At 35.0% G+C, this 72,089-nt stretch overlaps 3 protein-coding genes and 1 pseudogene across 4 annotated transcripts; 3 read left to right on the plus strand and 1 right to left on the minus strand.

The window, feature by feature from the left end:
- The first annotated feature begins 6,672 nt into the window (after positions 1 to 6,672).
- LOC140884787 (probable peroxygenase 4) lies at positions 6,673 to 8,492 on the plus strand. Its single transcript, XM_073291646.1, has 6 exons — positions 6,673 to 6,681; positions 6,811 to 6,906; positions 7,222 to 7,307; positions 7,661 to 7,755; positions 7,876 to 8,001; positions 8,245 to 8,492. The coding sequence occupies exons 2-6, from the start codon at positions 6,813 to 6,815 to the stop codon at positions 8,402 to 8,404; spliced, it is 561 nt and encodes a 186-aa protein (XP_073147747.1). The 5' UTR covers positions 6,673 to 6,681; positions 6,811 to 6,812; the 3' UTR covers positions 8,405 to 8,492.
- A 2,100-nt stretch (positions 8,493 to 10,592) lies between these two features.
- LOC140879237 (protein STABILIZED1-like) lies at positions 10,593 to 18,649 on the minus strand (annotated as a pseudogene).
- A 13,424-nt stretch (positions 18,650 to 32,073) lies between these two features.
- LOC140882657 (uncharacterized) lies at positions 32,074 to 37,013 on the plus strand. 2 transcript variants are annotated; one of them, XM_073288786.1, is made up of 9 exons: positions 32,074 to 32,349; positions 34,245 to 34,347; positions 34,435 to 34,518; positions 34,601 to 34,692; positions 34,784 to 35,097; positions 35,269 to 35,503; positions 35,802 to 36,006; positions 36,348 to 36,500; positions 36,697 to 37,013. In XM_073288786.1, exons 2-8 carry the CDS (start codon positions 34,255 to 34,257, stop codon positions 36,426 to 36,428), a joined length of 1,104 nt encoding a protein of 367 aa, XP_073144887.1. In that variant the 5' UTR covers positions 32,074 to 32,349; positions 34,245 to 34,254; the 3' UTR covers positions 36,429 to 36,500; positions 36,697 to 37,013. The 2 variants fall into 2 exon arrangements, with proteins under 2 accessions (XP_073144887.1, XP_073144888.1); XM_073288787.1 differs by having other exon boundaries at positions 32,074 to 32,342.
- Positions 36,442 to 59,364, plus strand: LOC140879238 (S-adenosylmethionine carrier 1, chloroplastic/mitochondrial-like). The gene is made up of 9 exons (XM_073282915.1): positions 36,442 to 36,478; positions 36,697 to 36,824; positions 42,591 to 42,644; positions 42,792 to 42,887; positions 58,174 to 58,239; positions 58,488 to 58,539; positions 58,655 to 58,710; positions 58,884 to 58,969; positions 59,099 to 59,364. Exons 1-9 carry the CDS (start codon positions 36,442 to 36,444, stop codon positions 59,229 to 59,231), a joined length of 708 nt encoding a protein of 235 aa, XP_073139016.1. The 3' UTR covers positions 59,232 to 59,364.
- The last annotated feature ends 12,725 nt before the right edge of the window (positions 59,365 to 72,089 follow it).

Raw genomic sequence — 72,089 nt, forward strand, 5'->3', positions numbered from 1 at the left:
AACTCCTAGCACAACAATTCTCACAATCAAATTAATATCTGATTAGAGTTACAAAACTAATAAAACTACAGTAATGCTTCTTTCAAGCTTGACATAATATCATAGGATGATTAGTCAAATTAATCTGATATAACAATAAGCGGGTGATAACAGCTCGAAGTAGTCAGTCTGGTTCTTTGCTTGAATGTGAAGATATTGAAAGCTTGTAGAATGGTTCTTTGCTTGAATGTGAAGATATTGAAAGCTTGTAGAACACTTGTATACTTGATGATTCAAAAGATTCTGGAGAGGTGCAATCTGCGTATATCTTCAAGTATTTATAATGGAGAATGTTCAACTTTAGGTGCACATCTGATCCAAAAATAGCCGACAATCAAGCAGAATTTATCACATGACTTTGTTTTCTTTCCAAAAACAGTAATAACGATAGTGGGACAATGTGAATATAGTCGGGTACCAATTATAACATCTCAATCTCCAACAGCTTGTTTTGGGTTTATCTTCAACAACCTATAATGATCTTGAATGATGCTCGGAAGACATAAGTGATCTGGTCTGGATTTATCTGAGCTGGTATAATTACATGAACTGGTCTGGTAATGCGGATCGATCTTAAGAGTATGAACTAGTTCTTTAATATTCATAATGTAACACTCGAAAATTTTAATACGTAAATTCGCATGCATAATTAGGGAAAATAATTATTTAAAATTTATATTTGGGTTAAATGACATTTATGTGTTATTATGTGAATTATATGCATGATTTAAATTTATTTTAGCATTTAACCCGCAATTTTAGAATTTCTAGATTTTTGTGAATTTTATTGATTTGATCGCGTAGACGGGACCGTGGACGGACGGGATACCAATCTTTTTAGCCAAAAATATTTTATGAGTTTTATGAGCCTTAAAATAATATTTTAAGGTACTTTGTCAAGAAAATTTTAGTACTTAATTATATATTTATTTAATTGTCTATTTTTAGCCAAAATAAGTTCCTTAATTGACTTTTATTGATTTTTAAAAATAGCCTAATTAATTATTTCGAGTTTAAGGCTTATTCATCAGATTATAAATATTATGGGAGAGTTTTATTTATATTTTATTGTATATTATTTATTTACTTATTAATTTTAATTATTAACTTAATTATTAACCTAAACTACACCCTAAACTATCCCTAAAACCGATTAGAAAAGTCTTTAGCAGCCTCCTTCATCTTGTCCAAGTCTTCTTCACGCCTCCTTCACAGAAAACTCAACCCTTAGCCGATCCAAACTAGTTTTTTGAAGATTTTGATCCGTTCGTCGTCCCGGAGCCCCGTATACGCATCAATCATCGTCCTAGATTTAAAAAGCATGTTTAAATCTTTCGTTTGGCCACCATATAAGCTATTATTCATGCAGGATGTTTTTATTTCAGAATTTTATCATGGATAATCTGATTTTATACAAGTACGAATTGTGTTGTTGCATGTTCTTGGTGTTCTTGGTCATGACTCACATTTTTAACTAGCATGGTGCGGTCCAAGGCTGATGGCTGATGGTCAAGGGGTGTCATAGGGTCCTTATGGTCGAGTGGCACTACAAGAAAAATGCTCATCAACAACACTCAATAGACAACGTTTTTATGTAAAAACCGTTGTCTTGCACTTTATAACAACAGTTTTAATTAAAACCGTTGTGTTTTACTCTTGTGTTAATAAAAAAGACAACATTTTACTTAAAACCGTTGTCGTTTAAGGGTATAAGACAACAGTTTTAAACGATTGTTGTCTATGAGCGTGTATTTTGGACCTACGACAACGGTTTTACAGGACTGTTGTCTATGAGCATTTTTTATTGACAAAGGACAACGGTTTTATAACACTGTTGTCTTTAAGCTTCTTTTTAATTTATTATGTCATTTTTAATTAATTTTTTTTTTTTAAAAAATAAAACCTAAAATCGCTTTTGCAAGTCACGCCTTTAATTTTCTCACTCCCACACTTAACCTTTTCACTCACCCTCGATCGGCCTCACTCACCATGGTGTGGTTGGTTTGGAGCTGGATAGGTCCAAGTCGAAGCTTTTTTACTCGGGTGCAGCAGATCGGGCAGTTTAGGGTTCTGAGGAAGAAGACTTCGTTCTCCTTCCTCAGGACACCATTTTGGGTGAGATTGGTCTTGTTTGAAATCTTTGGATGTTGGCTAAGAGTGAAAAGTGGTTTCATGGTCTTTGGTGGTCAGAGGAAGCGGCACAAACGAAAGTTTGGCGACTGCTCAGTCTGCGCGCGAGGAGGAAGAAGGAGTCTGGTGCAGAGCCTCGTTCTCACTCCTAGAGCCATAGTTTGGTCTGATTCTTGTCATGTTAGAACCCCCTAGATGTGGGCTAGCCATGGGTGGTGGTTCTTTGGCCATTGGTGGCCGGAGTTGGCCGAACGAACGCCGGAAATGGCCACTGCCCGTTGCCGAGAAGGCTTAGGAAGGGGCTGTTCGTTTCTTTGAGTTATGGGTTAGGTCCGGGTCGGGTCTTGGGGTCTGGGTCGGGTCTGGGGTGTCATGGGTCGGGTTAGGTCGGTCCGAGTTCGGGTTTGGTGGGCCGGGCTCGAGTATTTTTTTAATTTTTAAGTATATTATGTTTTAATTGGTCTTTGGATCAAATTATTTGAAATAAAATTATTTGGGCCTCCAATATTATTTTTAAAGTTAGCCCAATGATTTTTATGGGTTTGTGGGCCCATAGGAATTTTTGGGCCAGTTTGTTATTTTTATGGGTCAGTCCATGAATTTATATGGATTAATTAGTTAATGAGCCTAAATATTTTTATTTAAACCCAATTATATTTAAGTAAATTATTTTAATAAAGATTATAATTTTTAAAATTTATTTACTAATTATGGGCTTTAAGTTAGAACCCCCTAGATGTGGGCTAGACGTGGGTGGTGGTGCTTCGGCCATTGGTGGCCGGAGTTGGCCGGACGAACGCCGGAAATGGCCACTACCCGCTGCCGAGAAGGCTTAGGAAGGGGCTGTTCGTTTCTTTGAGTTATGGGTTAGGTCCGGGTCGGGTCTTGGGGTTTGGGTCGGGTCTGGGGTGTCATGGGTCGGGTTAGGTCGGTCCGGGTTTGGGTTTGGTGGGCCGGGCTCGAGTATTTTTTTAATTTTTAAGTATATTATGTTTTAATTGGTCTTTGGATCAAATTATTTGAAATAAAATTATTTGGGCCTCCAAATAATTTTATTGGGTCTCCAATATTATTTTTAAAGTTAGCCCAATGATTTTTATGGGTTTGTGGGCCCATAGAAATTTTTGGGCCAGTCTGTTATTTTTTATGGGTCAGTCCATGAATTTATATGGATTAATTAGTTAATGAGCCTAAATATTTTTATTTAAGCCCAATTATATTTAATTAAATTATTTTAATAAAGATTATAATTTTTAAAATTTATTTACTAATTATGGGCTTTAAGTTAGTTAATGGGCTTAGTTGAGTGACCAACAGTCTGGACCAAGACCATGAAAAATCCCTAAGTCCGAAATATATATTTAATTATTTTAGTGCATGAAAATATTTTAAGTATAAGTATGTATATTATGAAAATCAATTAAATATATATTTCGAACAAATTTTCAGTGCATGCATTCATGAAATTTTATATGGTTATGATTATGTATGTGTTGAGCAATAAAGTATTTTCTTGATGGAACTTGAAGTAGTGTGACACAGTGGTGGTTATCCACCATATGAATTAAGCGGTAGTTTACTACCATAGGAGGTGATTTATCACCGCCACGTACGTTGGTTCAGGAGACTGATCAGTCGGTACAGTTTAGGTAACACTTACTGATAGAACCATAGACTGCTTCAAAAATATAAGTGCTCAACTATTTTAAGTATGATGAAGAATTAAGTTTGATTATGATATGATTATGATCAGTGATTATGGTATGATTACGAAAGTTTTTCCATTCATGCATGTTCATGTATAAGTATTAGTATGATGGTGTGTAAATTATTTTAACCCTTGTTATTTAAGATTAGACATATTGAGCCCCTAGGCTCACTACGCTTATATGGTGCAGGTGAGTCAGATGATTTCTTTTTAGCTCCTACCGATGGTGAGGGTGTATGAGCTCACGGAACAGTGGCCCCGTGACCGTTGCAGAGTTTAGTGTTATTTTCAGATACAGTTTATTATTTTGTTGAGTTTTAAACAAATTATATTTTTTTTATTTTAGTTATTTCCGCATATGAGGGTTTTGAACCTGTAATACTTATTATCTTTATTTCATGCATGAAACTTTTTTAATTATTAGTTGTTTATTATTATTTGAGATATTATATTTAAAAAAAATATTTTACTTGCATGTTTATACATATGTGTATGGGCATATATGTATAGTAATATTTTCAGTATTGGATTTGAAAAAAAAAAAAAAATTCGCATTTAAATTTAGAAGTTAAGGTCGTTTCACATAACTTAACCCAATAGACTTACTAATCTGATAAGAGATTCCTTATCATTTTTGTCTTGTTAAGATCCATGTTTATTAGATCGATTAGATACAAATCGAATGTGTTTTTATTTTTTGTTCAACGTGTCAAATGATCTGGTTTCTGTCTTATATTTGTCATCACAAAAATTAAGATTATGTCTTACAAGTTGTTTTCCTTTTCGGTGATGTCAAAACCAAGTAATGAAGATATAAGTGTGTACGCATTCATCTGAATAATAAATAATAGTGTCATGAAAACCCGATCTGTTTAATACAGACAAATGGGAAAATAACTGTTCTGATAACATATCAATCAATCTATCTCCTGTATGGTTGATGTGATGTATATCTTTGTCCTCTTCCACTTCTTTCTTGACTTCCCGAAGGTCCTCTTCCAACCTTGTCTTAAATGATAGATCTTCTTTGTGGTGAGGAAGTCCTTCTAGAAATAGACCTTTTTCCCCACTTTTTGGCATCACCAGAGTTCTGGAGGAAATTCATACGGAATGATATATAGCTTGACTTCCTTCTTTTTGCAGGGAATCTTCATGGGAGAATCAGTCCGTGATTACATGGCTCTCATTAGAGTCCTTTGAGCACTGGGGATGGAAGAAAACTCAGTCACAGATTCTCCACCAATACTGCTTTTGATAGATCCCTCAGCAACAGTAGCAGACTGAAAGAACTGGGGCAAAGCCTGCTTGAAGATGTGAGTACCACAACTCAAAAATTTGCGGAGCCTTGATGCTTCCAAAGTGCAGAACATTTCTACCAAACCTTGATCTTGAAGATTGTACGTAATGTGAAAATCAACAAGGACATTCTGGGCGATTGAAGACATTTTTCTATAAAGGCAAGAGGATATTTGAAAAGCAGGAAAGCTCGAAAAGTTTTAGGGTTAGATCAATTCCAAAATGCTTAATCGTTTTATTATAGAGGGTTTTCCGCTTTGTTTTGTAACCAAACTCAATATAATCTCTCATTTCTCGGTTCATTTTTTGAACATTTCAAAAACGAGCAAAATACTTTAAAAGTATGTATGCATCTCCCTCTGCACATGTTTTCGATCCTCTAACTTATTTATAAAATAAATATAATAATATTTAACGTGTTCTAAAAAGCAAGTTTTTTTTATTAAATATATCATAAAATATTAATTGCTCTTCTTTTTTTAAAAAAATATCGTTAACAATGTTTGTTGTTGTTATTATTAGACTTTTTTTTATTCATTTTTGTGGCGTAAATGTTTAAATATTGTAAAATTAATTATGTAGTTTTGGATTACCTTTTATTATAATTCAATATTGAAAATAATTTTATAAATTATGTATTAAAATACAAAATCGAAGAGGAAAAGAAAAGAAAAGAAAAGAAAATTTTGTACATTATGTGATTTGAAAAGGGGCAAGAGAGATCTATAAAACTTATGATTTGAACTTTTGAAGTGAGAGATGGAAAAAATAAAGGAGCAGAAATGAAATTAGAAATCCATTCAAAACTTTAATTTGGATTCAATCAAAGAAAATTATTAACATTTTATTGTTGTATTTTATACTTTAAAGATTGTATTTTAATGACTTTCATAGAATCGTTAAAATTCTATTGAAAATTTGAATAAATATAGACTTTTATAGAATTTCTAAAAACCAATGTTGAATATCGCAAGATTTTTTAAAACTTATCGAAAGGTTTTTTTTCTACCACTAAATTTTCATATATAGTTTATAAATGTCTAAATTGAACATCATTAACTTTTAAATAATAAAACACTCTTTAGAAATTATTATTTCTTCCACTTGAATATTATCCATTACTTTTTTCTCAAAGAAACCATCAAACTCAAACAAAAGAAAAACTATCATTTGAATCCATTAATTAATTCGGAAGAGATTCTAGCAATTAATAAAATTGTAATTGTAAAAAAATAAAGATGGAAAAATTAAAGATTAAAAGGAGCAGATTACGTAACCAGATCAAAATTGCGGATTGCTTTTAATTGTGTAGATAATACATTTAGGAGAAAAATTTGCAATAAACATAAATAAAATTCCTAAAATATCTCCAAAATCACAAAAGGAAATCCCACGATCAATTCCCTTAAATCCGTCACATCCACTCCACCATTTTTATATATAAATCCCAATTCATTTTCCAAGTGTAGTAACTGACAAGAACAAGAAAAAGTAAAACAAAAAAAAAAGTACTACTTGAATTATTATTTATGTTCACATATTATTATTATTGTTATTTCGTGTTTTGTTTTTTTTTTTTAAATAGATTTTAGATTAGATTTAAATTTGCCTAAATTTCTTAAATTGCATGAATGCAGCAATGGCGGATCCCAGTTTGAATGTTCTGCAGAGGCACGTCACTTTCTTTGATCAAAATCATGATGGGATTATTTATCCCGCAGAGACTTTTCAAGGTTAATTAATAATTTTTATTTAGTTTCTTTTTATTTTTAAATAGTTCTTCTTTTAAACTTTGTTTGACATAATCAATATTTGCAAGGATTTCATGAAATTCTTTTAAAATTGGTCGGATTTGTCAGAAACCGGAACGTAAAAGGGTATCTGTAAATGATTTTCTTAATATATTCTGTGCGGTATTTTTTTTTAAAAAAATAACATTAATCAAGCATACAAAATGATATTAGAATTTCTTTAATAATTAACACTTGTTCATTTCTGTAAAAAAAAAAAAAAGTTGTAATAATAAATGAATGTTCTTGTTTTTGCAGGTTTTCGAGCAATTGGAAGCGGGATTTTGTTATCCTATATCGCTGCCATATTCATTAACGTTGGCCTGAGTGGGAAAACAAGACCTGTAATTGTTTTATTCCCTTAATTCAAATTTAGAGCATCTTTTTCCGAAAATTTTAATTTGTTAAGAGTATTGAAAGTTTTAATGTTTCATCATTCTATGCCGTTAAATTTAAATAATGCCATATTTTATCATTTTAAGTACTTTTATACATGTTTATAGTGCCTTTTGGTATGCGATATGTAAAAGATCACGTGTATATGAATGAATTAATTTTGAAATAACACGTCTCTTTAATCTTTGAATTCTTATTTAACTATATTTTACATTAAAATATTTATTCTCTCTAATAACTTTAAAATACTAATAATAGGAGTATATAATTATGAATTTTCAATAATTTCTGGTGAATGCAGGGGAAACCTTTTTCCAAAGATTTTCCAATAGAGATTCAAAATATCAACTTTGCCAAACATACCAGTGATTCCGGTGTCTTTGACAAGGATGGAAGGTATACATAATAACTATATCGATCTTTACTTGTATAATATTAATGAATCTTATTTATATATATATATATATATTTTGTATAAGTAAATCATTATATATAATTTAAATTTAATTTTTGAAGGTTTGTTGAATCCAAGTTTGAGGAGATCTTTGCAAAAAATGCACATACCCGTCCTGATGCCTTAACTTCTGATGAATTGGAAGGATTCCTCAAATCTAATAGGCAGCCAAAGGACTACGGTGGATGGTACGTATCTTCTTCTCCCGATATGGTTCCTATATATATATTAGTAGGTCTTAAGACAGTCTCATAAAATTTACTCGTGCGACCGTTTCGTAAGAGATTTTGTGATATATAAGCATATATAACGTTTTTAATTGCCATAGATCGATTTTATTTTCTTCAAAAAGTAACCATAGCCGAACAATTTCATTAATAACAAATATATTTTGTTTTTTTAGTATTTATTATAACTTACATTAAATGTAGGCTGGCTGGATACGTGGAGTGGAAGATAATGTACATGCTTGGGAAGGACAAAGATGGTTTTCTGCATAAAGACACGGTCAGAGCAGCATGCGATGGGAGTTTGTTCGAGAAGCTGGCTCGGGGGAAAGGGTCCACAAAGGAGGAGAATATTCAAATATAATAATTATCAAAATATTCGACTTGTGATTGATTAATATTATTATCCATATATGCACACGTGTTGTGTGTATAATATAGTATAAAAATTTTAATGTAACTCATGAATATTTTATAATTACTAACGATCGAGTCACACGCGATGCATGTGCAACATAATAAATAAAAATAAATATATATCTATAAATAAAAAATTAAGAAAGATTATATATACATATATACACACGGAAAATCTATGCTGCCAGAATGGTGGGCAGCATAGTGTGAGCGTCTGCCCACGTGGCTGCTTGGTGGCAGCCGCGTCACATTTTTAAAATTTTTTTAAAACACACAATTAAAAACTTATGCAGTGGCCTTATATGTATTTTCCCTCTCCCTGTCTCTGCAACCCCTTTCTTCTCTCCTCTCGCTGCCATAGCCGCCATAGCCGCCGCTGCCGTCGCCCGCTTTCCTATTTCAATACGTAATCTTATTCATATATCCAATCACGTGAATTTGTTTCTCCCTCAAGTTATCGTATTTTCTTTCATCCGTGAATGATAAAAAAATATGCATCAAATCTGGTGAAACAAATCCATGTTTTAGAAACTGACATTCACGAGATTAAAGCACGCCGACCTAAAAGGTGGTAGTGAATATCAAAACTGACAAATCCATGTAAGAACATGATAACTTCATTTGCAACATGAAAAAATCATCCTTAATCTACTTAGATTCTTCCAAAGGAATACAAACATATAAATTCTCAAGTTACTACAACATCTCATAATAAATTCATCATATACCAAATAAAGAACATCTTGTCTAAGTTCACAATTTGGTACACCATCTGCTAAAACTCGAAGTCACCACGTGCTATGACTCTTCTCGAGCTATCGAATCCAACTCTAACTTGCTCGTGCCCAACCTGATGCAATGCACACATACAAACAAAGCAATAACCGGATAACTCCGGTGAGAATAAATCTCAGTATGAACAACATGCATATACATCTTTTAAGCATATAAACTCATTCAAATCTTGAATGTCATATAATCACATGTTAGCATTTTTAAACGCATATTCTAAACCATAGAAATCTATAGGTTAATGCATAAATGCAATGCATGTGCCAAGGAATAGACTATCAAATTTGATATAAATAAATCGTAGTTCTGGGATCCCGGGGAAATAAAATCTTTAACCGACCACCGACTCTCTCAATCGAGGTGGTGTTAAATATCTCAATTCCCTTGACTTTGGTGCAACTATAGTGAGTCATCTAGCTCTGAAAATAAATCTATATTTTGTGCCATGAGTCGTCTGACTCTGGAAGTAAATCTACATTCCATGCCACTCAACTACAGTTCTCCAAACGTCATCTGCACTCTAGGTTTTTCAACCCTCTGTGCTTGTCAGACTGGACTTCAAGATGAATGCAACATAATCTGGATGCATCAAATCATACATAAGCTAAAACAATATCTTGAACACATCAATCATATCATCATATAATCACTCAAAGATACCGACAAATCTGTAAGTATCACATGGAATACGTAAAACATGTTCAATACAGAACATAATATAAATCAAAGAAAACAAGTAAAAATTACATAAATATTCTGGAAATTCAAGAAGATATCTATCTTGAATAATCTATCTCATTTATGTAAATGTAAACAATAACATATTTTAAACATGCATGTATGTGATTTTAGGCAACTCGATAATCAAAAACAATCTCGAGTTATTCTGCCCATCTTATTAATGTCTATTCATACCTGTATTCTGATTAAAATATCTGACACTCTGTCAGTTCTTGATCAACTACAAGCTGTCCAAATCTGTCATCAAATTCTGCTCATTTCAATCTTTGCTAATTGAAGGTGTTCTTGATTCAATCTTAAATACTTCAAGTCATTAGAACTCGAACTCGTCGATTCGACTTCGATAATCTGTACTTCAAATATGAAATAGATTATAACATAACTAAACATCAATTTTCAATCTGAATCGATGTTTCTTTAAAGCTTATTAAGTTCAAATCTTGCTAATACAATTGGAATTCAAACCGACGTCGCAACTATTCGAGTCCGATAAATCTTTCGATTCAAATATCATCATATCTACATTCTCAACGCACTCTCATATTCATTTCATATACTATAAACTTGAAGATCAGCTCTAGACATTTATAATGCATATCAATTCAAAATCTTGAATCGGCGGCGTAACGGTACAATTTCGGTATTTCCAAAAGCTTAAACATCATGTAGACAATCATCTAAATATCATAACATCACCAATTCAGCAAGTCATTCACGTACACAACAGGCCCAAAAATTCAGATTTTCGACAATTCTTTCAGAAATCGAAATCATGTTCAAACGACGATCTTTTCTCGATCCGTCTTAAATATGCTATCGTCGTATATACTAGAACATGTTTATACAATCAAATTTTAATTCTAACAACAACTTAAAATTCAAACATGGTATAACTTCATAAAAATTACGTCAAAACGTAGCACTCGGAGCTGTGATCGCAAATATACGATCAATCGAAAATTCTATCGGGCGGATCAAAAGATATAGAAGCTTAAAAGATAAAAAAATGGACTTGGAACTCTTGTTTCCCCATTCTCTCGTTTGCTTCTGGAATTTTGGGCTGCAACCTGATGCCTTCCATCCCTTTTACACGTTTAAATGGCAATTTGCAAGGCAAATTGCACTTTGGTCCCTGAACTTTGACCTAATTGCAAATCAGTCTCCGGACAAGCGATTTAATTCAATTTCAATCCTAAATAATTTAAGAAAAATAGAATTTAATTATAAACTCTAAATATTCTCAAATTAAATATTCTCGGATTAAAATTAAATCATTTCGGACCTTATCACATTTTAGTCCTTGAACTGCTCAATATTTGCAAATTGGTCCTTGCTCGGATCTCATCCTCAAATTAAATCCTTGATATTTATAATCTTGGAATTTACATCTTAAATTTCATAAATATCAATTCCAATATTTTTAAGCTTTTAATTTAAGTATTCCGGATATTAAAATCTTAAAATCCAAAAATCCTCAAATTAAATAGTTTTGACCCAAAATTGAAATCTCTAATGTCCATAAATTCTTAAATTCATCTTTTCACTCTTATTCGGAATTTAACTCTTAAATCCCGTCATTAAGAACTTAATATTTTTGGGCCTTACAGAAGTAAACCTCCATCACCTACGGGCTCGCCCATCCAGAAGGTAACCCAGTGTTTCCATTTTCTGCTCCTCAGTGCAGTGGAAAGTCTAGAAAGTCGTCTCCATGCGGTCTAACCAGTTCTCCGCATCCTCTGGAGACTCGCCTCCAACCAAGGGCTTAGGACTCATCTGCAGGAATCGACGCACACTGAAACGATCATCATCACGACGACGATGGTGGCGTTCCCGAAGACGCTCCCGGTCGGCATCGCCCCAACGCCCACCAATACTGCCGTGACTACTCTGATCATCACGATCCGCCATCTACAAAAATTACCTAACGGTTATCTTATGCAAAATCTAAATTCCCAAGAATACTATGCATGCTCTGATACCATAAATGTAATGACCCTTACCGAGATCACCTACTAAACAGAACTTAGACATGCAATTAACTTAATTAAACAGTAAACCAAAATAAGCTGCAGAAACCATAAACAAAAATACAATCCCAAGAAAAAGAATCTGTAAATACCCAAATAGTTATACAACCAAATCAAAAGCTGTATCATCCTAATACAACAGAAATAAAAACCTAGACGAAGCTCCAGCTGGCTAACCACTGGCTAACCCCTCTTGGATCCACCCGCCTCGTCCAATCGCAAACCTGCCCCAAGGAATAGGGTATCCAGAAACACAGAGTACGAGACGTGAGCATAAAACGTTCAACACGAGAGTATGAGTATACATGCATGCAAGTGTACCGTCTACTGACTGGAGGTCAAGAATCAGATAACAAAGACAGACCGGGCCCTGGTATGTAGCACGCTGTGCCGTCGCTTCAGGAGGTGGCTCACATACCGAAAAATACCAGTGGATACGCGGGACCCAAATCGATGGAAGTCCATCCACTAACAGGATAGGGTAAACCCTACTAACAGACATCTCAATAGAGATAGCTCAAGATGTAAATGTATGCAGCATAAAATCATGACATATAAATCATGCAGTCACATAATACATGCATACTCAGTCAGGATATCTCGAACAGTACTTTCGTACCTCAAATACTAGGCGTGCTCTACCAGCTTTAGGTCTACGCCTATAATCCGCACTACACTACCAAATGATAATAATATCACTATAGAGCTCTAAAAGCCTTAACTAGGCTATTGCATACTCCTAAATATTTTTAGGAAGCAAAAGCTATACCTTCGTCCATCGTTAGCCCTTTGCTGTCGATTTCCTCAAAACTAGGCCACAGCTCCGCTACGACTCCTGGATCGCTATGTCACTTTCGGATTCCCAATGGGACGCCTAGAATTCCCTAGATCTGAGTTAGAAGGCCAAGGAATCGAGAGAGAAGAGGTGAATGGTGTTCGTTGAAATGAATCTCGGCACCTCTATTTATAGACCACGAACGGAACGTCCGTTCCTCAACGTTGCGTTCATTCTGCCTGACGAATGTTGCGTCCGTTCACCATCGTTGCTTCCGATGGTGCCAATGTCACATCAAGTACGTAAGCAGTGACGCATTTCTGATGGCACGAACATTGCATCCATTCCTAGAACGTTGCTTCCGTTCTGCCTGACCCTCCGGACCATTTCTGATCATTCTGGGTCTAATCTCGGGCTCCGTTAATCCATTAGAAGTATTCTTAATCTTGTTTATCGGTTTAATTAGCAATTACTTACTAAAACTGGGTATGGGCTACTACAGATTAAGGGACACAAAGAGATGTTTCTAGATGTTCGGAGATTTCAAAGACTCTTACACCATCCCTTCTTCTTCCTTGAAAGGATATCACTAGAAGATTTTGAATTTTACAATCAACTTGCAAAACCCCACTCCAAAACTAGGAGTCTAGGACTTATACGCAATCGCCTATTTTAGAACTCCTATTTACAACACAAAATCAGTGCTCGACTGAATAAAATACAAGTATGTTACAACTCGATTTCAAGTGCACAAATTGATCCTCAAGTGATCGGTATAAGAACCGTGAAAGTGTGCTTCGAGTTTCTTGATCAGTTTAGCTTGTAAAACTTTGAATGCTTGTTGTAGATAATGCGATAAAGTTCAGGATTCCAGGGAGGCTTCCTCAACTGATCAAGATGCCTATTTATAAGCTTGGTTACCAACGATAATAATTTTGAATATCATCAAAATATTTTCGAAAATGTATAATTTACATTTTATGTGTGTGAATACATAAAAATTGTCATTAGATTAATAAAAAAATATTTTCACGCTTAAAATACAATATTGACGTTATAAAATGATCAAAGAAATAAGATTAACACACCACAATTTGAATTTAACACAAAAAAATAATAACTTGAATATAACAGAAAAAAATAATATGATTTATATTCATTTGTACTGATTATATTATGAATTGTACGCAGGAAATATAATAGAAAATTTATTTTATATACAAGAAATAGGTTAGAATTACATTAATATTTTTGTAAGGGACGCATGAGCATCTTTAAAAAAAAATGATATTTCAAATAATAAACAATTGGATGTATGATTTGGGTATCATCTATTTGCTAGGATCTGACATCACTACATTAATACGAGGATTAAGCCTACTCTACCACAAAATTAAATTATTTCAAATTTGAGTTTTGCCGGATGTCATACTTATAACCAGAATGTTTTTGCAGGCATCATGCTCCATATTTAATGTTAGGAGAGCATATCTAGAGATTGATGGCAACTCAACTTCTGTCAAAATAAGGTCTATGTTTTCGGGGCTCCCTTTCAACACCTCGATCCTTTTAAGCCATCATAAACAGCAGCGACTGGAACAGAGCAAAGGGAAATATAATCTTAAAAAAAAAAAAACAGAAAAGCCAATTGCAAGACACTTAATGTTGCAGTAAAAACCACATTCTTCGAATAACATGACTCGTAGACTTGCTCGAGCTTAACAAAATATGTTTAACCCAAATAAAGATACTTCCAGCCAAAAATATATAATTTGAAGTTACGATAACGTCAAGTCGTCAACTACATTAGCATGATTCATTGCTATTCATAAAAATCTAAAAAAAGAATTAATGACCAGATAATTAGTGATAAAGCCATAGTAAAAGCTTACCAGCGCAAATTTCAGAAATCAAAAGCACCACTGCAAGTACACCACGTAAACATGATATTTTTCTGTATGACATTAGATGAAACCTGAAAATTCATAAAACATAATTTACTATATTAAGTAATAGAAATATTACGAACTATTAGACAAAAAATATATTTATTAGTTTACGGATAGTCCAACAATTTTTCATTTAGGTATTGTGGTCGTGATGTAAACAAAGTTACTATTTTGAATTACATGGCAATCTTAACACAGCTAGGTACCAAAGTGCCTATTTGTCAAAACATATTAACTAATCTTCTTTAATATTGAATTCGAACTCTCGTTATTTTTATCGTGAACCCCTGAGTTTAACAAATTTGCTATTTTTCATAAATGCGGTAAAATCAAAGAGCTATGGCAAACTTGAGCCAAAGTCCGATTATTCGTTGATCAAATAGTATGATAGGTTGAATAAAAAATGGGATTTCCAGCAAGGGCAAAAAGGGCTACTTGAAGTGCGCCATGAGTTCTGTAAGTGCCTTTTTACTTTAAAAACTATGACTATAACTAAATGCATATGAATATCCAAAATGATGGTGGCTTCATTCCAAAAACTCAGACTTAACAGCCTAATACATTAGCAGGAAATTGAATCTACTAGGAATCTAGTCTACAACCTGTCGACCATGCTCAAGTGTTTGTACCTTAATCCGATCATATCTCTGTCTGCACAACTTTTAGCATCATCTATGGCTACACTGGCATTTTTTAACTCGCAGATTCTTCATTTGACAGAGCCAAATAATTTAGACAAATCACTTTCAAGTTTCTCTGCTCATGAAAGCGAGGAATAAATTTCAGACACGTGTTTGATCAGTCGATAGTGCACAACAATGGGGAGAGCATCGCGCAGCAGAGGCTATCCACTCTCCATCATTCTTGCAATCTATCCTGTAAAAACTATAGTTGAAGGAGCTAGTAATTATCCATAAAATATTATGATACCACTGGAAGATTAGAAATAAACACACAACATTTTTAATTGTGATCAATCAACTATTTTTTGTTTTACTGTTAGTTGAGTGGCACCAAACAAGCATGAAAGTTTCCAAGGAAAATTTATGGTAAGAAAGACAAAAATTCAGGGACTAGATCAGCAACTTATTAGTAAGGAAACAATGTAAACTAGGCGAAACATCTGGAACATTAATTGGTAAACAGTCCATACAACCGGAACGAACTAAACCTTGAACTATCACTCCATGTTTCACATTTAGGACTACACTAGGCATCTGGACAGATTGATTTATTTACCCGTACCAAATAGCCAACGATGAAATCAACGCAACAAAACCATAAAATTGTGACAAAGCGTGCCCAAAACAACATCACTTTTTAATATGGTTCACAATCCATGAATATAATTTAGGACAAAATCTTCTAGTTTGACAACCGTATTAGCAAACTTCATCAAGCTGATCAAAAAAATTACATTTGATTTTTTTTTAAAATTTAAAAGCCCAAATTAAAAGTCTTCTCAGCGCCTAGGCGCCAAGAATGCCTAGGCTGGTCCGACTAGCACTTTTTCAATTTGGTAGGCCGGCGCATTTTTAGAGCACTGTTCATCTCCCACAGCAACCGCGGCCTTCTTCAAGATTGACTCAGTCGGCAGATGAGAGTTCTCCACAGCCTTTGATATGGCTTGCCATTTCTCACCATGCTTCGGTTCTGCAGCGATGCATCTGCTCAATACATCCCTCTGATGCTCTTCTCTACCATGATTTAAGTTCAAATTTATAGTACAACGCCCAGAAATCCCCAACGTGAGGAGCAAGAGTAACTACTCGGTTGAACCAAGCCCTTGCAAGGATGAATTTTCTGTCATGCCAAAACAAGTTTGCCACCGCTGCAAGGACATGGGGATCACCCGAACATCTGTTGTATGCATCCCTGCTCTTGATTCATTCTTCTCTCAGACTCAGGAACCATCTCGACTGAAGCAGCCCAAAGGATGCCGCTAGTCGGGCATTCCTGAAATGCCAAACGATGAGCTACTTTCTCGTGACTGTGTCGAGACTCACTTAGCCCACACTGCAGCAAGCCAGAGTTCAGGAATTTGGGGATTCTTCTTCCTGGCCATGGTCAGAACAGCGCGAGCTAGCCTTCCTCAGACCATTTACTTCTTCATCCAGGTGTGCGAGTGAAAGCCACAAAGGAATATCCTTTGCTTGTTCTAGGTTCCCCCAGGCGTTCCTCCAACTGACCTAGCATCAACCAGAGTTTGAAGAATGAAGGGAAGATCTTTAACCCTTCATCTAGTATTCTCCTTTCCTCATAAGTGTTTCCCAAATCTCTCTCAACGACTGCGGATTTCACCCAGACTCTCTAGGTTCCTCCCCTTTCCCTAGCCTTTGCAAGAAGCATTCTAGCTCTTTCGGGCTCATGGTTCTCAAATTCAAGCTTGAACGCAGCAAGCCATATTTCCTCAGAATTCCCTCGAGCAGCAGGCACATCACCAGCAAGCCACTTTTCTTTGGCACCCATTAACCATAGAACTTCAGCATGTGGTATGTATGTAACTGCCTTTCGCAGTAGAGCATCAAGAGACTCCCTAGTTCCATGGCTCTTTTCAAGCTTTGCTGCTTTAAGCCATATACTCTTCTTGGTCAAAAAGACGATGAGAGCATGTGAGTAGATTGCCCTTGCCGTCTCAATGGAACCTCGCTTCTTGCATTCTTCAGCATCAGCAACCCAAGTCCTCTTTCTATCCTCTTCCTCTACTCCAACCTCAATAGTGTTGTGAATAATAGCCTGACATGTTGCAATGGAACCAGCTCGTTCAGCAGCCTCCGCTTCTTTCATCCATGCTTCTCTGTCAATTTCCAGGCCTTCCCTCTGCAAAGCTCGAATACCCCTTTCAATAATTTTCCCGACCATAGCAGTATTACCATTGGCTTCTTCCAATTTAGCAGCGGTGATCCATATAGCTGGCTCCTTAGAAAGCTTCTCTCTTGCTTTATTCAACACATAGCGAAAAATGAAGGTTATTGACAGGGTCTTGTTTTTATTTTAATAAATAGACCCTGAATAAAAAGACTATATTGTCCCACATTTAAAATATTAGATAGGATAGAATGTTGATATATTTTCTCTCTATTCCCTCTTCTTCTCTCCTCTTCTTTGTGTTTTTTTTTTCTTTTCTTTTCTTCTTTCTCTAATTGATCTGGTCTGGCCGATCTGGTCAGGTACAAATTCGATCTGGTCTGGTTCTTCTTTGATCTGGTCTCGTCCAATTGATCTGGTTGTGTTCGCAGTTGATCTGATTGATCTGGAATTGATCTGATCTTGACCGAGTATGTTAAATTTTGGCTGATTTTGAAGAAATTTTGACTGTTGTGACTGGTGTCGACCGCTTTTAACTGCTTCTAGGCTGATCTTGACTGCCTTGTCGACTGATTTCGACCGAGTATGTTGATTTTGACTGATTTTGAAAAATTCTCGACTGGTGTCGACCATTTTTCACTGCTTCTAGACTGGTCTCGACTGCCTTGTCGACTGATATGGACCGAGTATGTTGATTTTGACTGATTTTGAAAAAGGCTCAACTGGTGTCGACCGCTTTTCACTGCTTTTCGACCGATATCAACTGCCTTATAATTGTATATATATTATTTTGTTAGTAATAATAAATAAAAACACTAGTGGTGTAGTGGTCAAAGCCCGAGGAGGAGAGAGGAGAGGCAGGTTCGAAACTCGGGGAGGAGAGAGGAAAGAGAAAAGGATAGATAATTAATGTGTTTGTTATATTTTTTTTAAAAAAAAATCCAAATTGAGACATTTGACTGAATTGAGAAGTCAAGAGTTCCTTTTAGTGAATTAAAAACAAGACAAGACATATATATTTAATTCTCCCCCTTCTTCGCAATTTCATAAGTCTCCAATCTAGCAAGCGCTAGCCAAAGTTCGACATGCAAGAAGGACATATCAGAAAAACTTTTTGTTAGAAGTGGAAATTTCCTATTTTGTGAGCCATAGGGAAATATTAATATCAAATATTAATATAAGGGTAGTATAGAAATTTTTTATTTTGAAGGACATATCAGAAAAACTTTTTGTTAAAAGAGGGACGTAATTGGGAACGAATAAAGTGTTAGTATATTTTTTAAAAAAGTTAGGAAACTTTAAAGACGTATTCTTTAATTATCCACGTTTATATTGTGTAACATTTTGTGAAAGTGTGTAATAACGATTGGTCAAGAAGCTCTCTCTCGCACGCGCCTGCGTAGGGGTGCATATCTAGGGCTCGATTTGCACTGAAAAATAATTGACTTGTATGCAAGCGTACGAGCACAACTTGGGTGTGTCGAATGTCAAAACGATCTAGGCAAAAATTGCCTACTTGATGTTGACCACATTTTTTCCAATTTGTTTCTAATTTTTTGGCTGCCATGAACAACCAACCAATCTTGACTGACCGTATGGCTGGCTGCCCAAATCTGACCTGCCCGAGTGCCTTTAAAGCCAATGATGCATCAATTCACAACAAAAAATACAACCCTGTGTGAATCTGCAGCTCTTCATTTCGAGCTTCTGACCTGCTGCTCGTTTCGAGCTTCTGTCCTGCTGCTTGTTTCGAGTGTCTGCATCTTATCATCTCGAGCTTCTGATAACGCTCATTTAGTTTTCTGCGCGGTACTAGACATATACATTTTCAATTCGCCGGTGTGTTGCTTTTGGGCTAAGCGACTGCATAGTTTTTTCCGTTGTATCCTGGAAAACAGACTTCTATCGTGATACTCCTAGCACATCCAAGAAGGGACAAATCTATTTTAAGGAAACTTACTTTTTACAGGCCTCGGTTTGATTGCTTTTCTCTTTCCTACTTGCTGCTTCGATTACTACAAACTTAAAACATATCTTCTTCGAGATTCGGTTACGTGAATCAAGTTCAGATATGGACGCTTATTCCACTCACTCGAATGTTCCAAAGGTAACTCCTCCTGTTGCCGCTGCTCCTATTGCTATGGTGACTCTGAGCCATGCTGACACTCCGGAGAAATTTGAAGGCTTGAATTTCAAAAAGTGGCAACAAAAGATGTTGTTCTATCTTACCACCTTTAATCTAGCAAAGTTCCTCTCTTAGGATGCTCCAAAACCTATTGAGGGAGATGTGCAGAATACTAGTGCTATGCCAACCAGTCCGATCCCTTTCTCAAAGTCCTTGTCAACAGGTCCTAAGATAGCTTCTTCTGCATTCGAACTCCGAACTACTCCTCAGGCCGATTGAATTTAACCTCTGAAAGATCTAGGACATCGATCTCTGTACACAAAAACGCGAGTTTAAAACCCGAATCACTCATGTCATGAGGGTCCGTTCTCGTGCCTTTACCAAAAACCTATCTGATATGAATTCTTAATGCATGGAAGACAAATACGACTATATTAAAATCGTACCCTCAATCCAATAAACAAAAGAAATCAAGAAATTTGCCCAATCTTGAAACAAGTAAATGTTTTGGATTATTCACCTCTAGTTTACTTGAAACTAGCAACAAACAATCACGAAGAAAATAACTGATCACAACGGGACCTTCAGAAAACTTGTTTCTGACAACCCATGAGGATAATCAATCGAAAAACGCCACAAAGTTGAAGAATTTTGATAAGTTTGATTTTGAGTAAGCAAAAAGCTTAATAAAAATTCTAAAGAGAATTTTAATTGATCAATATAAAAAATCTGAATTCTATTCCCCATAATAATGAATGTTTTTGTTGTATTTATAATACAACTACAAAATAATAAAAGATATCGCGAAATAATTCAAAATATATTTAAAGATATCAAAGATATGTCCTAAAAGTTTCATAGTATAATTAAAAGACCAAAAATAGGAAAATAATCATAAATAGTCAAAATTCCTGACACACACACAAACACCTTTGGTGCATGTAAAAGTTCGTCCGCTCGATCGGTAAGATTTGACGGATTGATCGAGAAACACTCTGCCCGAAAAATATTTGGCTCCGCTCGATCGATAAGAAATGACAGATCGATCGAGATGTGTTCTACCCACATTTCAAAGTCCTTCACTCTTTTCAATGTCCAACACTTCAATGACGCATTTACTTTCTCCATATTGATCTCCAATTCTTCCAAAACCCTTTTGAGAGTTTAGCATCAACTTTTGAAGTGCATCTTTAAAATTTTTAGCTCGACCTCTCGTAATTGGTCCTCTAGGCATTTCCAATGGATCCTTAGCCACGTGATCAACATGCGAGCCATCCATGATCGCATCATCCTCCCTTTCTTGAAAATGATTTGTCCTCAAATCTTGATCATCATCTACATCAAACAGAGACAAGTCAGAAAACTTAAAAGTTGTACTCACATTGTACTCACCTGACAAGTCTAATTAGTAGGCATTGTCATTGATCCGCTCCAAGACTTGGAAAGGTCCATTGCCTCTAGGTAACAACTTAGAATGTCGCTTCTCCGGAAAACGTTCCTTCCTCAAATGCAACCACACCCAATCATCGGGTTCAAACACGACCTTCTTTTTACCTTTGTTTGCTTGCTTTGTATATTGCAAGTTCTTCTTTTCAATGTTCGCCCTAACCTTCTCATGAAAATTTCTCACAAACTCAGCCTTCTTCTTACCATCGATGTTAACCCTTTCACTCATAGGCAAATACATCAAATCCAATGGAGTTAAAGGATTAAACTCATACACAAATTTAAAAGGCAAAAAAATCGTAGTAGAATGTACACTACGATTATATGCAAACTCAACAAATGGCAAACATTCTTCCCAACTCTTCAAATTCTTTTTTATTATAGTACGCAACAAAGTTCCTAACGTCCTATTAACAACCTCAGTTTGACCATCCGTTTGAGGATGACATGTAGTCGAAAACAGTAGTTTAGTACCAAGTTTGCACCATAATATTTTTCAAAAGTAGCTCAAAAAACGAGTATCTCTATCAGACACAATACTCCTAAGCATTCCATGCAATCTCACAATTCATTAAAGAATAAATCCGCAACATGAGAAGCATCATCAGACCATTTTCGAAAATCTATCAACCACAACATAAATAGAGTCACTCCCCTTCTTAGATCTCTGTAATCCCAAAACAAAATCCATAGAAATTTCTACCCATGGTTCGCTAGGAACAGGAAGTGGAGTATACAATCCATGTGGTTGTGTCTTAGACTTAGCCTTTTTACAAGTCACGCATCTTTCACAAATATTCTCAACATCATGCTTTATATGTGGCCAATAAAAATGTTCAATTTGATGTTCAATTTCCCTCAGAGGTGGCAATACTTGAGGTAGATCCTCTGGAAATAAATTTTCAAATTCCTGCAAGAGAGAAACAACACTGCTCGAAAGATTTTCGGCTATATCACTTGTGTTAAGGAGAATTTCCTTATAGAAAATTAACACAAGTGAAGTATGCACATGTAAAATCTCTCGCAACTCACTCTTTTGGACCATACATATTTTTTTATCGGTCTCTTTCCTCTCAATTTTTTTTCATCTTTTTTTTTTCATTCTTTTTTTCTAAGGCCATCTCACTTTTTTGTTTACTTTTTTTTTCGGCCTTTTCTCTCTTTTTATTTTTCAAATGATTCTCCAATACTTGCTTTGGAGTCATAGGCAATAATACAACAGACTCTTTTTTCATAGTAAAAGAATAACGATTTTTAAAACCATCATGTATCACCTTCCTATCAAATTGTCACGGTCTCCCCAACAAAATATGACAAGCTTGCATAGGAACAACATCATACAATACTTCATCCTCATATTTACCAATGGAAAAAGGTACCACAACTTGCCTAGTCACCCTCACCTCCGAACTATCATTAAACCACTGCAATCTATATGGTTGAGGGTGCTTTAAAATAGGCAACCTCAACTTTTCAACAAACTCACTACTCTCCACATTAGTACAACCCCCCCCCCCCCCCCCCCCCATCAATAATGACACTACACACTTTATTTTTCACAAAGCATCTAATATGAAATAAATTTTCTCTTTGATTTTTTCCTCCTCTTTTTGTTGTACATTCAAAACTCTCATAGTCACCAACAACTCTCCAACCACTGCATCATATCCCTCATCATCGGGATCCCCCAACGCAGATATATCATCATAATTTTTCTCCTCACTTTCCGACTCCAACTCACCACAAGAATTCACAATCATAATTTTTTTTATTAGGACACTAACTAGCAATATGACCAATACATTGACATCTAAAGCATTTGATATCTCTAGAACGATTAATAGGAGTTTCAGATTTACCTTGCACTCTTTGCTTTGGTGTTTCCTGCTTGCTGTCAATTTTTGGTTTATACATCGGCTTGACATTCTCTCGTTTGCCAACATTTGGACGCCAAGCAGTAGAAGAACCTCCAACAGTAGAATTTTAACTCATGCCTCTTCTTTTGATTTGTTGTTCCACTTTTATGGTAATTTGCACCATCTCTTCAAGATCCATGCAATGTCTAAGCTCCACTTGGTCTTGAATCTCCCTATTCAAACCACATAAAAAACGAGTCATAGTTGCTTCACGATCCTCTTCAATATTAGCCCGTATCATAGTAACTTCCAATTATTTGAAATAATCTTCAACACTCTTCGGACCTTGCTTCAAATTCTGTAGCCGTCTAAACATATCACGATAGTAGTAATTCGACACAAATCTCTTCCGCAAAATGTTCTTAATCTCCTCCCATGTCTCAATAGGACGCTCTCGTTTCCTCCTCCTAGAAATAACAAATTGATCCCACCAAATAAGAGCATAATCCACAAACTCAACAACCGCCAATTTTATTTTTTTCGAGTCACTGTAGTTGTGGCAATAAAAAACCGGCTCTACTCTCATCTCCCACTCCAAATAGGCTTCCGGGTCAGATTTTCCATGGAACGAAGGAATCTTCAACTTAATACCACTAACATTCCCATCTTCTCTACCCCCTTCAATGTATCTTCCTCTCACCACTCCCATTTTATTTCTTTCACCCTCATGCTCCCTCCTATTTCCACCCCAATTTTCACCCAAACCCTCTTCATCCTCACCACCATCATCCTCTTCTTCAAATATTTTATTTTTACTCTTACTACCCCCACTAACTTCAATCTTATCCAACTTATCATGTATTGGCCCCAAAGACGCTATCATCATCTTGGTCAATTCATCCATTTGACCTTGAGAAATATTTTGGCTAGAAGAACTCATTGTACCTGCAAGAAAATGTTAGTAATAAAATTTCTCACCCAAAATCTCACAAGTCACTCCAAAAGAATTCACTCAACCCTCTTTTCTTTTCACTCAAATTTATGTATATTTTTTGCTTTGTGTAGGAGTGATTCAAACTCTCAAGTTCACAACTTATAGACACTTGAAGATTGACTCTCAAAGATTGAGAAAACAAGAAGAAGAAATTTATGGACTTTGAATTTATGACTTGCACCCAAGGATGAACAAGAGCAAAATAATTGACCACAAGTTATCTTGCTTTTTCTATATATTTCTTTTGAAGCTTTTTGGCCTTTTTATAATTTTTTTTGACCGAAATTTTCACTTTTTTTTTAAAAAAATTTCGAGATAACTTGTAGCACAAGATACGAAAACTTGGGCGAAAAGATTGATACAAAAACGACTTAGAAATTTGAAATCGCGGCATTTTGTTGCATATGTGTCAGTATATGGATAACTCTATCTGGTCAAGTAAACTAAGAGTTAGTCTGAATATTCTCTGAATGAACTTACAATTTACGTATCGGAAAGATAAACCGAACTGATGTGATATATCAACTGAATGAGCGAGCAGTTTACGTACAAATAGACGAGCAGTTTACTTTCGAACAGTTTCTCATGTCAATGTAGCGATTTGATGACATCCATTTATATCAAAGGTTGCAAACATCGAAATTTAAATTTTTCAACATAAGAAATATAAAATATATTTTTATCAAATTATTTTAGTTATACTATATTATACTCAAAATCTTATTTCACTCAAATATAATTTCATATGCGCATTTTTTTTAGTTTATTTACATAAATTATATTAATTTTTTGAGTAAATTTCAATGATTATACTAACGCATATTGCATACCCATAATTGATCGATATTAAGATGAAATTATTGTTAAAAAAATAAAAATCACAACTCACACACCTCCCTCCACCCCTGAAATTTAGTGACAAATACCTAATTCTTTGAAAAAATTAGCCATGTAAAGCGAATGCATAATCCTTTTCGTTAGTTTTTAATTTTTTGTTTTAAATTGTGTTGAAACCAAAAATAACTAAAACTTATTGATGGCGTAGAATTTAAATTTTGGCATGCTGTAATATAAAATTCAAATGAATTCTGGACCGAAGTGATAGAAATAAAAATTATGACGATAATTAATAGGTTCAATAATTGTTTCTTGAGCGATCACATTATAACGTTTTTTTAAGTATTGTACACAATTAGTGCAAGTTATAATGTTTGGTAAACTACCAAAAAGTTCGATTTTATAATTAAACTAGTATTTCACCCCGTGCGATGCACGAAGTATTAATATTTTAATAAATAAAAAATTATTATTACTTTTTTAGAATATATATCATAAAAAATTTATATCAAGTTTATAATTAATATACATATAAAATTGATTTACTAACAATCAATATACATTCACAACGATACTCTTTTAAAAATTCAAAAATGTAATATTATATAAATTTTTTTATATATTTAATATGATAAATATTAGTGAGAACTAAACATATAAAAGTAACACAACACTCAAGATAATAACATAAATTGAATAAAATGATACATCATTGTATATATTTTAATGCATTCTATATTTTTCAGGTGGGTCCAGCCAGAATATCTATTATCTTAAGCAAAACCTAATTATCATTTATAGCATTTATGCAAATTTTAACATATATAGGGGCAAAAAAATTTAACTGAAATTAATTAAAAAATAATGATATATAATCAAATTTTGAATCGAAATTGATACATTATTATAAATAACATTTTTTAAATTTTTTACATATATATAACACAAAAAGTCAACCATAATTAAGAATTTGTGATAACTTTCTATCAAATTTTTAATTTTGAAACAAAAAAATTGATACATTACAATATATATAGTATTTATGAAAATTTTCATATATGTACACAACAAAAAATTGAAATTAAATTAAAAAGTATTGATAATATCTTGTTAAATTTAAATTTTGAATAAAAAATTGGTACTGCATCATATATTGCGTTTATGAAAATTTTCAAATATACGTAGACATAAAAAATTTAACTAAAACTAAAAAGTAGCAATAACTTCCGATCAAATTTTATTTTTTAAAATTGAAAAATGTTACATCGTCATATATAATATTTATCGAAATTTACACATATACATGGTTACAAAAAAATTAGAAGAAATTATAAAGTATTTATAGTATCCTTTGAAATTTCAATGTTTAAACCGAAAATTGGTACATTATTATATATTAAATTTACAATTTTTTTTTACATATTTGACCAAAAATTAATTGAAATTATAAAGTAATGATAACAAACATACTAACATCCAATCAAATTTCAAATTTGAACAAAAAAATGGTATATTATCATATATAACATTTATGAAAATTTTCACATATATATATATGAATATAAAATTTAACTGAAATAAAAGAATAGCGATAATATACGATCAAATTTCAAATTTTGAACCGTACATTGGTACATTAAAAATTTTCAAATTTTGAATCAAAAATTTTAACATTTTGAAACATCGGATAAATTTTGAACAAAAAAATCATGATATAAAAAAATTTGAAACCTAAAATATTGAAACAATCAATAAAATTTTAAATTTTGAAATATCCAATCAAATATCAAATTTTGAACCGAAAATTATCATATATATACAATTAATGAGAATTTTCACACACATACAAAATTGACTGAAATTAAATTAATTATATTTCAAATAAGTGTTTTAAATTTTATTGATAATAGTTATTTTATTTAATGAATTATAAAAATTATTAAAGACGGATCAAATTATTTATTATAATTTTGTTATTATTTGTTGTATAGCTGGTAGTTATTATTGATAACATGTATATGCTGATCACGATTCACGCATGCAAATATATTAATATTATTTTGTTTAATATTATTTCAAAACCAATATATTCAAATAAATATATGAGAAATAATTATGAATGTTATTATTTTTTAAAAAAATACATCAATTAAATAATAATAATAATGATAATGATAATAATAATAATAATAATAATAATAATAAAAATAAGAAAACAATCGATAAACCTAAAATAAAAAAATTAATGAAATATTATAATCGATCCATATATTTAAAGTTATTTTATATTTTCAATGTTCTTAATTTCAATCTCAATATGAATTTGGAAAGTTTTGAAATTAATTTTATATTTGGTAGGTGAATATCTCTTACTATTATATTAAAGATGTGAGTCTCATACTAATTTTTTTTGGTAAGTCGGTATAGCCTTTTATAATTTTCAAATAATTCTTTACTATATATTTTACAAAAAAAAAAACAATGGAAAAGTAGATAATATTAATCGGTAAAATCCACATTTCAAAAAATAACTTTCCACATCCATTTTCTTTGTATATGCAGTTATTTTTTCTCTCTTCTATTACTTAGCATTATATTTCTCTTTCTTATGAAAAACAAAAAGAGAAAACCAAAACTAACTCAATTTTTGAAACACTATATCAAATATGTTTAAATTAAGCACAAATGCATTTATCACATTTTTTGTTACACACGTGTGTGCCAATATTGCTAGTAATTAATGAAAAATTTTGCAAATATATAGCATAAAAAATTAGTAAAAATTATCATATTAAACTATAACACACAAATATATATATATATATATATATATATATATATATATATATATCATTTATGAAAACTATATGCAAGCATATATAAATGTTTTAGGTTGTGTCGTAAGTTTTTTATTAATAATTTGACATATATATACACGATATTTAAATTATTTACGATATTTTTGGTAAGATTAATTTGTATATGGACACAATAAATCAATTGAAATTAAAAAACAAACATTGATAAAAGTAGTAAATATTATTATTATTATTATTTGAACCAAAAACATTATCTATAGTTTTAACAAAATTTCATCCATAATTTTCATTTATTGTAAGTATGCTTTGGCGGAAAACTACTATATTTAGTAAAAACTCTACTTTTATATATACTAGTATTTCACTCGTGCGATGCACGGATTATATCTTGTGTATAATAAAATTAAATTGGATTAAATTTATATTTCGAATATAAAATTCAAATATAAACAAATTTAAAAAACTAATTATTTGTATGTACTAAAAGGTATTAATTATCATCATAAGATAAGAAATATATAAAACATTATTTTTAAAAAAATGTTACACTTGCTTTAATATTTCCAAATATTGTATTCTTTCGAACATCTTTAATCAAGGCATCCAAATTCATTTTAAAGATTTTGGAGACAATATCCAGACGGTCTTCAGCTCTCAATCCTTGAGCCTCGATAAATCTCATAATTTCTGGCCATTTTGGATTACACGTAAATGTAATGAACAAATCTGGATATCCAGCCCACTTACATATAGCTTTGGCATCTTGGTAATTCTGAATTATATATCTTGCACTCCCAGTAAAAGAAGAAGGCAAGATAATACGTTTTCTTTGTGTAGATGCATTTGTTTCATCACGCAAAAGCGCATCATGAAGACCTTTGTGCATTTCACATCTCAATTATTTTTTATGCATCCGAACATATGTCAACCTTCCAGATTCAACCATTGTGTATGCATCAACAATAAATTGTTGAAAAAGTTTTCTCGAAGACAAAATACTTGAAAATTCGATGTCCCTATCATGCAGTCGATAGGCAAAAATTCTCTTATACTCAATTTTTTTCTACCTCCAACACTTGACTTGGATTCTGAGAATGGAATATCTTCTTGATAACCATCCTCACCATAGGGAGAAAAGTATAGGATACTGGAGAGATATATGCAGGATTCAACTCATTGATATGTTTTAGTTGACCAATTTGTGTTTCTACTAAAATATCTCTGTCTCCCAAAGCCTCATTAAAATATCCCACGATTAATGCAGCAACCTCGAAAATAGAAGGAAGATTATATCGTTTTCCATCCTTATCTATTCTCCCAATCAGCTGTAATTTAATATCGGATTGTACTTCTACCATCATTCTTTCTTTGATCATCCGAAAAGACTTGACCAAAACATTATTTTCATCTAACATGATCTTCAAATCAGAGACTATCTCCAGATGCAGATTATTTGTGTCGCTGTTTTTTCTGAAAAATATGTTTATTCGATATAAATGAATATTTTCTAATAAATTGACAAATACGATAAATACAAAATAAGACATATTTTAAGGCATATCTGACAGTAGAAATTCGATTAGTAATTTCATTTTCTGTGTCGTGAATATATAACTGTGCAAACTTCGGAGATGCACCTTCACATGGAAGTATGCTTCCAATTAAATGATAATTTTGACCATGAAGTTTAAACACTGAAGAGGAGCCACCTTGATTTAAACTTGAATCTATCTTCCCTCCCTTCGACGTGAAATAAAACATACTAATGTACGATATGATATTCTCAAGAAAATGTTTGCTTTTATCATCCACTTCATTTAAAAAATCATGCAATACTTCATGATGTTTTTTTTAAGGAGGAAGTTGTATTTTTTCTTGCATACAACACATGGAGTATTTAGGATTTTGAGATTTTTTAAAGGAGAAAGTTGTATTTTTTTCTTGCATAACCTTTCTTCATACCAGAATATCGCACCACAAAAATCACATCTGTATATTGGATTTCCTATATCCTAGTAATCTATATAAAAAAGGACGTTGTTAATAAACACATATTCCAAAAAAAAAAAATGGAAAATACGTAACATAAAAAAATTAAATATGTTATAACTGAAAATTAAAAAAAAATTCTTTTATAAATTTGAATAAAACAACATAAACTTGTTTTAAACTAAAACAACATAAAACCAATATAATATAATTTTACCAATGGATGATTTTGAGATATTTTTGTCGAGATTGTCATGACTATGTTGAATGTCCAATATGTTAACTTAATTATTTAAATTGAATCAAATTCAACTGCAAAAAAAAAAAAACGTTATTAATTGATGATTATACTTATATCTTAAATATAATATCTTAAAATTAGGAAAAAAACACGTGTAGTTATTAAAAAATTATATTGATAAACAAACGACAGTTTGTCGCCAGTATTAACAGCAGAAAGAGAAATCATCATCAATCGTTAGATCAATCATATCTGATTTATTTTTAGTTGAGCTGCTAGGCATTTAAGAAAAAGAATCTATATCAACTAAGCTCGATGAAGTAGCTGCACGTATACCGATGTTAAAAGAAAACAAATATAATAATTTGAGTAGACAAATAACAAAAAATAACGCATGAAAAAAATATCATACCATTTGTGATCTCACTTAATGGATATTTTGATGTTGTCAATACCATCTTAATTTATGTTGGCTGAAAACAGTTTTATTATATGTTAATTTTTTATATTGATTATTTGCATCATGTTATGTATGTTACATCTTGATTTATCAATACTTTGAGATGTTGCTTTTAATTATAAACGATTTTAGGTAATTATTTTATAAATGTTCTCTTAGAAGGATTCGATATATGCATATATTGAAAATGATTTAAAGTGATTGTTAGCTTAGAATCTTAGATTAGTTAATATAATCATCTGCACAAGTATAATATTAATTCAACAATGTTTTGTTTATTTGCAAGTTATCAATTTAGAAGGACTACTTATATCTTATCAAGAAAGTTAAGTCTATGGTAGATAATGCATTTTTATTAGAAATTTATTGATAAACATCTAGATATCATTTTAAGTTGATGTTTATCCATCTATATATCAATTTCAGATGCATATAAGCAGAAGGAGTTCGATTGAAAAATGATGCGTAAGGACAAATTTTTCAACTTGTATTTCAAACATTAAATATACGGTATGAATAACTCAAAAATTCAATCCCAAAAAGTAAATTAAAAGTATACTTAATTATCTTTTGCTTGATGATTAGTTTTCCGTCTCTTGTTGCCTATCCGTAGATTTTGTCAGTCGCTCCATAGTAATTTTGATTCTTCAAAATTCAGCAGCCTTTCATATGTTTGAATGTTCTTCGCTATATCATTGTGGGAACCTTATAGCCGATCTTGAATTTTTTTTTTATGATTATGAGATAATTGCTTATGAAAATATGTGAGTTTGAATTTGAGCTTGTGTTTTGAATTTCTCGAAATTGTGATTCGATGGTAAATATTTTCAAGAATAATGTGAGAGGAGTGATTTAACTATATATGCTCTATATTTGAGAATCATGACTTATGGGATTGACTCAATAACGGATAACCTATGTTTTCATTTTTTTTTTAAAAAAAATTATTTTGATTTAAATATATTACAATTTTATTATAAATTTTTAAACTTAAATTTTTTTAATCTAAATTTGGAATATATCCTAGTTGCTGTTATTTGATTGAAATTAAATCTGGCATTTAGTTAGATTTAAGTTACGAATTATTTTGATTGATTTGAAAAATCTTTAAATGATATACTTTATTAAGAAAGGAAATATTGCTTATTTTTTTTATTGATCACAATGTCTTATAATTTTATATTTAATTTCCAAATTTCAGGTTTTTTTTTAATCTTTTGTGAAATAATTGGTCACAGTTTCTTATAATTTTACATGGAATTTTCCAATTTTAATTTTTTTTTAATCTTTTGTGAAATGTGCCTTATTTGTCCGAAAAATAGAAAGTAAAATGTGTATTTGTGTTGAATATATAATAATTAAAATAAGAAATAATTTTGATTGATTTTTAAAATTTTGATTGGTAGTTTTAATGTTTGGTAAACTACCAAAAAGTTCGATTTTATAATTAAATTATGAACAGTTTTGAGTAAAACCTAACGCTGTAATATAGTGGCCTTTAAATTAGGGATTAACAATCGGATCAAGTAGTTTGGGTCTCGTACCAACTAGATCAGAAACCGATCGGGTGCAAAAATCAAGTAGATCGGGTTTTTACTCGGGTTCGGGTAGTAACTGAACCCACTTTATATTTAGTCCCATCGATTTCTACGTGATTGGATATCCGATTATTATTAATATATATATTTTTAAAAAAACTATTTGACAACCAATTGGATAAACCGATAAGCCCATTAGTTTGTAATTTGTATGGGCTATTGAACAATAGAATTGGTGTCGAGAGGCTGAGAGGTGAGGAGGCAGAGCCGCAATCGGCAATCGCCCTTGTTCTTCCATGGGAGAACCTCAAAATTGGAGATCGATTTTCGAGATTGTAGATTTGTAGCAGAGGGCAGACCATCGATTCAAAGCAATCGAGTTTCTTTATCCGCAGCTTCGATCGGCTTGAAGAGTTTGCTGTAGTTAGAGGTTGGAAAGTGGGAACAGTATCACAATTCACAGCCCTAGAAACTTGCTTCTTGCTCTGGTAAGTGGTAAGTGCTCGGCACTCCATGGTTTCGAAAATTAGTGAGACAGTGATTTTGCATAGATATTATATGTTGTGATTTGGGAATCTCATTTACTATCTTGATCGACCTGCTAAATTTATCAAGTTATATTGTTCTTCGATTAGCATCAGCACTTTTATGTATATGTGCTTTATGATTTCAAATATTATTTGTTGTGATTTGGGAATCTCCACTGTCTGGCTTGCCCCGATTGCATTTATTTGATTTCCCAAAGTTTATATACAAAATCTCGATGTTGAATGATTGAGAAATGTTTGTCATCATCATATTTAAGGCATGCAACCGTTTATGTAATGTTTTTTTGCACGTATTCTGATTTCTGATTGTCTAACTCATAAATTAAAAAAGTTTGGTTGCGGACTCGGCGTTGATTTTGAGTTTTGACCAAATGGCGGAGGTTGAAATATACATAATGGCATGTTGGGATGCCAAGATTGGATTTATCAAACTTTTTAATTTATTATATTATATTATATATGCTAATTGCTATGTTTTCTAACGATTAATTATTTTCCTTGCTTAGTTTGTTATTGTGGACATTGGACAAGAATATTTTGATAACCTTTGAATTTCTTTCTTAGTACATTAATTTGTAGTTTGTGTCCATTTTTCTTCATTTTTTTAAAAGCAAGAAACCGAAACCGACCCGACCCAAAACCGACTAGTTGGGTACCCAAGGGTGTCGGTTCGGTTTCGGGTAGTGTTTTACACTACCCGACTAATCGGGTACCCGACCAGAATTACCCGAACCTCGTACTACCCGACCCGTGCCCACCCCTACTCTAAATACATAAAGCTGCATAGGATATCTTGAATCTATACGTTCTCATACCTCTCCTCCTACGTAGAGATGACAATGGGTCGGGTCTAAACCCGGCCTCGCATTGAACCCAGCCCCGGGGCGGTCCCAGCAAACCCGAGACCTGCCCCACCAAAAAATATATATTAATATATAAATATAAAATATATATGTATATATATTAATAATATATAATAATAATTTTAGTTTTATATTAAATAATTAATAATTTATCCATAATTTGACTTTATAATATTTTTGGATTGAAATGATTTTTATATATTATGATATTTTGAATATGAAGATATATTATTAAAATTTTTCTTTTGTTATTATTTACCAATTAAATAAAAATGATAAATTTTAATTTGTGATAATATTTTTTATCCTAAATATTATTAATATAAGTTTGAAAAATAAATTTAATGGTATTTTGTTAATTTTTTAACTTAATTAAAATTTTTATTTAATAAAATTTAAATTATATAAAATTTGGCGGGTCCAACAGGTCTAACCCGGATTGGACCCGCCGGATTCACGGGGCGGGCGGGACCATGGGGAAGCGGGGCCCCTAACCATTCCTATGTAATAACACGTAATTTTGCATTAATGAAGATAAAAGTTAATGTTGATATTTTATCTTGAGCATGATAGATAAAGAAAATAAAATGTACAATCTCATTATTTCTATCAGATGAATTCGTACTGATGTTGAATATGGTTTTATTTTTGGATAATCAAGATTTTAAAATTAAATTTGTTTTCAATCTATATATTGACGCAGTTGTCGTGTACTTGATTTGGGTATTAGAGCCCTAAATATGGAGATTTTAGAATTAACGAATTTTTGAATGGTTTGAGCATGGAAAAGGCTGGGGATATAATTGCTTAAATGTGAATCTTGCATTTTTAGTTTGAAATATGTATTGCTTAACATTATTGGAGCAATTTTCCTTTCTCTTATCTTTTGGTAGCTTCCATCTTCTTTTAAAAATTTGCTACCATCGCTTGCAAATTTTACCTATTGTTATTTACCACGAGTTAATTTTTCCTTTTAAAGGAAAGCAAAGATGGTTGGAGTCACTTTAGGCTTGCCAGGTCCTTGGGCTGATAGTAATTATGAAACGGCTGATCATTACTCTACGAAAATTGGTGGACTTCCTGTATGCAATTTTATTTCATCTGATAGTAATTGGTTTTGGAATATTTTTATTACCTCAAACTTTAGGTTTCTCTTTTTCATGTAACAGGATTGGCCTTTTCCGATAAATACTGTAATACAAGCTTTGCTTCAATGCAGTACATGTGGAAGAAATCTTAGTCTTATTTCGCAGGTCTAATTCTCAGCTTATCTTTATCATCCTCAACAATCATGTGAGAAAATTATTTCACCTCATTTTTTTCACATACTTCCAGGTTTATGCTCCAATTTCTAGTAAAGATTTAAATGTAGAAGAGCGAATAATCTATATTTTTGGTTGTATGGTTCCAAAATGTGACAGCCATCTGTAAGTTCTTTTTTGAACCATTTTATGAATTCTGCACTTAATTTGTCGTTGGGTAAATTTACTACCGTTTCATTCACATTTACTGGTGAAGGTGGCGTGCACTTCGAGTTCAGAAGATTTCTAGCTTAGAGGATTCATTACCTTCTTGTGATGACGTGGACCAAACAACAATATCATCTCTTTCTATTTCAGAAACTAATTGGCATGATGATCTATGGTCACTCCAGCCTAGAGAAGAGCATGGTGATGAAACCGATGATGACATAGATCTGGAGGAGTTGGGCATGGCACTGTCTGAAGCTGCTGCACATGTTGCTTCTGCCAGCAAAAGGCAGAGTAACGATAATGAATCCAGTAGAAAGTCTCTACCCACAGATCAGCAAGCCATTGATTCTAAAATACTAGGTAACATTTGCATTTTAGTGAATTTGTGAGACACTGTAAGTGAAGATACCCAGGTTTAGTTAATGACGTCATCATTTTATTGTTTTAGTTTTTGACGCCGATGTGTATAAAATATGATGATCACAACTTTTTACTGACTAGGAGTTCATGTTTATGTTTATTCAATTGCAGTTATGCCTTGCTTTTATATATACACCCAGGAAGAGAAATTTTTGAGAAAAGTTGTTTCTGAGAATTCGAAGTATCCTTTACCATCCATCAAAGTGTATGAAGATAACTCTGAAGTTCAGTCAAATGATGAAACATATGAAGAAGAGAATTATGAATATGATAGAGCCTTGCATGCTGATAGGACTTACCTTAAGTTTAAGAAACGAGTGGATGAATACCCAGAGCAGTGCTTCAGGTAATGTCTTTTAAACTCATTGTATACCATTCTTTTTCATTTTATGACATGTATATATGATTGTGTCTCTTTCAGCCCTGAAGTTTTTCCTTGTATCTTGAGATAAGATTTTTCTTTGTAATCAAATTATGTAGTTTCTTAAGATCACTCTGTCGTTAAGTTGTTATATGTTGTGTCATCGAATGATTGTTTGAAGTATCTGGTGGTTCTTTCTTTTCACAGTGCTATCTTAGGCTTCGTGGGTGTGATTTTATTTCTATACATATTTATATAAATGCCTTTGTGCACCCGCACCCAGGTATTCATATGGAGGGAAGCACTTGTTGGCTTCTGGAGGGGCTGTCGACCCTGGGCTCTGTAGATTTTGTGGTGAATTAAGACACTATGAAATGCAGCTGATGCCCCCATTGATATACTTCTTACAGGAAGCTACTGATGATCCAGAAATAACTTCATTGGAGAAATTCGATTGGATGACTTTGTTAGTCTTTACATGTTCCAAGGCAAGTGTCCTTTTTTTTTTTATGCCAGAAATATTTCTGAAGCTGTGATATTTGGACACAACATATAAAAAGTGGTAATTTGCATGCCAGAATTAAGCAAGTATTACCTTTATTTTTTGGCTTGAAAATTATGCTACATGAATACACCTTCCTTCTACTCCATTGCACCTTACTGCAAGATTTTGAACATATTTATCTTCAGTCCAATGGATGTATGACCAATTCCTTGTTAAGTAGTCACAAAGAGATTCTGCTCTTTCACAACTTTTAGTCTACTTCTGCTGCTTGGTCACTGACTCACTGTTAAAGTTTATAACACATGCATCTCTTTACTATTTTAGAGCTGCTCGATGTCTTCATACTCGGGTGGCTGTGAGGATTGGACCATAGCCGAAGAGGAAGTTGTTGTTCAATATGAGTAGCATTGTATACATGATGGCTGACCATCTAATGCCAACCAATTGGAAGTCTGGTGTGCGTATCATTTCCTGAAGGTAATTTTTCTTCCAGAAAACTTGAAATTTTAGTACAGAATAATGCTTTGGTCGGTCCCAAGATGTGACAGATATGCATAGAAGACTGATTCTCCCTTCAATCAATGGAAAAATCTTCAATTCTCATTCATGATTCTATAAATGATTGTTGTATTAAGATACATTAAATCGTTCTGTTTGATTGTATTATTTGCAGGATGGCATCTTCTCGAAGCTAAAGTTGCTGCTGGTTCACAAATTGCAGCTGGATTTCGTTCCAATGAAAGATACATTAACCATATGAATACGATTCACAAGGGCTTTGAATCAATTGAATCGACCGTGGTCCGGGAAAAATGATGGTACAAAAATGATGATACTACATGAATCGATTATCGAACTGATTAAGTTTTATGTATTTGCTAATTGTATCATTCCTTTCTCATTGTCTAGTAGAAAAAATAATCAGTGGGTGATACCATTGTGTAGAGATAATTTATAGGGTGATTATTAAAATAATTGGACATGATATGATATGATATGATATGATATATGTATATATATATATATTTATATAGAAATTTTCAGTTGTCCAACCAATGATGCACAACTCATCCCCGACCACTAAAACCGTAGCGGGTTTTAGTTATAAGAATTTTTTTTAAAAAAAACAACTAAAACCCGATAGTGGGTTTTAATGGTCGGGGACGAGTTGGGCAACAATGGTTGGGCAGCTGAAAATTACTCAATATATATATAATGGTTATGAATAAGTAATAGTGTTTTTAATTTGGTTGATTAACAGTGACATAAGAAAAGGGAAGAACGGAGATATTAGGAGTTTTCTATTTTATTATTATTATTTTTTTTTTCATTTAGTAAACAATAGAACCATTTATTGTTCATCTTCACTGGAATTAAGAATTAAAAATCATCCCATATTCAATTATTTAAGAGCCTTTGGGTTTAACAAATTTTTTTATTTTTGCAAGTAAATACTGGATGGATTAAGATTAATTTCGTGCAACCATGGTACTAATGTTTTCAGTAGACGAAATATAATTATTTTTTATTGGGTTATTAGTTTCAAATTTTTAATTGCATTTTCGACGTATGTTTGAATGCGGATTTTTAATGGCTGATGGTATCAAGGTTTACATTTTCATGTAGAGCAAAATCAATATTTACTTTGAAAATGTTCCACGTGGATGATTGTAACGAAAAAAACATAAGTACGAATATAAGTATCATTTTCAACGATAGACGGTATAATGATTCTAATGACATTGCTTTTGGTTTTCCCTTAATAAACCATATAAGGAAAAATGGTTTCTTAGTGTTTCTAATTATATTTTATAGGATTTTGTTGACAATTTGATCCGGTTTTGCAGATGCATCCAATAAGACAAATGAAAAATCTTCAGTTGCAATCGGAAAGGTTTTTTTTGCCTCTGTCAATGTGAGAGAAGAAAAGCCATTCGATTTTTTTCGGACATTAATTATTTGGTATTTGTCAAACAAATTCCTCCATTTTTAATATATCTTTTACCTGAAGTTTTATGCCAATTAGTTTAACTCGTGGACAACAAATATATTGGTGACAACTAATAGCATTTTCTATTGTAACACCTTTGATATTTTGTGTATCCTTCCAGTTTTAATCTGTCAAGATTTTTTTTTATGTAAGGAATCTGTATTTAGAGGCAGTTGATGGCATATTGCATGGGAAATTTCTAAATTCATAGATGTATAATGAAATAGATCATGCATTCTCATGCTTGGGTGCCCATGTGAATCTCCGGGAAGTTCTATGCTGCCCTTGGAGTTGCTACTCCAAGAGCAGATCAACGGTCCAGATTGGTGTCTATGACAGACGTTTAAATTGTAAGTATTCGGTTTAGAAATAATGTGCGAGTTGATTGATAATTTTTTTTTAATGACAGGGCATCTGCTATTTTTCTTGGTGTCTATGAACCTTCTAAGCAAAAACTTCTAAGTAGCCTTCCAGACTTTATAGCCTGATTAGGTTTTGGCTGGTGGTCTATTTGTTGAAAACCTTAAATTATTGCCGATTCCCCTCGGTATGAACGGCGGAAGGAAATGCGTTACAGAATAGACAAGGAGCTAGAGTTTTTGAAATTACCTTGGGTTTTTGAAATTACCTTGGGTTCTTGGGTGCTTTGAACATGCCTTTTTCCCCGTGCATTGGAGTCTCTTTTGGCAAATAACTGAAAGAGTGGGTGCCCAGTGAGCCAACTTGTGGCTATGGGCTTTGATGACTCTTTGTACAAACAATCTTTTGTTTAATGTAATTTACACTTTTATTAATGGCAATGACTTTATCTTTCTTCATATTGTTATATTGTGATATACTATTGTTGTTTTGATAAAGACCTTGAATATACTATAGTGTATGTAAGATGTGGTAGAACATGGGGATGTCTATCATGAAATACATCTTATAGTCACTGTATATTCTAAACTGTTCCTAGTCGATTGAGCCGTCCGAGAATAAGGATAAGGATCGCTCGAGTGTGAGACTAGCATTTGCGATGCGGAGTACCACGTTTCATTGGTAGGGAACATGGAGATGTTCGAAGCATGCAAATGGATATTCATAGGATGAATAATCGAACTACCCTATCCGGACTTTCCAAGTGGTTATCACTTATCGAGTGGATAAAGTCCGCGGTTTTGGTTGTACACCATTAGTCCTTACTACTTGAAACATCATGGAGACTCTATATGCTAGTACTGTGCTTTGACTCGTTTACCGACTCTATGGGGGTCATCAGGTGTCGGGATTGGGTACAGTTACAACACATATAGGAGTCGATGCATTGTTGTCAAGGATTCACCACATACTTGCGAGTGTGGATATCCTATGCGATCTGAGGAGATATTAGTGTGACGAATCTCTGGCCAGAGTACTTGATGTGATTTAAGAAATGGTTTCTTAGTAGCACATGCGATGTCACTAATTTGATCTTCAAGATGTATTGCATAGTTATCGAATCTTGAGCGACTCTCGATATACCAATGGTTGTTGATTCGATCGGGATATATGGATGAAGGGACCGTACTGTACGCGAACCAAAATCTACTGGTTCTTGTAGGCACTATCAGTGATACCTAGGGAATCATGGGGCGATGTTGCTAGGCGCTTTACCATGATTCGTTGGGCAAGTCGGAAATCGTTGTTCCGAGTCACAAGGAGTTGTGAGCCCACGGCTAGCTGTATCCCTGAACCATTGAGGGTCACACAGTGTAATGGAGTTTTTAATCCCCGTTGAGATAGTTAAATTTAAAGAGTTAAATTTAATGAATAAAGAAGTTGGACTTCTTAAATAAGAGTAAGGGAGTAGGATTTCCTAAAATGACATAGGGATGTACATTTTTGGAAACCACTGAATTCGGATTCAGGAAAATTTATCTTGACTTTAAAATGTGCAGAAATGGTTTCTGTGCACATTGGTAAAATCGGTTTATCAATCGGAGTCACGATGAATTTTATATTAATTTCTGAACATGCGGGCTTTGCTTGTCGGGCCTCAACTTATGACTAATGGGCCCTAAGGTGTTAGTGGCCTGCATTATAAATAAGTTATTGCAGTACAGAAATTAGATACAACTGGTCATAATTTTGAGAGCAATTTTTCGAAAACCCTAGCCTCCTCTCTCTCAAATTCGGCCGCCCCCTCCCTTCTCTGCGTGAGAAATTCCGGTCTGTGATTTTGAATTGCAGTCTGGAATAGCGAATCAAATTCGTTTATTCTCTTCGTAGAAAACTTCTGATAGATTTTCTAGTGCAATCTATCAGAGGGATTAAACCTCTATTCGTGGACCTGATTGAAGGAAAGCTTGTTCATCAGTTCCAGGGAGATACAAGAAGCGCAGAGAAATCTGTGTGGTGTCCAATAATCTCGCTTCGAGATTGAAGGTAAAATTTAATAATAGTTATTTAATTACACACACAAATAATTTAATCGTTAAACGGTTGATACCTACACTATGGAATTGTTCCATAATAAAATTTTTAAACTTCCGCTGCACCGGGTATCAATCGTGATTGATCTGAGAGCCGCGTTTTCCAACAATAACAACTTGCAAAATGCAGTTTGTAGTTAAGAGTCACACACATGGTTTCTTATTGTATAATTATCTTGGGATTGGGAAGTGGAGGTGGAGGTCGATGAGAGTCTTGATTTGCGATTGGGTTGAAGATCGTCTTTGAAGGGTTTAGGCATGATTTGGGTGTGTTGTACAAGATAGGTGGGGTGTGATTCTGATGCAGCTAGGAAAATGGATAATTCGAAATAAAAACTTTTAAAACATAGTCACTCTGTACAAAATGAGAAAAATGACTTCTTACTCAGTTCATACTATAACTTAAATGTAATCTTGTAGTAGTCCGGTTCCATTTTACAAGATTAAGTGATTTTAAACATGTTAGAAAATGACATATAATTTTAAAAGTGTCAAAACATGTTTAAGGAGTCCTTATTTGGTGAAAATTAGTGGAAAATCAGATTCGGAACGTCCGAAAATGGTAGGGTAGGTCCCGGGGGTCCAAAAATGAGCTCGGAAGGACAAAAACAGTTCGAAGCATACGAACCAGTTCGGACCCTCCGAACCAGTTCGGGCCGTTCGAACTCAGCAGAGTCCATGTATCAAAAGTGGCTCGAACAAGTGGCAGTTCGGGCCATCCGAACTCCCGCTAGATTGAGGTGTCAAAAATGCACTCTACACGTGGAAATCATGCCCGGTTTGGAGCCTCCGAACCCAGTTCGGACCGTCCGATCCCAGACCTATAAAAAGGGGTCCGAGGCTCTCATTTTGAATGTCAAATTTCCTCTCATCTCCCGGTAATGGCTCTATTTTAAGCGCTTCGGGACTTTTTCTTTAAGAATTGGAGTAAGAAATAGTATTTTTATAGCGGACATTGTCCGCAGTAGCAACCAGGTGGCGGAGCTCTGGCGTGGCGTTCAGGGGTCGTAGCTAGGCTATGCCCAGGCTCTGGGGCATGCGACATTAGCGGGCTGACGATGGACGAAGGTATGACTTTGGTTCCCTATAATAAATAGGGAGTAGGCTATAGTTTAATTAAGGCTTTTAGAGTCTAGTAGGTGATGTATGGCATGCTAGGTAATGCATGGTTATTATGTTGTAGTGCTGCATGGTAGGCTTGGACCTAGATGGGAGCTTCTAGGATCTACCTTAATAAGGTGCAGAAGTATTATTCGAGATATCCAGATTGAGTATGCATGTATTATGTGTTTGCATGGATTATGTATTGCATGTTTTATATGTCTTTATATACAGCATGTCACGACTGTATGTTGCATACATGAGCATATTGAGCCTGTATCCTTGTGATATCCGGTATTAAGATATTTACCTTGTCAGTAGATGGTTGGACACATAGGCTCGTGTCAGGTCACCAATATTAGTTGGACACATGAGCTCGTGTCAGGTCACTGATATTTGGTTGGACACGTGGACTTGTGTTAGGTCACCATCAGGGCATCTAGGTATGTCTGTCACCTCCTGTAGAGATAGCTCAGCGTGGTACATACCAAGACCCAAGTTATTCTTTATCAGATATTCTTGACCTCGTGTCTTGATACCTAGTTCATTTGCATTCATGCGCATATAATAGTGTATACTCATACTCTCGTACTGAGCATGTTAGGCTCACTTCCGGTTATTTTTTGTTGGCTGGATGCCCTATTCCATGAGGCAATTGCACGTAGTTCTCCCGGAGATAGGGAGGTTATGTGGTGACCAAGGCTGGATAGCGGGGTTGACCACTAGGTTTTGCTTACCTGGTATTTGACTTACTTTAATTCCGCAGTTACTCTGATTAAGATTATTTTATTGATTAATTTCATGCTTAAGTTCTGATTAGTAGGTGATCACGACGCGGGTCACTACAAATCTCATGTTGAATAATCATGTTATAATCCACCATTTATCCGATAATATCGTATGTTTAATTACTCAACCAAATAACCAATCAAACGCTTCATTATCCAGCCAACCAAATGCGACACAAAAATTTATAAGTACTGTTTTCTTGTTCCTCCATACGGCTATCTGATTTATAAGTAGACTGCAGGTGCCCTTGGAGGCCTTGCTGCTTCCTTTGTTCGTGTTCCTACGGAGGTAAATATATTTCGCTCTCTTTTCTTTAATTCGTTCCCTTGTTGGGAATGGGACTGTTTGTTTACTAAATGGCTTCCATCTCAACATTTACATTTGGTGTTATTGCTTGTGTCTTTTCTGGACTATTCATTGTTCTTGAAATATTAGGTAGTTAAGCAGAGGATAAAAACTGGGAAATTTGATTCTGCCCCTGAAGCCCTGAGGCTCATTGTCTCCAGAGAAGGCTTTAAAGGTCTTTTTGTGGTATCTATCTTTTCTTACCACATGTCCCTCTCGATTGTGTTACTGTTGACATTATGATTTTTGAATGTTTTCTGTAGAAGGAAATTAATTATTTGTTGTCATCAACCATAAAAATTTGTTGAAAACAATGTCATTGGTCTTTTCAATGTCTACAACAAAGCACTATAAAACAATTGTTGGGATTTAGTGTGAATCTTCAACTCAATCACTACTTTATCTTACACCAGTTAACAACAAGAAACCTCACGAGCATCAACAAGATTCCCAATAAGCGATTCAAGACAGAACAAAGAACTTGATCTTGATGATCAACACAGCAGCAATAAAAAACAATCACAAGAAAAAATGACTCAGAGATTTACGTGGTTCGATATTAAATTGCCTACATCCACGAGAGGCTGCTCTTTCTTTTATATTACCAACAATCCAGATACAAACACACACCAAAATTCATCAGACTACAAATCAAGAAAAATTTACTCCAGATAAACAATAAGAACAAATTTCAGAGTCTCTATCATCCTCACTTGATGCCTTATTCTTCTTCGTTTCAGCTGCACCTTTCTGATTTTCACTCCTGGCGTGTTGAGATTTTTCAGAGATTTGTATCGTGTTTGAATGCTATAATCGATATCTCCAACTTCCACAATTTTACCCTTTTAAAGTCGGTTGAACAGTTGAGCTCCTTCAACGACTGGTAGCTGTGAACTCTACTTACTTCTTGTTTGGATTTGGGCTTCATTTAATTATTGTCCGAGTAATTAATTTCAGCCCAAGTCTGAATTGAAGCCTCATAGAGCAAGTCCAAAAACCAGCTGTAACACGTTGAGGCCCAAAAATAGCAAACATCACTTTACAAATCTCCACCTTGTCTGTTATGTTGGGCGGCCTCCTTTCTCCTCCTTTTTGATCATGCTATCCCTTTGTCAGTTACCCCAATCAAGTCTAGGCATAGCTTGAACTTAGATTGAGGTAATGACTTAATGAATGCATCAGCTGGATTATCTTCAGTTCTTATCTTTACCACCTTCACTTCTCCATTTGCTATTATGTCTCTTACAAAGTGAAGTTTGACATCAATGTGTTTCGACCTTTCATGAAACACTTGGTGCTTATATAAGTGTATGACACTCTGATTATCACAATGGCCTTCAACCATTTCTTGTTTCAAACCAAATTCAGTTATTAACCCTTTCAACCTAAGTGCTTCTTTGATTCCCTCAGTTATTGCCATATATCCTGCCTCTGTAGTTGAGAGGGCAACAACCGGTTGCAGCACTGATTTCCAGCTTATTGCAATTCCATATGCTGTAAAAACCAGTCCAGTGAGTGATTTTCTTGTATCAAGATTTCCAGCATAATCAGAATCAACAAATCCCTCTAAAGGTTTACTGTCATTGTCTTTTTTCTGAAACAACAATCCAATGTTCAATGATGCTTTCAGATATCTTAGTGTCCACTTCAAAGCATCCCAATGAGGCCTCCCCGGATTTTCCATGAATCTTGACACAACACTTATGGCATGCGCTAGATCGGGTCTACTACAAACCATTGCATACAATATGCTTCCAACTCCACTTGCATAAGGTATAGTAGTCATTGATTCCTTTTCATCTAAGTCCTCTGGTGATTGACTTGATGAAAGCCTCAATTACTGACCAAGTGGAGTAGTGACTGATTTAGACTCATGCATATTAAACTTCTGTAGTACTTTGTTTAAGTATGCCTTTTGTTTTAGAGACAAACTCTTGATCTGTCTGTTTCTCTGAATTTCCATACCCAAAATCTTCCTTGCTTCTCCAAGGTTTTTCATATCAAATTCTGTACTGAGTTTACCCTTGAGTTCTTCAATATCAGCTCTATTCTTGCTTGCAATGAGCATGTCATCAACATATAAGAGCAGATAAGTGTAAGTGAGATCTTCTGCTTCTCTAAAATATGCACAACTGTCATAACTGCTCCATTTGAAGTTTATTTTATTCATAAAATCATTAAACTTCAAATACCATTGCCTGAGACTTTGCTTTAACCCATAAAGTGATTTCTGAAGCTTACTGACCTTATTGCTTTCCCCACTGTCCAGGTATCCTTCAGGTGGTTCCATTAAGATAGATTATTCTAATTCACCATGGAGAAAAGATGTCTTCACATCAAGTTGTTTCAATTCCAGATCTAGTTGTGTGACAATAGCCAATATCAATCTTATTGAAGTATGTTTTACAACCGGTGAGAAAATCTCATTGTAATCAATTCCCTCAAGCTGTGAGTAACCTTTTGCTACTACTCTTGCCTTGTATTTAAGCTTGCTGTCAGCAGTGGCATCTTATTTGATTTTGTAAATCCCTTTGCAGCCAAGAATCCTTTTCCTTTTTGGTCTTTCAATCAGTTTCCAAGTATTGTTCTTATGTAGGGATTCAAGTTCCTCTCTCATGGCTATTTTCCACTCCTTCCTATACTTACTGACCATAGCTTCCTTGTATGAGGAAGGTTCATCAAACTCAATCTTTTCTGCAGTGCTTAATGCATAAGAGACCATATTGCTTCAGCAAATCTTATAGGAGGTCTTATTACCTTTTTTGTCTGTCCCTTGCCAATCTGTAAGATTGAGGTTGATCATCACTATGAGATTGATCACTGTCTTTAGTTGATTCCTGAGTTTCAGCTTCTGTTTGATATTATCCACCGAGCTTTCTTTTCCAGGTAACTCCACCTCAACTTGTGATTCTTCATTTTTCTCTTCTTCAATTTTAAGCTCTGATTTCTTGAGATTATAGCCCATCCTTGACTCATCAAAGGTCACATCTCTTGTATTGAAGCACCTTGGGCCAGTAGGCTCAAGATTCCAGACCTTAAATCCCTTCACACCATCTGGATATCCAATAAAAATGCATTTTAAGGCTCTAGGTTCCAGTTTACCTTGATTTATATGTTGGAAAACGCGGATCTCTGATCAATCACGATTGATACCCGGTGCAGCGGAAGTTTAAAATTTTTATCATGGAACAATTCCATGGTGTGGGTATCAACCATTCAACGATTAAATTATTGTGTGTGTAAAATTCAAATAACAATTAATTAAATTTTACCTTCAATCTCGAAGCGAGATTAATGGACACCACACAGATTTCTCTGCGCTTCTTGTATCTCCCAGGAACTGATGAACTCCTTCAATCAGGTCCACGAATGGGGTTTAAATCCCTCTGATAGATTGCACTAGAAAATCTATCAGAAGTTTTTCTGCGAAGAGATTAAACAAATCTGATTCGTTATTCCTGACTGCAATTCAAAATCACAGACCGAAATTTCTCGGGCAGAGAACAGGGAGGGGACGGCCGAAAACTTTTGAGAGAGAGGAGGGTTTCGATTTTCTGTCTCAAAAATTATGAGCTGTTGTGTGTAATTTCTGTACTGCAATAACTTATTTATAATGCAGGCCACTAACACCTTAGGGCCCATTAGTCATAAGTTGAGGCCCGACAAGCAAAGCCCGCACGTTCAGAAATTAATATAAAATTCATCGTGACTCCGATTGATGAACCGATTTCACCAATGTGCACAGAAACCATTTCTGCACATTTTAAAGTCAAAATAAATTTTCCTGAATCCGAATTCAGTGGTTTCCAAAAATGCCCATCCCTATGTCATTTTAGGAAATCCTACTCCCTTACTCTTATTTAAGAAGTCCAACTTCTTTATTCATTAAATTTAACTCTTTAAATTTAACTATCTCAACGGGGATTAAAACTCCATTACACTGTGTGACCCTCAATGGTTCAGGGATACAGCTAGCCGTGGGCTCACAACTCCTTGTGACTCGGAACAACACTTTCCGACTTGCCCAACGAATCATGGTAAAGCGCCTAGCAACATCGCCCCATGATTCCCTAGGTATCACTGATAGTGCCTACAAGAACCAGTAGATTTTGGTTAGCGTACAGTACGGTCCCTTCATCCAAATATCCCGATCGAATCAACAACCATTGGTATATCGAGAGTCGCTCAAGATTCGATAACTATGCAATACATCTTGAAGATCAAATTAGTGACATCGCATGTGCTACTAAGAAACCATTTCTTAAATCACATCAAGTACTCTGGCCAGAGATTCGTCACACTAATATCTCCTCAGATCGCATAGGATATCCACACTCGCAAGTATGTGGTGAATCCTTGACAACAATGCATCGACTCCTATATGTGTTGTAACTGTACCCAATCCCGACACCTGATGACCCCCATAGAGTCGGTAAACGAGTCAAAGCACAGCACTAGCATATAGAGTCTCCATGATGTTTCAAGTCGTAAGGACTAATGGTGTACAACCAAAACCGCGGACTTTATCCACTCGATAAGTGATAACCACTTGGAAAGTCCGGATAGGGTAGTTCGATTATTCATCCTATGAATATCCATTTGCATGCTTCGAACATCTCCATGTTCCCTACCAATGAAACGTGGTACTCCGCATCGCAAATGCTAGTCTCAAACTCGAGCGATCCTTATCCTTATTATCGGACGGCTCAATCGACTAGGAACAGTTTAGAATATACAGTGACTATAAGATGTATTTCATGATAGACATCTCCATGTTCTACCACATCTTACATACACTATAGTATATTCAAGGTCTTTATCAAAACAACAATAGTATATCACAATATAATAATATGAAGTAATATAAAGTCATTGCCATAAAAGTGTAAATAATATTAAACAAAAGATTGTTTATACAAAGAGTCATCAAAGCCCATAGCCACACAGTTGGCTCACTGGGCACCCACTCTTACAATCTCCCACTTGCCCTATTGCCAACTAGTCATACTACGTAGACCCATTGCTTCGCGATGTTTGTCAAACAATGGTCCTGGCAAGGGCTTAGTAAGCGGATCAGCGATATTGTCTGCAGAGGCCACTCGTTCGACAATGATGTCTCCTCTTTCCACAATCTCCCGGATTATGTGGTATTTCCTCAGTACGTGTTTGGATCTTTGATGAGACCTTGGTTCCTTTGCTTGAGCAACGGCACCCGTGTTGTCACAGTACACCGGGACTGGACCAACAAATTCAGGAATAACGCCCAACTCTTGGACGAACTTCCTCATCCAAACGGCCTCTTTAGCAGCAGCTGATGCTGCAATGTATTCAGCCTCAGTGGTGGAATCCGCTGTGGTGTCCTGCTTGGAACTCTTCCAAGAGACAGCACCGCCATTGAGCATGAACACAAATCCAGAGGTTGACTTCGAGTCATCCACGTCACTTTGGAAGCTAGAGTCGGTATAGCCTTCCAGTTTGAGTTCTCGTCCTCCATAAACCATGAACATATTCTTAGTCCTTCGTAAGTACTTAAGAATGTCCTTCACGGCTTTCCAATGCATTTGACCAGGATTAGACTGATATCTGCTCGTGACACTCAGAGCAAATGCTACATCCGGTCTGGTAGATATCATCCCATACATGATACTACCTATAGCTGACGCATATGGTACATGTGTCATATTCTCTATCTCTGTATCAGTCTTGGGACACATAGACTTGGATAGAGAAACTCCATGACACATGGGTAGATGTCCTCTCTTGGACCCATCCATTGAAAACCGTTTCAATATGGTATCGATGTAGGTTGATTGAGTGAGTCCTATCATTCTCTTAGATCTATCTCTATAGATCTGTATCCCAAGAATGTAGGATGCCTCACCCAAATCCTTCATCGAAAATCTACCTGATAACCATATCTTTGTTGACTGCAACATCCCTACATCATTCCCAATGAGTAGGATGTCATCAACATAAAGTACTAAGAATGTCACCGCATCCTTAACTACTTTCTTGTACACGCAAGGTTCCTCCGGGTTCTTGATGAAACCAAAATCTTTAATTGTTTCATCAAATTTCTGGTTCCAACTTCTTGATGCTTGTTTTAGACCATAAATTGATCTCTGAAGCTTGCATACCTTATGCTCGCTTCCCATGGATGTGTACCCCTCAGGCTGCTTCATATAGATTTCTTCCTTAATGTCTCCATTAAGAAAAGCAGTCTTCACATCCATTTGCCATATCTCATAGTCATACCATGCAGCTATGGCAATAAGGATTCTTATGGACTTGAACATAGCAACTGGTGAAAAGGTTTCATCATAGTCAACTCCTTGCCTTTGAGTATAACCTTTCGCCACCAATCGCGCCTTGTAGGTCAATACCTTACCATCAGGCCCAAGCTTTCTTTTGTAGATCCATTTACACCCTATTGGAACAATTCCATCGGGAGGATCTACTAAAGACCAAACTTGGTTTGTATGCATCGAATCCAATTCTGACTGCATAGCTTCAAGCCATAAATTCGAATCCGCATCAGAAATTGCTTCCTTGAAGTTTCTTGGATCACATCCAATGTCGGGTTCATCTTGATCCCCTTCAAGAAGAAGACCATATCGAATAGGAGGTCTAGAAGTCCTCTCGGATCTTCTAGGTTCAGGCGTGTCCAGCAATGGTTCCTGAGGTGTAGGATCGTTATTTTGTATTTCGGGTTCTTCTCGAACCTCTTCGAGTTCCATCATCTCGCCTTTCTTATCCAATAAGAACTCCTTCTCCAAGAAGGTGGCATTCCTAGAAACAAACACCTTTGTTTCAGCAGGATAATAGAAATAATATCCGATTGAATTCTTCGGATACCCTACAAAATAACATAAGCTGGATCGACTATCCAACTTATCTCCCACTGTCCGCTTCACGTAAGCAGGACATCCCCAAATCCTCAAGTACGAATACTTAGGAGCTTTGCCATTCCATAACTCGTATGGTGTTTTGTCCACTGCTTTAGTGTGGACGTTGTTCAACAACAATACCGCCGTTTCAAGCGCATAGCCCCAAAACGAAGGTGGAAGCTCAGTGAAGCTCATCATAGATCGAACCATGTCCAACAAAGTTCGATTACGACGCTCCGATACACCATTAAGCTGTGGTGTCATAGGAGGAGTCCACTGAGAGAGAATCCCATTCTCTTTTAGATAGTCCAAAAACTCGGTACTTAAGTATTCTCCACCTCGATCCGATCGAAGTGCTTTAATACTTTTACCTAGCTTGTTTTCTACTTCAGCCTTGAATTCTTTGAACTTTTCAAATGCTTCAGATTTATATTTCATTAAATATAAATACCCATACCTTGAATAATCATCAGTAAAGGTAATGAAGTAGGTGTGGCCATGTTGAGTCCCTACTCTAAATGGACCACAAACATCTGTATGGATCAAATCCAACAGATTCTGACTACGCTCAGGTTTCCCCTTAAAAGGAGATTTAGTCATTTTTCCTTTTAGGCAGGATTCACAAGTAGGTAGAGAGTTAATATCAGACATATCAAACATGCCCTCTCCCACTAGCTTGTTCATCCTCTTTGAAGAAATATGACCTAGCCTAGCATGCCAAAGGTTCGCCGGGTTTTGACTATCGATTTTCCTTTTGTTTGTTGTCGCCGGTTTATCAACATAATTCACTGGAACGTCTTTTAGTTTTAAGTTGTATAGATCGTTTTCAAGTTGTCCATTTCCAATTAAACATTCATTCTTGTAAATATTGCAAATCCCATTCACAAAATTGCAAGAATAACCATCTCTATCAAGCATAGAAATAGAAATAATGTTTTTAATTAAATCTGGCACAAATAAAACATCTCTTAACAATAATTTAAAACCGTTCTGCAAAGTCAAACAAACATCTCCAATGGCCGTAGCTTCAACTCTGGAACCATTCCCGAGCCTTAGCTGGGTCTCACCCATTCTAAGCCTGCGACTTCTTGTCATCACCTGCAAATCATTGCAAATGTGAGATCCACATCCGGTATCCAATACCCAAGAAGTTGTATTAAGTGACATGTTTATTTCAATATAGAACATACCCTTTGCAGTTCCCAACTGCTCAAGATATTCCTTGCAGTTGCGCTTCCAATGACCCGGCTTCTTGCAGTAATGGCAAACATCCTTGGATTTTCCATTGTTTGAAGCCTTTGTCTTTTGCTTCTTCTCGGGCTCGACTTTCTTGGGTGGGGTAGAACGTTTCTTGCCCTTCATACTTGGCCCCTTCTTAGCAGAAGATGAGGAGCCCACCAAGAAAGCTGGCTTATCCTTCTTAAGTGTGGATTCATATGTAACGAGCATATTGACCATCTCTTCTAGGGTGGCCTCTATCTTGTTCATATTAAAATTTATCACAAATCCATCAAATGAAGAAGGAAGAGACAGAAGCAATAAATCCACATTGAGTTCATGCTCCAACACCAAATCTAGGGTCGCCAACTTCTGTATGAGCCAAATCACTCGTACCCCATGATCACGGACCGAAGTCCCTTCACGCATGCGGCACGTCATCAACTCCTTAACAGTAGCGAACCTTTCAGCCCTCGACTGAGCCCCAAAAAGTTCCTTGAGTTGCGCATGAATGTCAGCAGCATTCACCGTGTCCTCAAATCGCCTCTGGAGTTCATCAGACATCGAGGCTTGCATATAGCATTTGGTCTTGATGTCATGGTCACACCATGCATCAAGTTTGGCCAATTCCTCCGGACTTATATCAGCTGGTGCTTCCTTCGGAGGTGCTTTCTCTAACACGTAGAGCATTTTCTCCGAAGTTAAGACAATCTTCAACTTCCGGAACCATTCCGTATAGTTGGCGCCAGTCAACTTGTTTTGTTCGAGGATCGAGAATAATGGATTTCGCGAATTCATTGTATGAAATACTGAAAAGAAAAACAGACATATATCAATGATTGTTTAACAATTTACTAAGACATAAAATAGGCGAATTTAATTTTATGAATCTCACTCCCACTATTTTAACGATTTCACCACCCTCTAGTGAAAACGGGAAACTTTTTCTTTAGTGAGAACATGGAGTCCAATTGACAAACTTATGGTCCCGAATAATATCAGCCAACCATAATTCTCAAAAGGTAGAGCCCAATTGCTTCCAAAGCAACCCCCATGTGTTTACCTCATGTCCAATAAGGGCCCAATAATATGACGCCGTTTAAAGTGACATGTCAAGATGACCCATCAATATTAAGTTGTGATGGACGGTCGCCATGTGGATCCCCCAATAATATGAGCCGATCCCATGGGAGTTCCACCCAACTTACAACATTTGTCGATCCAATGTACAGCTTTCCGACGGACGGGCCCCCCCAATAATATGAGCCGGACCGTATCCGCGGGTAGCATCACATACATTGACCGTTGATGGAAGGTGGGAACATTTAAACAAATTTAAATTTCCTTTATTTATCTTGATATAAATTTTAAATCATATTTAAAATGAGGGATTTTTAATTATAAAAATATTTGTCTCATCATATTCATTTTATTGCATGCTTGCCGGATTCACGCAATTTATGTCTAAACATGCATACAATCATAATATCAAATATTATATAGGATGATCGATTCCATTTCTAATTGACCCGTGGTTGCCAATCACGGGTCTTAGTCCAATCCTAGGTAATATGCAGTATGCAATGCAATCCTATTACATGTGCTTCCAATTTACATTTCTTCAGTCTTTATTGTCTGCTGGGCCCACCATCTTCAAATCTTGATCTCCCACTAAATCTAATGCATTTACAATAAATAACAATGACAAGTAGGGGATACATTTTTAGGGGTGGGAACGGGCTATAAACCAAGCCCACTTTTATTACATATGACATTCATATCGGGCCATAAACCAGGCCCATTAATAAAACCAACAACAATAAAAACAAAATGTAAATTCCTAACATACACCTACAAAATTGGTCATGGCAATCGATCATCCTTATCCAATAACATTTAATTCAAAATTAATTTATTGGATAATATGCAGTGGCAATTCAAATTTAAACAAGATAAAATCATATTTTATATATAAAATCTCATTTCACATATAAAATCATATTTTATCTCTATATCAAATAAAATCATATTTTATCTATAAAATCCAATTTTACAAATAAAATCATATTTTACTCAATATATCATAAGATCATATCTTATCATCAATTGTACCAAAATAATTGAATTCAAAATTCAATTTACGGATAAAACATTAAAATTTTCCAAAAATTCAAATTTATCCAAAATCAATTTTAAAATTTACGAACTCGAACAATTCGATCCGAAATCTCGTGAACCAATCAAAAACAATTTTTGACCGGACCAAAAATAAAATTTTATCACATTAAAATTAATAAAAATTTAATTTTTCCCGCGGGCCGCCCGGGACACTCCCGGGCCGGTCCGCACCCGGGGCGCGGGCCGGGGGCAGCCCGGGGGCAGCCCGGCTGCCCCCTTAGGGCAGCAACAATTGCTGCCCTGGCGGCGCCTGGTGCCGCCGCTGGGCGGCGCCATGCGTCGCCCTGGGCGGCGCCGAGCGCCGCCACTGGGCGGCGCTGTGCGCCGCCCTGGGCAGCGCCGAGCGCTGCCCTGCGCAGCGCCCAGCGCTGCCCTGGGCGGCGTCGTGCACCGCCCTGGGCGGCGACGGTCGCCGCCCTGGGCGGCGATGTGCGCCCCCTTTGGGCGGCGCCGTGCGCCTCCCCCGGGGGCAGCGACCATCGCCGCCCCCTCCGGGCAGCGATCCAATCGCTGCCCGGGTTTTGCCCCGGAAAAAAAAATTTTTATTTAAAAATATTTATTTTGTTTCAAAAACCGAGACTCAAAAATTTTGTACAATTGATTAATTCAATCGTTTGATCTGAGCAACCTGGCTCTGATACCACTGTTGGAAAACGCGGCTCTCTGATCAATCACGATTGATACCCGGTGCAGCGGAAGTTTAAAATTTTTATCATGGAACAATTCCATGGTGTGGGTATCAACCATTCAACGATTAAATTATTGTGTGTGTAAAATTCAAATAACAATTAATTAAATTTTACCTTCAATCTCGAAGCGAGATTAATGGACACCACACAGATTTCTCTGCGCTTCTTGTATCTCCCAGGAACTGATGAACTCCTTCAATCAGGTCCACGAATGGGGTTTAAATCCCTCTGATAGATTGCACTAGAAAATCTATCAGAAGTTTTTCTGCGAAGAGATTAAACAAATCTGATTCGTTATTCCTGACTGCAATTCAAAATCACAGACCGAAATTTCTCGGGCAGAGAACAGGGAGGGGACGGCCGAAAACTTTTGAGAGAGAGGAGGGTTTCGATTTTCTGTCTCAAAAATTATGAGCTGTTGTGTGTAATTTCTGTACTGCAATAACTTATTTATAATGCAGGCCACTAACACCTTAGGGCCCATTAGTCATAAGTTGAGGCCCGACAAGCAAAGCCCGCACGTTCAGAAATTAATATAAAATTCATCGTGACTCCGATTGATGAACCGATTTCACCAATGTGCACAGAAACCATTTCTGCACATTTTAAAGTCAAAATAAATTTTCCTGAATCCGAATTCAGTGGTTTCCAAAAATGCCCATCCCTATGTCATTTTAGGAAATCCTACTCCCTTACTCTTATTTAAGAAGTCCAACTTCTTTATTCATTAAATTTAACTCTTTAAATTTAACTATCTCAACGGGGATTAAAACTCCATTACACTGTGTGACCCTCAATGGTTCAGGGATACAGCTAGCCGTGGGCTCACAACTCCTTGTGACTCGGAACAACACTTTCCGACTTGCCCAACGAATCATGGTAAAGCGCCTAGCAACATCGCCCCATGATTCCCTAGGTATCACTGATAGTGCCTACAAGAACCAGTAGATTTTGGTTAGCGTACAGTACGGTCCCTTCATCCAAATATCCCGATCGAATCAACAACCATTGGTATATCGAGAGTCGCTCAAGATTCGATAACTATGCAATACATCTTGAAGATCAAATTAGTGACATCGCATGTGCTACTAAGAAACCATTTCTTAAATCACATCAAGTACTCTGGCCAGAGATTCGTCACACTAATATCTCCTCAGATCGCATAGGATATCCACACTCGCAAGTATGTGGTGAATCCTTGACAACAATGCATCGACTCCTATATGTGTTGTAACTGTACCCAATCCCGACACCTGATGACCCCCATAGAGTCGGTAAACGAGTCAAAGCACAGCACTAGCATATAGAGTCTCCATGATGTTTCAAGTCGTAAGGACTAATGGTGTACAACCAAAACCGCGGACTTTATCCACTCGATAAGTGATAACCACTTGGAAAGTCCGGATAGGGTAGTTCGATTATTCATCCTATGAATATCCATTTGCATGCTTCGAACATCTCCATGTTCCCTACCAATGAAACGTGGTACTCCGCATCGCAAATGCTAGTCTCAAACTCGAGCGATCCTTATCCTTATTATCGGACGGCTCAATCGACTAGGAACAGTTTAGAATATACAGTGACTATAAGATGTATTTCATGATAGACATCTCCATGTTCTACCACATCTTACATACACTATAGTATATTCAAGGTCTTTATCAAAACAACAATAGTATATCACAATATAATAATATGAAGTAATATAAAGTCATTGCCATAAAAGTGTAAATAATATTAAACAAAAGATTGTTTATACAAAGAGTCATCAAAGCCCATAGCCACACAGTTGGCTCACTGGGCACCCACTCTTACATTATATGTGCATAGGCTAAGCAACCAAACACCCTAAGGCATGAATAATCAGCTGGAACTCCATTCCAGATTTCCATAGGAGTCTTCTGATTCAGGCCACTTGTTGGACATCTGTTTATTAGATAGTTTGCTGTTGCAAGAGCCTTACCCCAAAAGGTTTTAGGTAATCCAGCATTCAGTATGAGACATCTTATTCTTTCCAAAAGTGTGCGGTTCATCCTCTCAGCCACTCCATTTTTTGGGGGCGTGTGAGGCTCAGAAAAATGCCTAGTGATGCCCCTTCTGCTGCACAAATCCTTGAATTCCTTTGAAAGAAATTCGAGTCCATTATCTGTCCTTAGATACTTCACTTTGTGTTTTGTTTTATTCTCTATATTCACCAGCCATTCTTTAAACTTGAGGGCAGCATCATCTTTAGACTTTAACTAGTAAGTCCAAAGTCTTCTTGTATGATCATCAATGATTGACATGAAATATCTACAACCTCCATGTGTGAGAGTCTTAGAAGGGCCCTAAAGATCCGAGTGTATATATTCCAGTGGCTTAGTAGATGTATGTTTTCCTTGTTCAAACTTCACTCTCTTTGCTTTTCCTAAAATGCAGTAGTCACAGAAGTCAAGTCCCTTCACTTTCTCACCACAGAGAAGTCCTTGCTTTGATAACTCCACTAGTGCCTTCTTACTAGCATGGCCAAGTCTCATATGCCATAGGCTTGACTTGGCTTGTACCTCATGAATTAAAGCTGAGCCTCTATAAATGTTTTTTCTTGTAGAATATATAGAGAGTTCATCCTCAATCCTTTCATCACTGCAAGAGCACCTCTGGAAATTTTAATCACCCCATTTTCAGATTTGAAACTATATCCTCCAGATTCAAGTGTTCCCAAAGAGATTAAATTTCTCTTTAATTCAGGGACAAATCTGACATCCTTGAGTATTCTTTCCTCACCAATGTCCATCTGCAATCTGATAGTTCCATTCCCTTTAACTCGGCAAGACTTATCATTTCCCTGTAACACCATTCCCAGATCTGATTCATTTAATTCCTCAAACCAGGCCTTTGAAGGACACATATGATAAGTGCAAACAAAGTCTAAAATCCAGACACTCCTCATATCATTTTCAGTTATTGTAAGAGCTTCTGCATTGTCATACCCTTCAGATATAATAGTTGCTTCTGCACTTTTCTTGGTTTTCTCAATGAATCTCTTCTTCCTTTCAGGACAGTCCCTTTTTAAAATGTCCTTCTTTGTGACATATGAAACACTTATACTTGGGTTTACTTTTGGAACGAGCTTTGGTTTTTATGAGAGCTTTGGGTCCTCTTATCCGGCCTTCCCCTGACATTCAAGCTTTCACCCAGAAACTCACTATTTGCTTGAATTTTCCTTTTCAATTCCTTTGACTGGATTTCAGATTGAACTTCATCCAAGGATATAGATTGATCTCTGCCATACAACAAGACATCCTTGAAGTTTCATACGATTTAGGTTAAGAGTTTAGTAATATAAGAGCTTTGATCCTCGAGTTTAACTTCAACATTTTCAAGATCATCAAGGATCTTTATAAACTCTTCTATTTGATCCTCAATGCCTTTTCCTTATTGAAATCTTAAAGAATATAGTCGCTGTTTCATATACAGTCTATTAGCAAGTGACTTAGTCATGTAAATACTTTCCAGTTTAAGCCACATCCCACAGGCTGACTTTTACCTAGCAACTTCCCTCAATGGCTTATCTCCTAGACACAAGATAATAGCACATTGAGCCTTCTCTAGTATATAATCTCGTTCCTTCTGATTCAATGAGGATGACATTTCCTCCTTCGCTTTCAGTGCTTCTCCAAGCGCTTGCTGAATCAGAATCGCTTTCATCTTGATCCTCCACAGAGCAAAGTCATTCTTGCCCGTGAAATTTTCTATGTCAAACTTCATTAATCCCATTGCATCCAAGAAACCCACGGACGACGCCACTGTTGGGATTTTGTGTGATTCTTCAACTCAATCACTACTTTATCTTACACCATTTAACAACAAGAAACCTCACGAGCATCAACAAGATTCCCGATAAGCGATTCAAGACAGAACAAAGAACTTGATCTTGATGATCAACACAGCAGCAATCAAAAACAATCACAAGAAAAAATGACTCAGAGATTTATGTGGTTCGGCATTAAATTGCCTACATCCACGGGAGGATGCTCTTTCTTTTATATTACCAACAATTCAGATACAAACACACACCACAATTCACCAGATTAAAAATCAAGAAAGCTTTACTCCAGATGAAAAATAAGAACAAATTTCAGAGTCTCTATCATCCTCACTTGATGCCTTGTTCTTGTTCGTTTCAGCTGCACCTTTCTGATTTTCACTCCTGGCGTGTTGATATTTTTCAGAGAGTTGTATCGTGTTTGAATGTTATAATCGATATCTCCAACTTCCACAATTTTCCCCTTTTAAAGTCGGTTGAACAGTTGAGCTCCTTCAACGGCTGGTAGCTGTGAGCTCTACTTACTTCTTGTTTGGATTTGGGCTTCATTTAATTATTGGCCAAGTAATTAATTTCAGCCCAAGTCTGAATTGAAGCCTCATAGAGCAAGTCCAAAAGTCCAGCTGTAACACGTTGAGGCCCAAAAATAGCAGACATCACTTTACAACAATCTTTCATTTTTTTTTTGGTTTCAGGGATATGGATCATTTATTGATCAATTCTGCATATATGAACAATTTCGAATAGGTAATAATTTGGCTGTAAGTTCCCTTTTGGAAACTTTGCATAATGGTCATTGTTTAAATGACCTGATGAATGTTAATGGTAAATAAATGTATTGGATAGAATAAATGATGATTATGAACTGTATAATTCTGTTCGCGTTGTGTGGAAACTATTACCAGTCCATGGTTTATATATTGTTCCATATAAGTATTCTTGCTTTACTGATTGATGCTAAGATGATTAGGATGATAATAGGATCATCATCATTATTTGTTCTTACCAGGCAAAGAGAGATATGCAAGATCCTGAAAATGCAATAGTTGGTGATTTTGCAGGTAATTTGATTTTCTAACGCATACAATGACTTTCACGCTTATGTTTCTCTGTGTGAAGTGAAGTGGAGTTTGTTCAATTCATTTAAATCTACATTTAATTTCCGTTGTATCTTAGGCGCTCTGACTGGATCGATAACAAATCCTCTTGATGTAATTAATACTAGGTTGATGGTTCAGGTATAATCAAACCCTTTTCTTCCGCTCTCTCACACCCACACACACACACACACACACACACATGTTTTTGCATGTGTTATATGCAGTGAAGAGTGATAATATATACATACATCTAACATATGTATGTTTTCAGGCTTTTGGTTGGTGAACTTAAATGTCATGTCTCCATACAAGGATCAACAAACCAATATAAAGGCATAGTTGACTGTGTCCAAACAATTGTAAAAGATAAGGCATACCCGCTCTTCTCAAGGTATATATTCAATCCCCCATCGGTCTTATTTATAACTAAAAAAAAAACATTACTGAATTCAGGCCTTTAATTATGAAGACAAAAGGTTTATGCAAAGAAAGCTGTGTAAAAATTGGTTTCATCACAGAGAATTAGGCCAAGAGTACTATGGATAGGCATAGGAGGTTCAATATTCTTTGGTGTTCTTGAGAGCACGAAGCGATTTCTCGCAGAGAGGGATCCCAATAATCAGCAAAATTCGAAATCCAAAACAAAATTATAAGATATTGATTTAAATTGGACTAGTTAAATGTTGGGTACTAGTAAGTATATTTGTATGCAAGGCTTTCAATGAGTAATTACGATAAGATGTTGGAGGCTTTTTGTTTAATATAAATACTGAGCAAGAAAATATACGAAAGAATGAAACACAGAAAGAATGGAGAACTGAGCTTATATTTCTTATATCTTTCGTCTGCCTCTTTGTTGCCTTATATAGGCAATTGAAAAGAGTACAATTCATAGATAAATACATGCACCATATTCAACACGCATGCTAAACAAGAAATGAAAGAAGACAAACCATCAGCAGACATGTGCATGTGTTTTCTTCCTACAAACTATGACTTAACAAATATATTGAATGTGAGTTACACATGCATGCCTACCAAATATGACCACGTTTACAATCAATAATATTAAAAAGATGACAACATGTAATAATATTTTGCAAATTAATAATATTTGACACCCCTCCTTAATTTGTAATGCATATACGATTCTTGAGATGATCCAATTTTTCTGAGAATACTGGCTTTGTGAATGAATATGCTATTTTCTCTCCAGTACTAACAAAATCTAGCTGAATTTCTCCGTCATTGACAAGATTCCTGATGAAATGGTGACGAAGTTCTATGTGCTTTGACTCTTGTCACAGAATATTGTCACAGAATATTAATCTATACTGGATTTCTCGTCATAGCAATAGCAGACATGTTGTCACAGAATATTTTTGTAGGACTTTTTGACTCTTGTTGTAAAATTTTTAGAATTATTCGTAGCCAGATTGCTTCATAAGCAGCATCAGTAGCAACAATATATTCTGCATCGGCTGATGAAAGTGCAACTGTCTTCTGTTTTTTAGAAGACCAAAAAATTGGTTTTGTACCAATACAAAATACATATCCAGAAGTGCTTTTCCTGTCATCAATTGATCCAGCCCAGTCACTGTCAGTGTAGCCAATTAGGCTATTTTCATCTTTTTTGGTATATTTGATACCATGATTTTTTGTTCCTTGCAAATATCGCAGTATTCTTTTGGCAGCGAAAAAATGAATTTGACTTGGTTCACTCATGAATCTGGATATCATGTTCACAGAATGAACAATATCTGGTCTGGTGTTAGTGAGGTACATTAATGAACCCGCTAAACTTCAAAAAATTGTTAGATTGGCCTTTTTTTCTCTATCATTTTTCTGCAATTTTTCATTTATGGCCATTGGAGTTGTAACAGGATTACACAATGACTTATTTAATTTTTTCAGCAAATCTTTTGTATATTTTTTTTGAGAAATAAATATTTCTCCTTTCTTTTGTTGCACTTGAATGCCAAGAAAATATTTCATAAGGCCCTAATCTGTCATCTCATATTCTTTCATCATGGCCTTTTTGAATTCTTCTAGCATCCAAGGATTAGTGTCAGTATATATAAAATCATCAACATAAAGGACATGATCAAAAATTCATTTGTACCTCATTTTTTGACATAAAGTGATGGCTCACTTGGGCTTCGATTGAATCCATTGTTGATGAAGTAACTGTCGATTTTACTATTCCATGACCGAGGTGCTTGTTTCAAGCCATAAAGTGCTCTGTGGAGGCGATAAACCATGTTTTCTTTGCCTTTCACTACGTAGCCATCTGGTTGTTCTACGTAGACTTCTTCTTGAATTTTCCATTTAGAAAAGCTGATTTGACATCAAGTTGATAGACTGGTAGTTCCTTTTGTGCAGCAATAGCAAGTACAATACGAATTTTTTCTATTTTCGCAACAGGTGCAAATGTTTCATTAAAATAAATCCCAGACTGTTGTAAGTAGCCTTTTGCAGCAAGTCGGGCTTTGTGTTTTTGGATTGATCCATCTTCATTAAATTTGTTTTTGTAGTTCCACTTTAATCCGACCACATCTTTATTTTTGGGAGATCAATCAAGCTCCAGGTTTTATTTTTCAGAATAGAGGTCATTTCATCATCCATGGCTTTTTGCCAGACTTCTTTTTTCACAGCCTCTTTAAAATTCTGTTGTTCACAAGAGAAAAATGCAACATTTGATAAATCATAAATTTCTCTTAGTGAACGTACCTTTCTCACAGGGGATTCTGAATCAGAATCTGAGTCAAATATATTTTGGCCGCGTACTGGACCACTGTAGAACTTGCACCAGAATCTTCTGTTTGTTTTGATTCAATGAAATTTTTATTTTCCCAGTCCCATGCTTTCATTTCATTAAAGTGTACATCTCTTGACATTGCCAACTCGTTTGTTTTTGGATTAAACAAATGATAGGCTTTTGATTCATCCATCACTGTAGCCAATAAAAATATATTTTTCACCTTTTTCGTCGAATTTCTCTCGTCGTTGTGAAGGAATGAGAGAATAAGTTAGACATCCAAAAACTCAAAAATGTCTGATTTCTGGTTTGCGCTTGTGTCAAGCTTCATAATGAGTTTTATTTGGATTGACCTTGGTAGGTGATTTGTTGAGGATGTACACAGCAGTATTGACAGCTTCCGCCCAAAATGTGTTGGAAAGACCTTTTGCTTTCAACATGCTTCTGGCCATTTCGACAATGGTTCGATTTTTTCTTTCAGCTGCACCATTTTGTTGAGGTGTGTAGCGAGCTGTCAACTGCCTTCGGATTCCTTCTTGACTGCAATAATTTGAAAATTCTTTAGATAAGAATTCCCCACCACGATTAGTTCTGAGTGTCTTGAGCTGGAGATTGCTCTCTCTTTCAATCATCTTCTTGAATCGGACAAATACTGCAAAATCTTCTGATTTTTGCTCCAAGAAGTACACCCACATCATCCTGCTAAAATCATCAACAAAAAGAAGAAAATATTTTTCGTTTTGAAATGATGATTTCCTTGTTGGTCCACAAATGTCCGCATGTATCAGTTCAAGAGGTTGTCTTGCTCTACAAGCAGTCTTAGGAAAAGGTAATCGGTGCAATTTACCATATATACATCCTTCACATGTTTGGTCCAAAAGTTCAATATCAGTGAGTCCAATCACCATGTTTTTTCTGTTTCAACAGTCTCAGTCCATGATAGTTCAAATGTCCATATCTCAAATGCCACAAAAGTGATTCTTCAGATTTTTCAACATTTAATGAGATATTATTATCCAGTGGCATTGTCAACGAAAATACTTTGTTCGGTGCCATTTTAATTTCCGCAATAATTTTCTTATCTTTGTCCCTTATTTTGCATTCACTTGTTTCAAAATTAACTGAGTAACCATTTTGAATTAATTGTCCAGCACTCAGTAAATTTGAAGTAATATCATGGACATATAGGACATTTTCAATAAATTTGGCGTTACCTCCCTTTGCCCTCACAGCTATAGTTCCTTTGCCTTGAACAGGTTGCAATTTTCCATCTCACATCTTGACTTCCGATGAGAAATTTTCATCAAATTTGATGAATTAATCCTTTGTCATGTCATGTGATTACTGCAACCACTATCCAAGTACCACATATTTAAGGAATTATTGCTCATGTTCATGCAAGAATAAAACATGATTTTTTGATTGTTCTCCTTCGTGAAGTTGGCTTTGTTTCCTTCATTTTTTTTGTCTGTGCCAACAGTCCTTATAAGAGTGGTTGTAAATTTACAAGTTTTGCATCTATCCCAACAATTTTTTGATTCATGACCCGGTTTCTTGCAAATAAAACACGAAGAGTTAGAATTGATATTATCAGTGCCTCTTTGATTGTTGTTGAAGCGTGGTTTTCCTCTTCCTCGTCCACGGTATCGGTAATTTTTGTATCCTCCTTTTCGTTGAAATTGTTGGGATGTGCTTGTTTCTCCACCTTCATATTTTTTCTTCTCCGCAATTTTGAGCTTGGACTCAAAGGCTTGCTCAATGGAAGGTCCAACGAATTTACTCATCCTTTTTTCATGGGATTCTAAAGAACCCATCAAATCCACTATCGTGAGTTTTGACAAATCTTTTGATTCTTCAATTGCATCCACAACATATTCAAATTTTTGTGGCAAGCTCCGTAGGACTTTTTCAACAATTTTTTTGTCTTCAATGGTATCTCTGTAAATTTTTATTTGATTGATTATTTCAACTACACGTGAAATAAATGTACGGATTTCTTCATTATATTTCATGGCTAAATTATCAAAATCTCGCCATAAAGATTGAATGAACTATAACTTTCCCGGACCCTTAAAACTCCATTTTTAGAATATCCCAGGCTTTTTTGCAATTTTCGGCACCCATGATTCTAGAAAAAATGGATCGATTTACACCTTGTTGAATGAACAATAAGGCTTTGGCATCTCTCCTGATATTTTTTCGGTACTCCTTTTGCTTTGCTCGAGTCCACATGGTCAAGGTTTCGGCATCTGCTACTTTTGGTATACCACTCTCTACAATCTCCCAAAGATCTTGAGAGATAAATAGATTTTTCATCTGGACTCTCCAAAATTCATAGCTTTCTCCATCAAATACTGGAATGGGTGTAGTTAATGAATCTTTAGACATTTTTTTTCTCAAAATATTTTTGCAAAAGAGAAAATGAACGTGGCTCTGATACCACAATTTTGTTGGGTACCAGTAAGTATATTTGTATGAAAGGATTTCAATGAGAAATTATGATAAGATGTTGGAGGTTTTTTTTTAATATAAATACTGAGCAAGAAAATATACGAAAGAATGAAACACAAAAAGAATGGAGAACTGAGCTTATATTTCTTATATCTTTCGTATGCTTCTTTGTTGCCTTATATAGGCAATTGGAAAGAGTACAATTCAAAGATAAATACATGCACCATATTCAACACTCGTGCTAAACAATAAATGAAAGAAGACAAACCATAACAGACATGTACATGTGTTTTCTTCCTACAAAATATGACTTAACAAATACATTGAATGTGAGTTACACATGCATGCCTATCAAATATGACCACGTTTACAATCAATAATATTCAAAAGATGACAACATTTAATAATATTTTACAAATTAATAATATTTGACATTAAATGCATACCAGAGCCAAGCTTGTTGGATGAGCCACCAATAATATTTTCTTAAATGCTTATTTATTTGAATTTTCTGGAAACATATGTAATCATAGATTGGGATAATGACTGCAATTATGCATTTTTGTGGTTAAACTTTAAATGCATTCAAAAGCACTGAAATTTTAAAGAAAATAAACTAAATGATCATGAAGTGGCTGCATTGAGCAGTGACCAAAGAATTAATTCTTGAAAATTAGTTTGTGCACGCCAGTAAACTACAAGAATCAAAATGGAAGAGATGATTAAGAAATTTTGAAAGAGGAATGACGGTGCCCGGGGGCATCACCAAACCAACCAGAGTGGTTTGAACTCCGTTCGATCCAAACTTGAGTTCAAATTATTTTATACACAAGCTTTAATATTATCATTAGTTTAAAACCAAACTCGAATTCGACCTTAATATGAACCAAATTCAAGCAAAAAATATTGAAATTTTGAATTTTGAATCAAACTTGATTTAAAATATTCTCCCTATTCATGAACTAGAATTTAATTTACATATGATAATGACTGACCAAGATGAGTTTAAGAATATTGAGTATAAAATTAAGTGCATGAAATTTCCAACTCCTGTAATCAAGCGAGCTAGGCATGAGAAATCACCCTCCCATACATAAGCTTCTGATGTTAGAGCCACAAGAACATATATTCCATCAAGGCATGCTGACGCCTTGTAAAAGTGGTGGGCGAGGATAAGAAGCTCAACCTATAAATAAAAATTGGGAGATAAACAATTTAGCCATTTAAAATGCAATGAGATGGCCACCAGGGGAAGTTAGTTAAATATGGGTTCAATGTCAGATTTGCTGCGCCAATATGTCAACCGAGTGAGAGGTGAATAAAAACGTAGTGAACTAGCATACATAAGTTGAGATGGGGATGTCTTAGATGAATAAAACCAGAACGATAATCAACAACATGAAATTAAAATATCAAGAAATGGTTTAATAATTCATATTGATGAAAATTTAAGCAAGATCATATGGCTGCACCCATATACATCAAGTACAACAATGTTACCTCACATGCATGTGGTATCTCTTGCCCGGTGATAACTAATCTCATTAATGCACGACCAATTTTTGAATCACTAGGTCAATGCTCAGCCCATTTCAAGAAGTCATAAAACCTCCATAGAAGTGGAGCAGGACCTTCCTCCTTCTGAGACTCCATATACCCTCCACGATGTGCTGCCAACAGACCCTAAAATTAGTGGTGATGCTAAATGGACCGCACACATCTGTATGGATCAAATCCAATAGTATTTTGGCCTGCTCCACATGACCCTTAAAGGGAATTTGGGTTATCTTTCCTTTTAGATAGGGTTCACAAGTAGTGAGAGAATTAATATCAGACATATCAAATATGTCTTCTTCCACTAGCTTGTTCATCATTCTTAGGAAAATATGAGCTAATTGAGCATGTCACAAGTGTGCCGGATTCAGAGTATCTTGTTTTTTCTTGTATGTTGTTGTTATTTCTTGGACATTATTCAATGAAATATCTTTCAATTTTAAATTATAGATATCGTTTTCCAATTCACCTGTACCAATTAAACATTAATTATTGTAAATTTTGCAAACAAAATTTTCAAATAAACAAGAATATCCATCTTTATCAAGCATAAAAATGGAAATAAATGTTTTTCACCAAATCTGGTACAAACAAAATACCTGTCAATACTAATTTAAAATCATTTTTCAACATTAAGTAAACATATCCCATGTCTTTGGCTGCAACTCTTGCCCCATTTCCCAATCTCAGGAAGGTCTCACCTTGTCTAAGTCTCCTACTTCTTTCCATTACCTGCAAATCATTACAGAGATGTGAACCACAACCAGTATCTAATACCCAAAAAGAAGAATTAATTGAAATTTTTACTACAATGTAGAACATACTCTTTCAAGAACCATTATGGGAAAGATATTCCCTACAGTTACGCCTCCAATGTCCAGGCTTCTTGCACTGATGACAGACGTCACTAGTTTTTCAGCCTTTACTTGTGTGGCTGCCACAACGGGACTCGGAGCTTGCCTCTTCAAGGGCACGTTCTTCTTGGGAATATGGGTAGAACGCTTCTTTCCCTTCTCAAGTGGTCTATTTTTCGCACCAGATGAAGAACCCACATAAAGAACCAATTTATCCTTCTTGATTGTGAACTCATACGTAACAAGAATGTTCACTAACTCCTCAAGGGATGGCTCCCATCTGTTCATGTTGAATTTCACCAAAAAAGAGTCGAATGAGCTCGGTAGTGACAAGAGCAACACGTCCGTGGTCAACTAGGCAGGCAGCACAAGATCCATGCCAATGAGCTTGTTCACAAGCCCAATCATCCGCAGGCCATGCTCATGGACCAAAGCCCCACTTCGCATGCACAAAGTGACCAGCTCCTTGACGGTCGCATGTCTAAGCGGACGTGCTTGCTTACCAAAAAGCTCTTTGAGATGCATATGAATGTCAGTAACATTCTTAGCATCCTCAAAACGCCTCCGCAGCTCATCATTCATAGAAGCTTGCATATAACACTTGACTCTCAAGTCAGATCACACCAATACTTGAAATTTTGTAGCTCATCTGGACTACATCTAGTCGAAGCCTCAGCAGGGGGCGGCTCATGAAGTGTATATGCTATAATTTCCGAGTTTAAGATGATTTTCAGATTTTTTAGCCAATTGAGGTAATTCGGATCGGTCAGTACATGTTTGTCAAGTATTGCAAATAATGGATTGCGAATCGATGACGTGTCAAAAACTTTGTACTGAAAAATAATAACAGATAAATATTAATGATTATATTAAAATATTTAATAAGATATAAAGTATGGAATTTTACTTCATAAATATTCACTCCCACTGTTTTTGATATTATCACTACACTCTAGTGAAAAAAGGAAAACTCATTTCCTAAGTAGGTATGTAAGGTCCAATTAGCCAACCATGATTCCGAATAATATCACCCAATCATAATTCCTAAAAGGTAGTTTCCAATTGCATCTCCATGCAACCCTCTACGTATTGTCTCACGCTTGATGAGAACCCAATAATATGATGTCGATCATCTTTACGTGTCATGCCTTACCAATCAATGTTGAACCTTCATGGACGGTCGCCATGAGTTCTACCAATAATATGCCCGAAATCATGGGAGTTTTATGTAGTTCACATCACTATGTCAATGGATGTCACAGCTTTCCGGCGTCCAGGTCCCCCCAATAATACGAGCCGAGCACTGACCGCGGGTAGCGTTCATCATGTACACATTGTCGATGGAAGATAAGAAAATTATAAACGCCTTTATAATTCTCCTTTTCGAGCTTGACATTAATTTTGAATCTTAATAAAAATAACGATTTTTTAATTTTTAAATGGTCTCATCATTAATTTAAAAATTCGCCATGTTTGTTCGTATGATTGCCGAATTCATGAAACTTTGTTATTATAAAATAATAACGCACATACTCATTATTTATAATATATCATGTATATATTATAAACAATAAACTAACAAGGATGATCAATCGCCCCAACATTATTTGGCCCGACACGGGCCTAGGTCCAATTAGGGCTGTAAACGAGCCAAACCGAGCCGAATTATAGCAAAATTTTAGTGTTCGAGTTCGAGTTCGAGATATTCGAAGTTCGGCTCGAAACTCGAAATTTTTTTATTTTCGGCTCGAGTTCGAGTTCGAGTTCAATTCAAATATATTATATAATATTTATATAATATTATCTATATATAATATAATATTATTTATAATATATATAATATTTTATATAATATATATTATATAAAATATTATATATGTATATTATAGGGGTGTCAATTCGGGTGGGTCAGGTGGGTTCGGGTCGGGTTGACGAAAATAATTTTAAAAATTTCTTCAACCCGAACCCGACCCGAACCCGAATCAACCCGAAAATGTCCAACCCGAACCCGACTAACCCGATCAACCCGAACCAACCCAAATTTTTTTTATTTTTTAAAACAAATTATTAAATAAAATTCAAAAAACACAATAATAATAATAATACTTAATTTAAAACACATAATAATAAAATCTAAACTTATATATAATTTAAATTTGAACTTTTAGTTATAAAAAATTTAAAGTATACTTAATACAAAAAATAAAAATAATATTTAAAAAAATAAAAATTGTACAAAATAAACATTAAGTTTAGAAAATATATTATATGAATATATAATAATTTTTTTTCAAACATACAACGTATAAAAATGTAGTAAATCTATCTTAATTTTATATAAAAATAATAATAATTAAAACTTTTGGGTTATTTCGGGTCAACCCTAACCCAACCCAAACCCGATTAATTTTTTCGGGATAGCTTTCGGGTCAACCCGATTTGACCCAAACCCAAAAACCCCCAACCCTAACCTGATATTTTTCGGGTTGGGTCGTGTCGGGTTGACGGGTTGGGTTGAGTTTTGACACCCCTAGTATATTATATAAAGGTCGAACAAAAGATTTTAGGCTCGAGTTCGGCTCGTATAATAGTTCGAGTTTTGACTCGAGTTCAGCTAGAGTTCAAAAAATTCGAATCCGAATCGAATATTTTTTCGAGTCGGCTCGGCTCGTTTATAGCCCTAGGTCCAATCCTAGGAATGCATGGGATGCAAATGCACAATTACATAAACGTCCAATATTTACATGTCTTGGATCTTCATAATTCATCATGGTCCACCATCTTCCAATCTTGTTCTTCCACTATCAAATATTTACAATAAATATTCATGGTAAATAGGGATACATCTCATGGGGTGGAAACATGCTATAAACTAAGCCCACTTTAAAATCGATAATTATTACAACTCATTCAATATAAAATATCCTAGCATACACCTAGCAAATTGGTCTCGATATTTTGATTATCTTTTAATGCATAATATCACATATCATACATCATCAATTAATTATCACAATAATAAATTAATCAAATATTATATATCTTGATCCAATCACTAACTGTCACGATTATAAATTAAATTAACAAAATAAACAACTACCTTTGTTTACTTTCCAATTATTTTATTTATAACCGAATTTCTTGTACATCACCATTTACTATAAATAATCAAAGTCCCACTTTAATTATTTATTTAATGAGAAAATATATAAATTTTATGAAATTTAAACTTAAGGGCCCATGGCACTTGGATATCCCAAATCACCTTTTGGAAATCCTAGTCGTCATAGTCGTTGCTGGAGATCCGTCGTCGGATTCCGGCCAACAAAAAAAACATTTTTTTATTTAAAAGGTGCAGCCCGCAACGGGCAGCAACATTATTCAGAAAAAAATGAAAAACAGCCCCTAAGTTTCGTAGATCCGATTTTCTCATGCGGTTAGAAATTGACTTCAATACAATATTTAACAAATGCTACACAATAAAGAGCAACCATGGCTCTGATATCACTGTTGGATCTCGGTTCCTTCGTGCCCAAAAACACAGCGGAAGTTTAAAATTTTTTATGTGAAAACCAAGCGCTTGTGTAGCATTCGAAAAACCATAAACATCCATAGGTTGTTTAAGAAGTTTTACCTATCAATCTTAAAAGATTGATGATGGCTCTAACCAAGTTGTAAACAACTTAACTCTTGATATAAGTTGACCACTTCTACAAGCTTCCAAGAGCACACCTTGCAAAAAAAAATGAACAAGCTTCCAAGAGCACACCTTGCTAAAAATGACTTCTCCTTCAAATTAGGTCCACGACTAGTCAAACTAGATCCACTCTATGTATGCAATAGAATATTTAGAGCATTTTCATTTAGAATCCCTTGTCTCAACTTCATAAGATGAAAGGAAAAAATTGGAGAATAATAGTGAAGGGGTGGACGGCCAAGGTGTTGAGAGAGGAGGGAGAAGAAGTTTATCTTGGTTCTTGAAAAATTGTGTTATGACAAAAGTTAAAGCATGCATACACTACTAGAAAAAATGGCTATCGTGACACTTTTTTGTTGACATTTTTAAAAAAATGTTGTTACAAAAACTTTACACTGACACTTGCAAAAAACTCATTATAAAAAATAAAAAAACTTATTAGATTATTTATAATGACACTTTTAATAAATGTCACTTTATTCATGGAGGGAATTTTTCCCTTTTTGTAATTTTAATAAGTTCTTTTTTCCCTCCTAAAATATTTTAATGTTAAATAAATAAAATAAATAATAGATAATAGACACTTTTTGGACATAAATTGGAATATCGGAGATAGCTAGGGTAGCGCTCCTCTCCTCTCGATCAGATCCCCAATCTCTTTTCTCCTCCAAAATCTTTAGCTATACCGGCCAGTAGCACCTACATCCATTGCTTGGATTTAAACCCTTTGTCTTCTATGCCTCACGGGTTGTTGAGGTTTGTTAGGTTTTCATTTCTTGAAGATGACTTCTTTTTTGGGCATGGGTGCGGGGTATTGTCTTTTGAATCGAAACTTATATTGTCTTGAATCTTTATCGTTTATTAGGAGTAAATTTTTTATTTTAATTGTTTATTCTAGTTATTTTCTTGATTGAAGAATTCTGGTTCATGTCCATTGATCATCTGTCACTTTTTTTTTCTTTTTCTTGTTTTCATTCGTCTATAGTGTTCTTTAAGGTCAAAATCAATCAATTTGCCAAAATACTTGAATATGCAGTTTAAGGTATTATTTTTCCTTTAGCTAGAGTTTTCATTACTAACTCATCACTCAATTGATGATAGAACTTTCTTTCTTTATTCTCAGGTTTTACTCAATGTTTGTAGTACCTTTGGTAGTGGTTTTAGAACTCATATATATTCACTAAATAAAAAAAATTAATCTCAATCTCAACGTGTTTTATTTTTGAATTAGAAACCTGCTTGAATTGGTTCTCTTCGATTTCTAAGGAAGATACATTCAGGAAATTGTTCAGACAGATTGATTGGAATTGCTCCGAAATAAAAATTTAGTCAAAAATGGTTGCATTTGGCTTATGAGTTAAACATTTTCTCTTTTCATCAATTTTTCATCGCGTTTCATCGTCTTTCATACCTTTCCCAAGGGTAAAATTCAATCTCTTCGATTTAAATTCGTTTCGTCAATCATATCACATTAATATTGACTGATATTTGTGTTAATGTGTTAGGCATCGGGTTCGGTGGAGTTCGAGGTACATTTTCAACTACTTATAATTTTCTGTAAAATTAATTAGTGTAATGATTTGAGGCTACTTTAGTTGTGATATACATAGTGAAGCTTTCTAGCAAACATTGCAGTTAGACTATGGATCAGAATGCATATAGTTCATTTGTTCATTCATTCTTTGTGTATTGCGTTGTTTATTATTATTTTTTTTCATGCATACTCTAATATTTCCCACTGTATGTTTTCATCTTTGTGTATGTATACTTGTAAGACATTCTAATAGATAGTTGAATGATTAAGACTTTCTAGAATAAACTAACTGTACAACTGTATTAATAAAAAGAAAATTAAGGGATTGCTAGAACCATTTGACCTGAAATTTTTCAATAACCACTCATCTCAAATGACTGCTCTAGATTATTTTATATCTTTGGAAAGTGATGTACTTGTTACCAGTTATGATGGAAATATGGCTAAACATGTTGAAGGGCGTCACAGTTCTGTTCTCTTATGTATTCTTGGATCAATTCTTTCAAAATCTTGTGTTGCTACTTAACACAATATCTCATTTAGGCTTGATTCATTACATCTGGAATAATAAAGATTATGTTATCTGTTAAAACTGCCCAGATATTTAGGTTTCAAGAAGACGATTCTCTTGAACAGACGAGTTTTGCTACTCTCAGCTTATGT

This window comes from Henckelia pumila, chromosome 2, assembly GCF_033568475.1.
Source record: "Henckelia pumila isolate YLH828 chromosome 2, ASM3356847v2, whole genome shotgun sequence".
Classification (NCBI taxonomy): domain Eukaryota; kingdom Viridiplantae; phylum Streptophyta; class Magnoliopsida; order Lamiales; family Gesneriaceae; genus Henckelia; species Henckelia pumila.

Coding starts and splice junctions, on each gene's coding strand:
- LOC140882657 (XM_073288786.1), top strand. CDS start 34,255: ATGGTTGGAGTCACTTTAGGCTTGCCAGGTCCTTGGGCTGATAGTAAT. Junction 35,098..35,268: donor CATTGATTCTAAAATACTAG/GTAACATTTGCA, acceptor ATTCAATTGCAG/TTATGCCTTGCTTTTATATA. Junction 35,504..35,801: donor TACCCAGAGCAGTGCTTCAG/GTAATGTCTTTT, acceptor ACCCGCACCCAG/GTATTCATATGGAGGGAAGC.
- LOC140879238 (XM_073282915.1), top strand. CDS start 36,442: ATGGCTGACCATCTAATGCCAACCAATTGGAAGTCTG. Junction 36,479..36,696: donor GCCAACCAATTGGAAGTCTG/GTGTGCGTATCA, acceptor TATTATTTGCAG/GATGGCATCTTCTCGAAGCT. Junction 58,970..59,098: donor GCATACCCGCTCTTCTCAAG/GTATATATTCAA, acceptor TTCATCACAGAG/AATTAGGCCAAGAGTACTAT.
- LOC140884787 (XM_073291646.1), top strand. CDS start 6,813: ATGGCGGATCCCAGTTTGAATGTTCTGCAGAGGCACGTCACTTTCTTT. Junction 6,907..7,221: donor TCCCGCAGAGACTTTTCAAG/GTTAATTAATAA, acceptor TTGTTTTTGCAG/GTTTTCGAGCAATTGGAAGC. Junction 7,308..7,660: donor TGAGTGGGAAAACAAGACCT/GTAATTGTTTTA, acceptor TGGTGAATGCAG/GGGAAACCTTTTTCCAAAGA.